This window comes from Hemibagrus wyckioides, linkage group LG03 (genome assembly GCF_019097595.1).
Source record: "Hemibagrus wyckioides isolate EC202008001 linkage group LG03, SWU_Hwy_1.0, whole genome shotgun sequence".
In the NCBI taxonomy this organism is placed as follows: Eukaryota; Metazoa; Chordata; class Actinopteri; order Siluriformes; family Bagridae; genus Hemibagrus; species Hemibagrus wyckioides.
In genome coordinates this window covers 1,089,874-1,161,962 of record NC_080712.1, presented here as the reverse complement: position 1 = coordinate 1,161,962, position 72,089 = coordinate 1,089,874, and the positions used below count along the sequence as shown (strand labels likewise).

Here is a 72,089-nt window from a genome sequence, read left to right as displayed (position 1 = left end):
TTCTGTTTCATCATGTCCAGCAGTGAAAGATCTTGGTGTGATTATTTACTCTGGTCTTTCGTTTGAAGCTCATGTAGATATCACTAGGGTAACCTACTTTCATCTCAGAAATATTGCTAAGATAAGAAATATGATGTCACTTCATGATGCAGAAAAACTAGTTCATGCTTTTATTACCTCTAGTTTGGATTATTGTAATGCCTTACTGTCTGGATGTTCCAGTAGGAGCATAAACAAGCTCCAGTTAGTCCAGAATAGTACCTCAAGTAGCAAAGGCTACAGCAGGGGGCAGAGCTTTCTCTTTCAAAGCCCCAAAGTTATAGAACAGCCTTCCAATTAGTGTTCAGGATTCAGACACAATCTCAATGTTTAAGTCTAGGCTGAAGACACATTTGTTTAGTCAAGCTTTCATTGTATAGTATTTCTTAAGTAAAGGAGCAGATTTGGAAGGTTCATGGGCATAGAGTGTTTGGTGTACTGGGACCCAAATGAGGATGGGTTCCCTTCTGAGCCTGGTTCCTCTGAAGGTTTCTTCCTCATATAAAACAGGGAGTTTTTCCTTGCCACCGTCACCACAGGCTTCTTATTAAGGATAAAATAGTTTAATAATTTATTTAAAAAATTTTTTTCTCCTTTCTCTGTTTCTCTTCTTTTGTAAAGCTGCTTTGACACAATATCCATTGTAAAAGGCGCTATACAAATTAATTGAATTGAATTAGTTATCCATTTATACTGTAATAATTTGTAGTGCATATTTATCTTTCTCTTGCAAATCAGTTCTCCAGGCCTGCAAGATACTGTTTTGACCATGCCCTTTGCTTATAAAGAGTTCTGAATGATATTTTTTTAATGTGGATAGAGGAGAGAGCTTCAGACTGTTACCCTGATTGGACACCACAAAGCTTCATAGCTGCAAATACTTAAAAAAGTGCTTCACTGGGATACCATATGCCACCTTAAGGTCTTCAAATGGCATGAATCCATTTTTTTTTGTACAGATCAAATATCTTAGCTACACCTAAGTCTGACCACTTTTTAAAACCTTGGTCTGCACTGCCTGGCCAGACCAGCCATTACCAATAATCAGGGTAAATTGAGATAACTGCACCACCTCCCCCAGGTGTAGCAGAGCATTATACCACACTGATGTTGTAGTGTTTCTTAAGAATGGATTTTTAGTCCATTTAAGTAACCTCTTCTTAACTGCTGAGAACATAAATAAGTTCAAAGGGATAATGACTGACCGAGATTCCATTGTGACCCAAGCTGGGAAATGTTCCTTAGCAAAGTAAAACAGATTTGCTCTGATTTGAGCTGCCCAGTGGTACCACATAAGATTAGGTAACTGAAGTCCTCCTCTATCATATGGCAAATATAGTAATGAAAGTCTCAAACCTTTACAGCTATGTGTACTCAGCATTTTGAGTGGTTCAACATTCAACTCAAATGGAAATAAGCTCATACACTCATACACATATGCGCAAACAAAAAGGGGATTAAAATAAAACACGAAAAACTCAATACTGTGTCAGGTGTTCTTGTATTACAACATTAAAGAAAACAAACAAAATTGCAAACAGATTACTGTATTCAATGACTTGAATACAGAGGAAATATAATCAGATAGACACCCAAATTGACATCCAATAAACATCCAAAAGCTCAAAATCTAACAAACTGACAATGAATTAAAATAAACAGATTTCAATGAGTCCAAGTCCCGTTTGCCTAAACCAAGCGAAAGAACTCTCCTACCAGTTGACAGCTCAAAAACACAGTTCAGCAAACTGGGTGGGTGGCTCACCATATACAAATTTCACCTTGTGAATCCGGCAAGTCAGGAACTTGTCACTGAAGATCTTAATCTCGCAAAGAAAAAAAAACCCAGCCTAGTAGAAACACAAGGCAAAGCAATAATTAATCTTCAATTTAAACATTTTATCATGAAATTTCATTTCTAATAACATTAAAATTATAAATTTTAATTAAAAATTTATAGATTTCAAACAAGGAAGTTCAGTTTCCGGTCTCTCTTTCTCAAATCACTGCCTCAACTGCCTATTAATCCGAACACAGCTTCTCTGTTTTATAGTATCTGTTTAGAAACCCTATTTGTCTAAGTATTTTTAATTTGTCTCTGATTATTTAGCGTGGAGAAATTTTGGAATCAGTCCACATAGCTCCTACTTCCTACTTCCTTCTAAATATTTTCTCCAACTTACATCTTTTATTTCTTTTTAGTCAATTTCCATTTATTCTTGCTGTCTTTTGTGCTTTTGTTGAAACTTACTGAGGATAAAAATGCTTAATAAAATAAAATAAAATAAAATGTGTTCATAATGACAGATATCATCACTGGTCCGCACTCAAAGTCAATATAAGAAACCAAAGAAACATCTCCAAAGTTCAAACATTATATATATATATATATATATATATATATATATATATATATATATATATAAGCACAAAAGACAGCTACTTTTTCTAGTAAACTCAGAAACTGAAAATCTACAATACTACAAACCAAGAAACATTAGAGTTAAGGCTGGGTTTATCACATAAAGGGACAACATACCTCAGTAGAAGTCTACATGCACATACCACATACAGTACTCAGCACTCTCAACTCAGGAACCTAGTGCTAATTGAGGCATGACCAAAGCTAAGTGCTAATTATTAAGTGAGTCTCCTGGAGAAACATTATCTCAGCTTTCAAATATTGTATCCTGCTCATGACTTGTTTTAGCTTAACAAGCCTGTTTAGACCTCTTACATTCCAGGAGCTAAACTGAAGTTTAACTGGCATATATGTTAAATTTCTATTAGACTGTGTAGAACATGTTTAGATTGGCATACACAAAATGTAATGGAATAAAAATGAGAACACAAAGAGATGCACATACACCAGCAAAGAGCTAGAACATTGTAAAAACAACTAAGCACATTTTCCCAACTGAAATACACCCACTCCTCCTCTAACCAACACATCATTCCATTTAAAAAGCTTAGCTATAAAATGTATACAAGTGAGGCCATCTCTTTTGAATTTCACTGGATCAAATATTTTTCTTCACTTTAGGAGTTCAGCAGAAACCCTGGGGGGCAAAAAGACCGCTGGCTGTCACAAAGCACAGGATCTTTTATCCTAGCAAACTTCATAACATGGGCCTTGTCTGCATAGTTAAAAAACTTCATTATTGCCCAAGGTTGCACCGTAATATTTTCGCTAACTTTACCAATCCTGTGAGCTCTCACGAACGCTATGGGACCAGGAAAGTTCTCAGAGCCAAGCACATCTGGGATCCACTTTTCTATTAAAAGATGCAGATTATTCCTTTCTTTCTTCTCTGGGAGACCTACCAGGCGAAGTTTAGAGTGACGGCTATGATTTTCCAGGTCTTCCACTTTATGTACTAATACCTCAATAGCTGCTTTCATAGTCATGATTTTCTCCTTATGTGTATGTGAAAAGGTGAGATAAGATGAGGCCCTCTAATGGCTACTTAATTGCTTGAGTTTCTCTTGTCTTTGAAGAATCTTGTTAATGTGAGGAGAGATTAGGCTTTTTACTAGCACAGCATCACCTGGGGAAAAAAGGGTGAATCAGCTGCTCTGAGTAGAGGGAGAGACATTAGCATGCATACTGTTCAATTTCTCACTTAGTGCTTGAGTGTAATCGCCGGCAATAATCTTCAGGTGTTACCTGAAAAAGAAACGCTAGGATTAGATTTATGCCAAGTTCACACTGCACAATTTTAGCCCTGCTTTTCAGTTGCTGACTAGTTTTGCAAAGTTGCTAACAAATGCCCAAAATCAAAGTCAAATCAGAGCTTGTGTACGTGAGTGACAATCGCGCAGTGTGAATCTAACTGTGATCCGGGCACTGTAAACATCATGCAGTATGAACTCAGCATAAGAATACAATGTTTAGATGTTTTTAATCACCCCAGTTCATGCAGCATGTTAGATACCATGGAAATAACGCATGAGAAATGGCAAGACAGAGCAGGGGGACGCAATGTAGCTTGTGCGTCTCCGCCGGCACGGATTACGCACCGTGCTCCCCGGGTTATTCCTCTCTAATGTGCGCTCACTTTGCAACAAAATGGACGAGCTGACTCTGCAGATGAACAAAAACAAAGACTTTCCTACATCTTGTGTTTTGTGCTTCATGGAAACATGGCTGTGTGATCTTATACCGGACTCTGCGCTACAACTGGGTGGATTTAATCTTTTTAGAGCAGACAGACACATGGAGCTTTCTGGCAAAACGAAAGGTGGTGGAATCTGTTTCTATATTAACAACAACTGGTGCAACGATGTGAAAGTACAGTCTCAACTCTGTTTCCCGGACCTGGAGGCCTTCATCATTAACTGTAAGCCCTTTTACTCGCCCCGTGAATTCTCCTCATTCATTGCCGTCGGTGTTTACATCCCACCGCAAGGCAATATGCGCAAAGTGCAGCACATGCTGGCTGACGAGATACTGCGTGTGGAAAGGACAAACCTGGATGCCTTGGTTATTGTCCTAGGCGTCCAAGGCCTTTAACAAAGGTAATCTCTCACACGAACTGCCCAAATACAAACAGTTTATTAAGTGCCCAACAAGAGAGGGGAACGTACTGGACCATTGCTACACCACCATCAGCTCTGCTTATTGTGCTGTTCCCCGTGCTGCACTGGGCCATTCCGACCACATCATGGTGCATTTGATTACTGCATACAGGCAGAAACTCAAACTCTGCAAACCTGTTGTGAGGACATCAAAGAAGTGGACCAGTGAGGCTGTGGGGGAACTACAGGGGTGTTTGGATTGTACAGACTGGCACGTTTTTAGATCTGCCACCAACAGTCTGGATGAGTACACTGACACTGTGACGTCCTACATTAACTTCTGTGAGGACAGCGTCATTCCATCATGCACCAGGGTGAGTTATAACAATGGCAAACCCTGGTTCACAGCTAAACTCAGACAGCTTAGGTCAGAGAAAGAGGCTGCATTCAGAAGTGGGGACAAAGGATAATACAAGGAGGCTAAGTACAGATTTAGCGAGGAGGTGAGAAGAGCTAAATCAGAGATGAAAGAGAAATCTGGTGAAAGAATGAAACAGCAATTCCGAACCAACGACTGTGTCTCTGTCTGGAAAGGGCTTAAGGCTATCACCAACTAGAAGTCTAGAGCCCCCCACTCTGTGAACGACCTGCACCTGTCCAACAACCTGAATGAGTATTACTGCCGCTTTGAGAGACAATGGGGCAGACCTGACCTCCCCCATTCCTCCCTGCACCAGCCATTGATCAGCAGTAGCCCCCCCTCCTACACTTCCATATCTGGATCACCCACACATCTCCATACCTCAGTGCCACTACCCCCCCACCCCTGACGCCTCTCACCATCAAAGAGGAAGATGTGAATAGGCTGTTTAAATGTCTGAACACCTGCAAGGCTACAGGCCCAGACTCGGTCTCTCCCTCCACCTTGAAGCACTGTGCCAATCAGCTGTCCTCAGTGTTCACTGACATCTTTAATACCTCACTGGAGACTTGGCATGTTTCAAGACCTCAGCCATCATCCCAGTCCCCAAAAAGACAAGGATCACAGGACTTAATCATTACAGACCCGTCACCCTGACTTCTGTGGTCATGAAGTCTTGAGTGCCTCGTGCTGTCCTACCTCAAGGACATTACAGACCCTTTCCTGGATCCACTACAGTTCACCTACAGAGCCAACAGATCTGTAGACGATGCTGTGAACATGGCCCTCCATTTCATCCTCTTCCATCTCTCCAGGAGCTGTACCTCTCCAGGACTCAGAGACGCGCAGCCAAGATCGCAGCCGACCCCTCTCATCCTGGAAACAAACTTTTTCAGTTCCTCCCCTCCGGGAAGAGGCTCCGGTCCATCAGGACCAGGACCTCACACCACAAGAACAGTTTCTTCCCAACTGCAGTCAGCCTGCTGAACTGTGCCTCACTTACCCCCAGATGACCCCCCCCAACCCGGACACTCACTTCCACATTCTAAATTGCACTACTGTTCATTCAAACTCACACTTTTGTACACAATACTTATCTCATTCTACATTGTGTACATACCTCACATCTGTATATATGTTACAGTCACTTTCACTTTTTACATTTTTCTATTGCATTAATTTTCATACAAGTCACCTATACAGTATTTATTTAAATTATTTACCTTTGTATATGTTTGCACCTGACACCAAGACAAATTCCTAGTACTGTAAAGTGCTCTTTGCAGACCCTTTGCTGTACCTGGCAATAAAACCTTTTCTGATTCTGATTCTGATTCTGATCTAGCCTCAGAAACTGAACATGCTCCAAAAAGGGTAACCAAATTTTAGAGAATTTAACCATGGAACCTCAAAGAGTGTGTTTAATTTTTTAAATTAAAAATTGTGAAAAAAATGTGACCATGGCAAGTTAAAAACTTCAGAGAGGTGTTCAAATGATGCAAATGTACAAAGTTGTACAAATGTGCAAAGTTAGGTAGTGCTAATCCACCACACCTTTTTGCAATGTGCCTTTACGAATTCTGGGAGTTTTTCCATTCCAGATAAACTGAGAAATAACCAGAGTTAAAGAAATGCTTTGGAATAAATACAGGGATAGACTGAAAAACATAAAGGAATTTGGGCAGTATGTTCATTTTTATACAGTTTACCATACCAGCAAGAGAAAGAGGCATTGCAGACCAATGGTGAAAATCTTCAGTCAGTCGATCCAGCAGAGGCAAAAAAGTCTGAGTAGTTCTTGGTTACACACATGTCTAAATAATTAAAATTGTCCAATGAAATCTTCAGCAGCCATTTTGAAAGGGGATAGGCTACAGCTGTAGAATTTATAGACAAGAGTTCACTCTTATAAAGATTCAGTTTATACCCCGAGACCTGCCCAAATTCCTTCAATAAGGCTAACACACAAGGTATGGATCTGTCTGGATCGGAAACAAAAATCAAAAGGTCATCAGCATACAGAGACAGTTTGTGCCCATCATAAGACTTGACCTGAGAGCCACTGCAAGTGGTTCAATAGCAAAAGCAAACAGTAAGGGGGAGAGCGGGCAGCCCTGTCAAGTATCGTGTCCAAAAGGAAAATAATCAGAATGATCATTACTGGTGTGGACACAGGCCAGGGGAGAGCAGTAAGAAGTTTAATCCATGAGAAATTTACTACCAAATCCAAATCTTTTTAATGAGTAAAACAAATAAGGCCACTGTACCCGATAAAATGCCTTCTCTGCATCTCTGGGGAGGCTGAAGGTTGAAGGAGAGTATAAAATATCAAATAGATGTCTGACGTTGTGAAAAGAGTGTCTACCTTTCACAAACCCTGTTTGGTCTGTAGAGATGATTGAAGGCAAAACAGCTTCCACACGCCTTGCCAGGATCTTGGCTAATATTTTAATGTCTGCACATAGCAAAGAAATAGGGCGGTAATTGTTGCAGAAAAGGGGGTCCTTATCCTTCTTTAAAATCAAAGAAATAGAGGCCTGTCTTAAAGTAAGGGGCAGTATGTTGGACTCTAAAGATTTATTGAACATATTTAGCAGTACTGGGGAGAGTTTATTAGCAAACATCTTAAGAAATTCAGTGGGAAGGCCATCAGGCCCTGGACATTTCCCATTCTGTATTGAGAATAACACCTCTTTGACTTCTTCTGCTGTAAAAGGCTCATCCTTCCAGCCTGGAAGATGGATCACAGTCAGTGGAGGGAATGCCCAAGAGCCCAAAAAAGTCATCCAATTGAGCTTTGTCAGATACACACTCAGACCTGTATAATGAGACATAAAAACTCTTGAATTGTTCATTGACAGTTTGAGGGTCAATGGATGGATGACTTTGGATGACTTCGATGGAGAGAGGGGCTAACCAGATGAACGATCTAGTGTGGGATCGAGATAACAACTGAAGTCACCACCGAGAATAAGTTGACAAGAGTCTATGTCTGGGAGAGAAAAAAGGAATTTTTTAAAGAAATCCTCATTATCCTCACTGGGCCATATACATTAGCCAGGATCACAGCAGTGCCACAGACTTTCACTGTGACAATACTAAAATGACCACTGGGGTCTGATATGACTTTAGATACAGAAAAGGGTACTGACTTGTGCACAAGGATAGTGGTTCCACAAGAGTTAGGGTTTAGCTAACCCACTTGAAAATGAAGAATGATACAGTTGGCCTACCCATCCTCTACGAAGTTTAAGATGGTCCGATGGTATAAGATAGGTCTCTTGCAATTTTAAAAATGCAAAATGCAGTGTAAAAAATGTAAAAATGTAAAATGCAATTTTAGTGTTTAACTTTTTCAAATGATCAATCACCTTATTGTGCTTCATGGGTGAATTCAGTCCCTTCACATTTCAGCTGGTAAATCTTAATGCACCACTTGGTCTCGATTTTACATTACAGAATGTACTAATTTTAATCTAAATCTAATCCTTATTTTTTAAGTTCACTCATTTAAGCTAAATTGTATCTAAAACTTTTTAAATCCGCAATCCAGAGATAATTTTAATCTTTACTTATTTTGCTTACTTATATTAAGTTCACTTACAGTATTTTAATCTGTGCTTAAGTAATATAATAACAACTATCAACTGTGGCAAAGTTAATCATATAACTAAAAGTAGTTTAAAATAGCGTAAAAAATCACATAATCATGCTTGAAGAGTAAAGTAAGACACAGCTTATCAGGTAAAACAGTTATGTAAGAAAACTAGTAGGCTTTGCAGATGTAAAACAGAGATGAGCAATTCTCAGCTTAATTATCACCTAGGGCCTGAGGAAAGTGCAGGTTGGACTGTTCTCTAGCAGATTCTGCAGAGAAAAGAAGGCATGTCAGAAAGGTCTGTCAACAAGCCCTGTATGTATGTCCTTGCTAAATAGATAGAGAGCTAGGAACAGGGTGTGCAGGAGCCTTGACCTTAATGCCAGAAGAGAAGAAAGCCATAACATTCTGCAGATGTGACAACAAGATATGAGACTCAGACAACATGAGTTAGCAAAACAACCAAATGTAAAAAATTAGAAGTAAAATTCAGATATACTATACAAACATTATGCATAAGCAAGGTATATGAGGACGTCACAAAGTGTGAGCAGCGCTAGGGAATAGTAGAAAAGGCCCCTAGTAGGAAAGGTAACTTACCTATGTAGAAGTAGTGGAGGTGATCTGTAAGGTCTGGTTCAGAGGCAGATGTTGATTGTGAAAAACTGAAGAGATATGATGCTTATGCATGCTCATAAGGTGGCTGTGTCTATAGGCGAGGAGGGCCAGTGGCAAATTCAAAGTCAAATCAAAATAAAAAAAGAACCATTCTAGTGGCTCATAATAATTAAGACAAGTGAGGAAAGCACCAAAATACCATATTTACTGTATAAAAAAAGTAAATGGCAGTCAAGCACAGATGTGGTGAAACTAGGGCCTGATACTAGGATACATGATACCACATGAAGTAGAAGATATGATAAAATTGATAGACAAGATGTAAGGAGGAGCCGGAGGCCACAGGAGTCGAATCCATAAGCGGATCTTTATTAATAATAATCACACAGGCAAAATCACAGTCAAAAAACAAACATGAGTCAAAAACCGGAAAACCACTAGGATGAGAAAACAAAACCGAAAGCAAAAAACAAAGCGCGTAGTCAGAGAAACAGGCAGGGTCATGCACGGAAATCAATATCGGAGGCAAGGCAAGAATCGGACGTGGAAAACAGGCAAGGATCATACACAAAATCACTCTCAAACACAAACACTCAGTAGGTCACGTGAGGACAATACTTCGCATAAAACAATGCGTGCGTGGGGTATTTATGTCCGTGGGAAACCAGTCAGTGAGTCACATGAGCAATTAGTATTCCGGAGAGGGTTTGCGTTCGTGTTGGGATGTTACATAGCCCCCCCCCCTACGAACACCTCCCGGTGTTCTACGGCGTGGCCTCCCCTGAGGGCGGGGGGCGGGACGATCTGGGTGAGCTGAGTGGAATTCCTCCATTAAGGAGGGGTCGAGGATGTCAGCAGAGTCCACCCAGGAGCGTTCCTCAGGACCATAGCCCTCCCAATCGACCAGATACTGTAGGCGGTTGCGGATGCGGCGAGAGTTCAGGAGGGTACGTACTCGATAGGCCGGGGCCCCGTCAATGTCCAGCAGGGGCGGAGGCTCATCCTGACTGGGGATGTTAGATGGGGGATCATAGGCAGGCTTAAGAAGAGAGACATGAAAGGTGGGAGAAATACGGTATGTGGGTGGCAGCTGTAAATGGTAGGAGACTGGGTTGACCTGGCGGATGATGGTGAATGATGAAACGTGGGTGGATGAAACGTGGGCTCAGCTTGTGACAAGGGAGCTGGAGCTTCAAGTTACGGGTAGATAACCAGACCTGCTGCCCTACCCTGTAGGCGGGGTGTGGACGGCGGCGGCGATCCGCCATATCTTTCTGCCGTGTAATAGCCCTTTGTAACCAGACATAAGCTCTTTCCCATACATCTTGGCTGCATCTGGACCAGTCATCTACAGCGGGGACCGAGGAGGGCTCCCCAGACCAGGGAAACAATGGTGGTTGATATCCTAAGACACATTGGAATGGTGTGAGACCCGTGGACGAGTGGGTGAGGGAGTTCTGGGCGTATTCGGCCCAGGGAAGAAACTCGCTCCAGCGGTGTTGTTGGTGACTACAGTAGGAGCGGAGAAACCTCCCGATTTCCTGATTAAGTAGTTCTACTTGGCCATTAGACTGAGGGTGGTACCCAGAACTCAAGCTCACGTTAATGCCCAGTTGAGAGCAGAAGGCCCGCCAAACGTGTGAGGTGAACTGAGAGCCTCTGTCTGACACAATGTCCTCCAGGAGTCCGTAGTGACGGAAAACCTGGTGAAAGAGCATGGTTGCTGTTTCCATGGCTGTGGGTAGTCCTTTGAGTGGTATTAGTTTGCAGGCTTTGGAAAACCGGTCAATGACGACTAGGATCGCAGTGAACCCGTCCAAGGCTGGGAGATCCGTCAGGAAGTCCACCGCGATGTGCGACCAGGGACGGTGTGGGATGGGCAGTGGTTCAAGCAGACCCTCGGGAAGCTGGCGGCTAGTGTGTGACTGGGCACAGGTGGAGCAAGATCTCACATAATCCCTAACGTCGGAACTGAGAGAGGGCCACTAGAAACGGCGCTGGGTGAGTTCTGTGGTGCGGCGAATACCCGGATGGTCACTGTTGGGCGTCTCGTGCACCCACTGTAAAACTCTATTACGAGTGACAGGCACATAAAGCTTGGTTCAGGGCAGGCTGCGGGCGGAGCTTCCTCCACATGAGCTCTCCTGATTTCCTCCATTAGGTTCCATTGTACAGGGGCCAGGATAACAGAGGGCGGCAGAATGGGATCAGACTGAGATTGCGAGTCTTTTATCTCTACCTGGCGGGAGAGCGCGTCAGCTTTGCCATTCTTGGATCCTGGACAGTAGGTGACAGAGAAGTTAAAGCGGGTGAAGAAGAGGGCCCAGCGGGCCTGACAGGGGTTGGGACGCTTGGCACCACATAAATATTCGAGGTTACGGTGATCTGTGAGAACCAGAAAGGGGTGTCGTGCCCCCTCCAGCCAGTGGCGCCACTCTTCCAGGGCGGTTTTAATCGAGAGGAGTTCATGGTTGCCCACATCATAATTTGCCTCTGCTGGGGTTAGTTTCCTGGAGAAGTACGCACAAGAGCGAAGTATCCTGTAAAGAGGAGCCGGAGGCCACAGGAGTCGAATCCATAAGCGGATCTTTATTAATAATAATCACACAGGCAAAATCGCAGTCAAAAAACAAACGTGAGTCAAAAAACGGAAAACCACTGGGACGAGAAAACAAAACCGAAAGCACAAAACGAAGCGCATAGTCAGAGAAACAGGCAGGGTCATGCACGGAAATCAATATCGGAGGCAAGGCAAGAATCGGACGTGGAAAACAGGCAAGGATCATACACAAAATCACTCTCAAACACAGAAACGCTCAGTAGGTCACGTGAGGACGATACTTCGCGTAAAACAATGCGTGCGTGGGGTATTTATGTGCGTGGGAAACCAGTCAGTGAGTCACATGAGCAATTAGTATTCCGGAGAGGGTTCGCGTTCGTGTTGGGATGTTACACAAGAACAGGAGAGTGTGTATTAGAGAGCCATGGCATCAATTTGAAGAAGTGCAAATAAGTTTAAACAACTAAGTAACAAGTGAAACTAAGTCACAAGTAAGTAAGTAAATAAGTATAGCATCCTCCCTTAAGGTTTGGGGAAAAAACTAAATGGCAGTTAACCACGATGATCCTCACAATACAATTAATAATTATATGGGCTTATATATAATACTATATAATACTATATAATACTAATATTAATAAATAATACTACTACTAATAATAATAATACATTTTATTTATAGGCGCCTTTCTCAACACCCAAGGACACCAAACAATGAGTTACAAAACAAAGCACATAGAAACAATACGACCAAAAACAAGCAACAATAACAAAAAAATACAGAAGACTGTAACTGTGTGAGTGGGCAAGTAAGATTTAGGAAGAGTAAGCAAGCTTAAACAGGTGAGACTTGAGTCTAGATTTAAAGATAGACATAGAGTCAAGGTTACGAATGTCTGGAGGTAGAGTTCCAGAGCCGGGGAGCAGAGCAACAGAAAGCCCTCTGCCCCATGGTGGTGAGACGAGCAGAAGGCACAGACAGATGAAGAGAAGAGGCAGATCTAAGAGAACGAGAGGGAACATGAATATGGAGAAGATCACACAAGTAAGAAGGGGCAAGATTGTGAATAGCTTTAAAAGTGAGAAGAAGAATCTTAAAGTCTATGCGAAGCTTGACCAGAAGCCAGTAAAGCTGCTGCAGAACCGGAGTGATGTGGTGAAATGAAGGAGTTTTAGTGATGATACGAGCTGCTGAGTTTTGAACCAGTTGAAGTTTAAGAAGAGATTTATGAGAGAGACCAAAAAGAAGGGAATTACAATATTCAATACGTGAGGTAACAAGATTGTGAACAAGAATAGCAGTAGCATTCTGTGTAAGGGAAGGACGAAGACGGTTGATATTATGTAGATGGAAATATGCAGACCGGGTAATGTTATTAATATGTGATTGAAATGAGAGTGTACTGTCCAGGAGGACACCCAAACTCTTAACCTGAGTAGAAGGGGAAACAATAGAATTGTCAATAGAGAGGGAGAAGCTATTTATTTTAGATAAAGTTGATTTAGTACCAATTAAAAGAAATTCAGTTTTCTCACTATTTAGTTTGAGAAAGTTGGAAGAGAACCAGGATTTGAGTTCATTAAAGCAGTCGAGAAGAGAGGAAGGAGGGAGGGTAGCATTAGGTTCGCTAGAGTAATAGAGTTGGGTGTCATCCGCATAACAGTGGAATAGAATACCGTATTTTCAAAAGATATTGCCAAGAGGAAGAAGGTAGATGATAAAAAGAAGAGGTCCAAGGACAGAACCTTGCGGGACTCCAGTGTTAACAGGGGAAGATTTGGAACTAAAAGAGTGTAATTTGATGAACTGCATGCGCTCTGATAGATATGATTTAAACCAGTCAAGGGGGGTGTTAGTAATGCCAATTGAGATAAGTCGATTAAGAAGGATGGCATGAGAAATGGTATCAAGGGCCGAACTTAGATCAAGAAGGATAAGAATGGCGACTGAACCAGAATCAGCTGCCATGAGAAGGCCATTAGTCATTTTTAAAAGGTCAGTTTCAGTGCTATGTAAAGGGCGAAAACCAGACTGGAAATGTTCATACAAGTTATTACAAGTTAAATCACAATGAAGTTGAGAAGCTATTTTTTCAAGGATTTTTGAAAGAAAAGGTAAGTTGGAGATAGGGCGGAGATTATTGAAATTACTAGGATCAGCACCAGACTTTTTCAGAACTGGAGTAATAGCAGCAGTTTTAAGTGGGATAGGAACAATTCCAGTAGTAAGAGAGGAGCAAATGATAGCAGAAATAAGAGGAATCAGAGAGGGAAGACAGGCCTTGACCAGAACAGTGGGAAGCGGATCCAGCGAACTAGTAGAAGACTTAGACTTATGTATAAGATCTGAAATATCTGAAGTGGTGGGAAATTGCAAAGCGGAGAAAGGATAAGGAATAGGGTAAGATTCAGAAGAACTAGTAAGGGAGCATGGTGAGCCTAGGTGCAGATGAATTTTGTATATTTTATCATAGAAAAAGGACATCAGAGAGTTGCAAAAGGCAGATGAATATAGATGAGAAGGCAAAGAACATTGGGGACTAAAAACAGTATTGAAGAGTGAAAACAGCATCTTAGTTTTGCTTCATAGGAACATATTAAACCAGAATAATACCTGGATTTAGTATTAACAATACAGTCCTTATAGTGCAGAGTATGACTTTTGTACAAATCTTTGTGGACAGTAAGACCAGTTTTCCTATAAACCGTTCAAGCTGACGACATTTGGCTTTCAATTTACTAACAATTGAAATAATAAAACAGAGCTCACTTGAACAAATGTAGTAAACAGCACTGTGTCTAAATTAAAGGTAAGTGGTTGGAATCCACAAGGTCATCAGCTAAAATAAAAAGATAGGCAAATGCTAACAGAAGGAGGGGTTGTTTTTATAGGGTATGTTAATTCTCAAAAAAGTTTGCTAAAGTTTGCTAAAGAGTCAAAACAAGCATGAGACAAATAAGCAATAGGAGTTGTAAGGATGCCAGGATAAATAGGAGGGGATTTTTACAGGCCATTGCACTTGACCACACCGAGCCTGATCCTTTGTATTTGAGTGCCAATTGGGGAATTGTCTTACTACAATAAAGCAGAGTTTGCTCCATCTCATCCAAGCCTGAAGAAGTTTCTTTATTTTATTTTTTATAGATTTTGTGAAGTTTTTGAAAGTGTATAGAAGTAAGAGGTAATTGGAGAAGACTCTGGACCACCCTGTAGTATGTCCACTCAGAGAGGGAGTTCTGACAGTGTACAATTTTAGGCAAGGAACAGACTGAATATCCAAACAAGATGGTTTTATCATTAGGTTTGAACATGAGCCAGCTACAAATATGTGTTCCCCACCTTTCAAAGGATGCTGTGACAGATCTACATGCAGAGATGATGATTCTAATATCTCAACCAGACAGTCAAGCTCCAGGCAGCCATTGGGCACCTGTTCCTCCAAACAAGAGCAGATGAGATGGTGCAGCAGGACAGCTGGGCTGTTTTGTGCTGTTAAAGGTTGGAGAGTGAGATTCTGTGTGACACAAAAAGTGGCTTCATAGCTAGTGCTGGGAAGGTTATTTTGGAAATGTAACAGGTTACAAATTACAAATGACCCTGTTTAAAATGTAATAAGTAGTGTAACTTTTCAATTACTTTATAAAAGTAAAGTAACTGATTACATTTGATTACTTTTTGATTACTTTTAAGTTTCTAATGGATATTTTCAACTAAATCATTTCCAAACATTTATCCCAGGCAGGGTTAACCTTACAGTAGAACTCAACTCTGTTTACTGTTTGAATTTTAAATCTTTCATCACTTGAATTAAGATTATATTGATTTAATTTTAAGCCCAGCCACAAAACCAGATTTCATAACAAAAATTGTTTAATACTGTTTTAGGAATCAAATCTTTGCATAGCTATGACAGGACACACTGGCAAGTAACAATGCCTTGAAAAAAAAAAAAAACATAATCTGAAAAGAGTCATCATAATGTACACTACAGTGCTAAAATAACTAAGTTATATTATATCTGACACCAACACATTTTCAAGGAGGAAAAATGTGAGCTATATATTTTCTGTCAAAGGGTTCATAAATAGAAGTTTGCCTGGTAAATGTAGCTAGAAGACTAGCTAATTTGTTATGAATGTTTTGAATACAGGTCTTGAGTGCACTATGGGGTCGATGACCGCGCTGGCACGTTTTAGTTGATTTTTTCCACATAGCAGCTTCAGTAAATCGACTTTTTGACTGACTACTTTTTGTTACAGAAAAACAAGTAATATATCCTTCGAAACTAAAGGGTCTGTTTTTATTTCTGTACACTCACAATAATGACAAAAACCATATGCTTTTATAAAATAAAGAAAGGCTAGGTTACATACCTGCAGATGCTTCCTCAGGTTCAACATTGAAACCTTTGATGTCGAAAGCATTTTAACAGCTGGCAAACAAATTTTGCACTGAACTGTTATATTTGTGCCCTGATTGGATTTCAGGATGAAATTATTTTTAAATTTCCAGGACTGAAATGCATTATCACTCACCATGGTGGCAACTCTCAGACAGGTAGCCTAAAGCTTTCAGTGGCAATGTGGATTAACGTAATTGGCAGATGTGGTGCGCCACAAATTCAAACCAGAGAACCAATCAAAAGCATCAGAATAGCACTGCTTTAACAAACTCTAGCAAGAAATTAATATTATTCAACATATCCTAGTTTTTTAAAGAAAATATTCAGATGTAACCCTATTTGTAATCTTTAACATTTTCATAAGTAACTGTAATTTAATTATACATTCTTTCTCAGTAACTGTAACGAATTACTATTACATTTATTTTGTAATTAAATTACGTAATGCCGTTACATGTAACTAGTTACTTCTCAACACTGTTCATAGCCTGAATGACACTGTGCAGTTATGTGTTGAGTCGAAATATAATTAGAAATCGTGACTGTTGTGTAAGTGGATGTGAAAGGATAACTCCTTCAGCATCTGAGAGCAGTAGAGCAGAGGCAGCAACTGAACGTAAGCATGCGGGCATACCTTGGACCACAGGGTTGAGAGATTTAAACAGATATGCTACTGAACATTAACAACTGTGATCTTGGGCCAAGACTCGCGAGGATGGGCCCCCCCATCCTTGGTGACATACAAATGAATGAGTGTTGTAGTCAGGTAAACCTAAAGCTGAGACCAGAGCTTAGAGATTGTTTAAGATAATGAAGAGTTCATCATTTTCTTCATCCATTCCACATTCCAGGCATGTCTACGAGACAGCACTCGTGCAACACTTCTTGTGGCGTGAACAGTTAGGTATATACTGTATATACAGGTATATATATGAAGTATTTAATAAGTTCCAGAAAACTGAGCATACCGTTCTGTGTTTTAGGTGGATAGACTGGCATTATAACTTGACATTCATATGAGAGTTTTTACTGTCCTTGGGAGATGAGAAACCCCAGATACTGCACCAAAGGCTTACAGAATTGGAGTTTTGTGAGCAAGGTCTTGAAACCTTGAGGACAACGGAGCCTCTTCTACAGCAGTCTGCATCTTTCCTTAAAAGCAGAAAGTCGTCTGTGTATTTCAGTACACAGCAGCCTTCTGGCAGGACAATTGATGATAATGAGGAACGCACCATGCCGGTGAATCAATAAACTCTTGAGGTAGGTGTGTCCAGGTGTATGTTGTTTGAATGTAATGGCAAAGATCAGCTGCATCTGCTCACTAACAGGGATACTGAAAAAGACAGTACAGAGATCTACAACAGAAAAATGGTCAAGAACATGGCAGATAATATAGATGAAACATCAGGCACTATTGGGCTAATAGGTATCACTAAATCATTAATGCAGTGCAAGTCTTGTGTGCCAGCTGTTACTATAAGGTTTCTTTACTGGGTGAACAGGTATATTGTATGGCAAGTGGGTTTAATAACACCCTGCTCGAGCAGTGAATCAATGACCTTCTGAACAGAGAGAGGATATTGTTTATTGTTTACAATACACAGGGGTTGATGAAAGGTTAGCAACATATAGTGGTATAAGTATATGTTGTAGCAACTCAATTGTGAGTTCAGCTCAAACACAGAGACAGCACTTTGTGAACACTTCTTTGTGAACAAAGTCTTTCAGCAGGTGAATAACTCAGTGACTAAATCAGAAAGAAATGGACCATTTTATGGAGGCAGGCAGCAACATTGTGATCAATGGTGAGTGGAGGCACTCTGGCTGACAAGGCTGGGACCCAGGATGCTAGTGAAGGCAATGTAAGGTGGTAGGTAAAGTGCTGTAAGGCGGTGGTGCAGGCTTTGCCATCACACATTACATGACGTGTTCTGTTCGAGTGCCCAGACCACAATTTGGATGAGACTTCAGAAAGCTTGATGGGTCTTCACAGGCCATCACAGACATTAGATGTATCAGGTGCACACATAACAGAGATTAGTTGGAGTGCTGAGAACAAGACATCCTCCTTCAGATGATAAACAACAGTTCAACTTAGCAACAAATCCATGATAAAAGAGAATTTCAGGATCATATAAATGAGTACGTTTTTAGTGAGCATGTTTTGGGAGAAGTGACAGGAACCCCATCTATTCTAAGAGTTAATACATGTAAACAAACTAAGACACCTGGGACTCAACTCCCCTCTCTGTAACTAGGTGCTGGACATCTTATCAGAGAGACCACAAAATGTACAGGTCGGCGGAAAAACATCTAAGACCATCACGCTAAACACAGGGTCACCACAAGGGTGCGCTCAGCCTGCTGCTCTTCACCCTGTTGACCCATGATTGTGTACCCAGTTACATTACCAAACACATTGTCAAGTTTGCAGAGGACACGACTGTAGTGGGCCTCATCACCAACAACAACGAGGAAAACTACAGGAGCGAGGTGAGTTGACTGGTCCAGTGGTGTAATGTACAACAATCTCTTCCTCAAAGTTACTAGGGGTGCATATCTCTTAGGACCTCTCCTGGATGACGAACACCACATTGCTGAACAAGAAAGCTCAGTCACTCCTCTACATCCTTTGCAAACTGAGGAAAGCATGTCCCCCACCTTGTGGACATCTTCCACACCCGCCTCACTAACAGAGTCATCAGCATCGCTGCAGATGTTTCACACCCAGCAAACCTCCACTTCAGCCTACTGCCTTCAGGGAGAATGTACCGGAGCCCCCAGGCTAGTTCCACAAGGCTTTCTAACACCTTCATCCATGTCATCCAGGTCAGGATGCTGAACTCTGTCCATTATCTCCCCCCTCTCCCACCTACTCTTGAACTCTAAAAATCTACAGCTCACCTCACACTTCTTCCATTCCACATAAGACATGTTATACTCTCTGCAGAACTCTGCACACATGGGCCTGTTTACAAACACATATTCAAATGTTACATGTACAATTATTTAAATCTGACACCATTTGCACTTTTACACTTTATGGTCTTTTTGAATTACTGTCATACTGCTGTTATCTGCCTTGCACCTTTGGAAGTATATTTGTATATTTAACAGAATTCACTGTTTACAGTTACTCTGATATATATTCAATCAGATGTTTACAAGATATATTCATTCGGTTTATTTATATTTAGTTATTACAAGTACACTGCTGTTACCTTCACACAAAATCTGTTCTATATTGCACTGACTGCACTGACAATGTAAACACTTGATACGAGAGAAGAGAAATGGTATTTCGATTACTCTGTATGTCTGCACATATGGTGGCGTTGACAAATAAAAAAACTTGAACCTTGATCCTTGAACCACTAGTTTAAAACATTTAGGCACATAGGCAGTTCTAAGGGAAGAATTTGTCATCTATATTTTCCCTATGTGTTCTTTCCTCCACCTTTTATTGTTCTGTACTTGCTTTTTCCACTCACCTCTTTCCTGTTCCTGTTCGAACCCCAACTTGACAGCATAACTAAAAAGGAAGAGCTAGAAGGTGACACAGACAGTCTGCAGTCAGCAAACTTGAGTGAACGTGTGAGAGTGGTAAATGATATGGTGCACTTGGAGCAGAGAGGGATAAGGGCCTTCCTCAAGGGCCCAAAAATGGCTCAAAAGGTAACATGTACTAGTTAGAATAAACTACACATAAATTTGCTACATACAGTGTTTCTGGACTTACGGTGGGGTATTTCCTACCATGCTGCAATCTTTTATTACTTTATGGATCTTGGAGTATTTTATAGATTTGATAATTAGTGTTCTAATTAGTGTTTGTGACTCATACACAGTCATAACCTTTAGCACTTTGTTTAGTCAAGCCTTTTGCTAATAGCATTTTGTATTTCTTGTAAAGATGCATTGTGACAATTACCATTGTAAATAGCACTATACAAATAAAATCTAATTGAATTGTTTGTATGTTTTTGGCCCCCCACTCCCACATTTGCTAAATCAATTTTGTTAAGTCTAATGGCAAGGTACTTTCCATCCCAGGGCGTCAGCCTCTGGCTCATAGCAGGTCGAGAACAGCTAAGTGGGTTCAGCTGAAAAGAATAACATTCCTCCCATAAATCAGTCAGGAAACACAAATTCTGCCATGCTTCTTAGGCCAATTGTTTTCTTGGTGACCAGGAGCTCCACCCAATCAGCCACTGCTTCTCTATGGGCTTGGGGATCTACAGGCTTTCATAATATAATTGGCATTAGGGATTCTTTCAGGAGGTCTGCAGTGCTGTTGAAAAGGTCTAGGCCTACACGTAAACCCATAATCATTCCTGCAATCCTGATCCTCATGTTTAAAAGCACTTTATTACTTATATACTAGATTCCTAACACTGAATAACAAATATAAAAAAGAAAAATACCCATGGTAAGGCATTTTAAGGTTTATTATATATGTCAATGTTAATAAACATTTTTAAAATTAAAATTTATGCATATTTGAGATTTAAAAAAATAAATATAAATTATCATGTTAATTGTTCTCTTTAGTTTACTGTATGCAGCTTAATTTTAGGAATTTAGAATAGTAACTTTTGGAAATGAAGGTTAAATAAAATATAAATAAATAAATAAATAACAGATAGATAGATAGATAGATAGATAGATAGATAGATAGATAGATAGATAGATAGATAGATAGATAGATAGATAGATAGATAGATAGATAGATAGATAAACTATATAGTAAAAACTCCAGTGGTTACAAGTCATTTTATTTTGCACTTAATCTGTATTTTAAAAGAGTCCATTCCTTGTTGCATATTGGACATTGTAGGACCGTCTTCTGCTGTAGCGCCTCCTTAAACCAGCACAGCAGCCACACAGCAGACACTGAGACATACAGAGAGAAAGTTAAAAAAGCGAGGCAAATGGGGATAGAGGAGAGATTCTGATTAGCTATTTATGTTTATTTTCATTGTTATAAACAAAAATAACATTTCACAAAAAATAAACAAATGATTTTAGCCAGGTTTTGCAACAGCTACCAATATAGATAAAATATAAATAACCTTATTTTTATATCTATCTTAAACACCACCCTAAATCTTGGGTTTATAAGAGATTTTTTGACACTTACACAGAGTAGAATCCAGCAGGGTATGAGAATAATGAATATACTGCAGGGGATAATGATGCCCAGGATCCATGCAGAATTTCCATCAGTGATGGTGTTCTGGGCATGGACTGTTGGCCTCAGAACTGCGTGGACAGGGGGGTCTGTTTGAGCAGCAGGAGTGGTGACAGTCGACAGACCGCTAATGTTTAGTATTGCAAAAAGAAATCCACTTGGTGTCCACTTGGTGTCACCTTCCACAAAGATGTACTCTGAATTAGCCACAATTTCTTTACCATCAAACCTGGAGAAAAAAAATAAATAAACTGAGTATTCTGATTTTGTGTACCATTCTGATTTTAATTTTTTACAGTTAGATTAAACTAAATTATACTTTATTGTCATTGTGCAAAGTACATGTACAAAAGTCAATGAAATGCATTTAGCATCTAACCAGATGTGCATAGTGGTATATTTACAATAAATTATGAATAGATATACAGCTATAGGGAGTGGTATGTACAGAGGATATATGTGGTCCATGCATGCTTAAAATCAATCTATCTATCTATCTATCTATCTATCTATCTATCTATCTATCTATCTATCTATCTCTCTCTCTCTCTCTCTCTCTCTCTCTCTCTCTCTCTCTCTCTCTCTCTATATATATATATATATACACTATATTGCCAAAAGTATTCGCTCACCCATCCAAATAATCAGAATCAGGTGTTCCAATCACTTCCATGGCCACAGGTGTATAAAATCAAGCACCTAGGCATGCAGACTGTTTTTACAAACATTTGTGAAAGAATGGGTCGCTCTCAGGAGCTCAGTGAATTCCAGCGTGGAACTGTGATAGGATGCCACCTGTGCAACAAATCCAGTCGTGAAATTTCCTCGCTCCTAAATATTCCACAGTCAACTGTCAGCTGTATTATAAGAACGTGGAAGTGTTTGGGAACGACAGCAACTCAGCCACGAAGTGGTAGGCCACGTAAACTGACGGAGCGGGGTCAGCGGATGCTGAGGCGCATAGTGCGAAGAGGTCGCCAACTTTCTGCAGAGTCAATCGCTACAGACCTCCAAACTTCATGTGGCCTTCAGATTAGCTCAAGAACAGTGCGCAGAGAGCTTCATGGAATGGATTTCCATGGCCGAGCAGCTGCATCCAAGCCATACATCACCAAGTGTAATGCAAAGCGTCGGATGCAGTGGTGTAAAGCATGCTGCCACTGGACTCTAGAGCAGTGGAGACACGTTCTCTGGAGTGACGAATCCCGCTTCTCCATCTGGCAATCTGATGGATGAGTCTGGGTTTGGCGGTTGCCAGGAGAACGGTACTTGTCTGACTGCATTGTGCCAAGTGTAAAGTTTGGTGGAGGGGGGATTATGGTGTGGGGTTGTTTTTCAGGAGCTGGGCTTGGCCCCTTAGTTCCAGTGAAAGGAACTCTGAATGCTTCAGCATACCAAGACATTTTGGACAATTCCATGCTCCCAACTTTGTGGGAACAGTTTGGAGCTGGCCCCTTCCTCTTCCAACATGACTGTGCACCAGTGACCAAAGCAAGGTCCATAAAGACATGGATGACAGAGTCTGGTGTGGATGAACTTGACTGGCCTGCACAGAGTCCTGACCTCAACCTGATAGAACACCTTTGGGATGAATTAGAGTGGAGACTGAGAGCCAGGCCTTCTCGTCCAACATCAGTGTGTGACCTCACAAATGCGCTTCTGGAAGAATGGTCAAAAATTCCCATAAACACACCCCTAAACCTTGTGGACAGCCTTCCCAGAAGAGTTGAAGCTGTTATAGCTGCAAAGGGTGGACCGACGTCATATTGAACCCTATGGATTAGGAATGGGATGTCACTTCATATTGAACCCTATGGATTAGCAATGGGATGTTCATATGCGAGTCAAGGAAGGTGAGCGAATACTTTTTTCAATATAGTGTGTATATATATATATATATACATACATACAGTGAGGGAAAAAATTATTTGATCCCCTGCTGATTTTGTACATTTGCCCACTGACAAAGAAATGATCAGTCTGAACAGTGAGAGACAGAATAACAACAAAAAAATCCAGAATAACACATTTCAAAAAAGTTATACATTGATTTGCATTTTATTGAGTGAAATAAGTATTTGACCCCTTTGCAAAACATTACTTAGTACTTGGTGGCAAACCCCTGTTGGCAATCACAGACGTCAGACATTTCTTGTAGTTGGCCACCAGGTTTGCACACATCCCACATCTCAAGGAATTTGGGCCCACTCCTCTTTGCAGTTCCTCTCCAAGTCATTAAGGTTTTGTGGCTGACCCTTCAGCTCCCTCCACAGATTTTCTATGGGATTAAGGTCTGGAGACTGGCTAGGCCACTACAGGACCTTAATGTGCTTCTTTTTGAACCACTCCTTTGTTGCCTTGGTCGTGTGTTTTGGGTCATTGTCAGGCTGGAATATCCATCCACGACCTATTTTCAATGCCCTGGCTGAGGGAAGGAGGTTCTCATCCAAGATTTGACGGTACATGGCTCTGTCCATCGTCCCTTTGATGTGGTGCGGTTGTCCTGTCCCCTTAGCGGAAAAACACCCCCAAAGAATAATGTTTCCACCTCCGTGTTTGACGGTGGGGATGGTCTTCTTGGATTCATAGGCAGCATTCCTCCTTCTCCAAACACGGCGAGTTGAGTTGATGCCAAAGAGCTGGATTTGGTCTCATTTGACCACAACACTTTCACCCAGTTCTCCTCTGAATCATTCAGATGTTCACTGGCAAACTTCAGATGGTCCTGTACATGTGCTTTCTTTAGCAGGGGGACCTTGCGGGCGCTACTGGATTTCAGTCTTTCACGGCGTAGTGTGTTACCAATTGTTTTCTTGGTGACTATGGTCCCAGCTGCCTTATCACACCAACTGTTGTCATCTTCTCACCAAGCTGCTTGTGATGGTCTTGTAGCTCATTCCAGCCTTGTGTAGGTCTACAATCTTGTCCCTGACATCCATGGACAGCTCTTTGGTCTTGGCCATAATGGAGAGTTTGGAATCTGATTGATTGCTTCCTTCTGTGGACAGGTGTCTTTCATACAGTTAACGAGCTGAGATTAAGAGCACTCCCCGAGAGTGCTCCTACTGTAATCTCAGCTCGTTGCCTGTATAAAAGACACCTGGGAGCCAGAAATCTTTCTGATTGATAGGGGATCAAATACTTATTTCACTCATTAAAATGCAAATCAATGTATAACTTTTCTGAAATGTGTTCTTCTGGATTTTTTTGTTGTTATTCTGCCTCTCACTGTTCAAATACACCTACCATTAAAATTACAGACTGATCATTTCTTTGTCAGTGGGCAAAGCAAACGTACAAATTCAGCAGGAGATCAAATAATTTTTTCCGTCACTGTACACATATATGTATATACACACACTACTCACAAAAAGTCTTTTGGGTGAAATTTATGGAAAATGTAAAAAGTTCATGCTACAGTGATATTATATCATGAAAGTAGGGCATTTAAGTAGAAGCATGCAATGGTGATTTCCTCATCTCAAACATGTCAATGTCTCAATAATTTGTCATCTGCACTTGACCATCAATTACAGCTTGACAACGATGTCTCATGCTGTTCACAAGTCGACCTATTGTCACCCTTGCAAGTTGCTCAGGTTTGCTGACTGTGAAGTGGTTGTCTTTAAACATCATGTGATCACAAGCAAACCTAATATTTTTCTCTCTCTCTGTTCTCTCTATTTCTTTCTCTGTGAAGCTATATGTCTCACTCCTGAGCTCCCAGTGTTCTAAGTTTCCATTGTGACCACTTCTTTTTTCCAGGCCTGCCTGGTCAATCCAGACACTCTAGCCCTGGTTGTAGTCTCGTCACTTGATGGTGCTCACTGCTACCATGGGGGATAGATTTGCATGGACAGCCCAGGGGACTGCTGTGAATAGAACCACTTGGAGACTATCACGCCGTCTTTGAACTGCCATCGGCAGGAAGGAATTAGTGCCAAGTCTATAATGATTAGTTCCTCAAAAGCTCTTGGTTGTAAAAAAATACATTATCATCATTTACATTATTTATTGTCCAATGTCACAAAAATGAGAATGGGTTCCTTCTAAGCCTGGTTCCTTTCTTCATCATTTGGGGTTAAATGTTAGAGATAAATAGTAACTTAACTTTAAACTTTAAAATATTTTCTGTTCCTATACTTCTGACAATGCCCATTGTCAAAAGTGCTATACAAATAAAATGAATTGAATTAAATTCTTTCATAGCTATGTTAGTCTTAGCATACAGTGGGGGGACACTGCTATCACAACAATGCATGTTGACTCACATGGTGAGTAAAAGGGCCTGAACTTAATAATCTGGTATTCAAGATCAGCAGAGCAGTGGGTACCAACAATATAGGGACCGTGTACCACGTTTAGCCATCTCAGTCTCTGAGTGAGTTTGCAAATTCTGGGCTTGTCCAATTTGTTCACTTTGTAATGCTGGTCAATGTGGATTTAGCCTGCAACCTTTTGTGGAATCAAATGATGATAAAAGATGTAAAAGAGCCATCTATCATTAGGAACAAATGTATCTGAAAACTATTTGAGGAACCAGGCTATTTCCAGCTCAACAAAATTTATCAGAAATTCTGGAGACTCTCATGGGAAAGGATGAGGATCTACTGAAAATAAAGTGTTTCCCTTTTTTAAAGAAACTTACGTGTAGTTTGCATGTGGAAAGAAAAATTCAGGAGCACCTTTGACATTCAGAATAGTGTTCAGCTAAAAAAAAAAAAGGGTAAAAATGGTATTGGTAATTTTCTTTTTTTATTTATATATTTATTTATTATAGAGTGTACAGTAATTTTGCGACAGACAACAGTTGCTATCACTTACCAAGCTGTTGATGGTGGTTTGGATTAAATTATATGTTTCATTCCTTAGTTGAATGTCCCTGGAGATGTTCACATTGCTGATTTGGAATCCAAAGCTAATAATGTATGAGTTGTTGTCAGTTTCTGAAAAGTAGATAATAAACATAATTATATCTAAAATATTTGAAATATTTTAGTTGGAATTTAGACATAGATTACTAAAAAGTAGACTCACTGTCATATTTGACATCCTGAATGCTCACAGGATCACTCAATTTTTGTGTTACAAGATCTCGTGTTCTTCTGATCTTTGTATCCAAAAGAGCATTAGCAGCACTGAGAACATCAGCTTCACTAGGCACTCTGGTCAAATTCTTAAAAACTAGACGAATATATATCAGGACATTCCCCAGTCTAAAATAGGAAATCAGATAACATTAATAAAATACATGAAGAATTAGTAGAACATGAAGAACAGTTAGCCACTTATTAAGTATATTAAAAGGTGATGAAAACAGAAATATCTGGAACAAAATTACAATATGTATAATTGATTTGAGAGAACAAACTAAATAAAAATGCAAACTTGTGAAATTATTATAAAAACAATAACACAGGATTAACCAGATTTGATGAGAAAACACTGACTTAAGGCAAACATCTGAAATTATGTCTGGACACTTACAAAGGTGTGCTTTGTGCTTTAAGCTCATTCAGGAAAGCTGCCGGTGTTTTGGTGTCTCCATCTTGGAAGTGGTACGTCATGCTACCATTAACCTGGTTTCCTGAACTCCTGTTACCAGTAGAAGAGAAAATTCATGATACAGTTAAGTTTACAATAAGAATTATCACTCTATACTTTGAGAGCAGAAAGAACACTGCCGTGATCTTACGTAAAGAAAGAGCTCTGGGGTTCGAATGGTTCTGCTCCAGCTTCATTTAGAAGTGTGTTTAACTGCAGGAGGAAAGATAATTAATCAAATTTTATGTGAGATGAAAGAACATTCCATTGCACTGCTTCTTTAACCATTTATTGTTTGAGACAATTATTGTTTCAAATGTTTTAAATCAGCCAGGAGACTCATGGCACTGCTGTGGATAGAACTACTTGGAGACTATGTTGCCAGCTTTGAACCCTTCTTGCGGTGGTGGGTTTTACGCTCGGGTCGGCATCGTTGAAGATTTGATGACTTGGGCAGGAAGGAATTACTGTTGAATCTATAATGAACTTAGAAATTACACTGATTCAAAAGTTGCTCATAAGCTCCTGGTTAAAAAAACCCTATTTGACTACATACAACTTTGATGCTAGAATATATTTTGAACTGAGGAGGGTAGGAGCCTCTACCTGTACTTCTCCCACTGACCACAGGAGTCACTTTCACCTGAGTTCTGAACTGCTTTGCACACCTGAGGGAATTTACTTCTTTTATGTACTGCATATGGAGCACGTTTGATGTCGGCCATTGCAAAGTCTTGCTACTGTTTCTGTTAGACATATCTGACCCTTTACAATTCCCCCATTGCAATCCTTTTTTCAAATACTGTTTAAGATCCTGTTGCACATTTCGGTGCTGTTTTAACTTCTGTAACTAGTTTCTTGTATTTCGACCTTTGCCAGATTACCCCAGTGTGAGTCTTACTGTCTTGGATAACCCTGGGTTTAATCTGTTGACTTTCAGTTCATTTGATTTTTCAGCTATTTCAGTAAACTCTGCATTGGAAACCAACGCCATCTCGAGACATTTGTCAGAATGTCATTAAACACATGGTGATTTACACTCACAGTGTTGTTGATGATGCTCTTCAATTGGTTGTAGGTTTCATTCCTGAGGTCAGGGTTCTGTGTCATGCTGATGTTACTGATGTCAAATCTGAATTTTACAGCATAGGAGGTGTCTGAAATTTCTGTGGAACATATCAGGTGGTTTAGAAAGGCTGATAAAGAAGTCACAGCTCTGAGACAATAATTTGTGTTGCATGTAATCTTGTTATTAGAAAAACACACATACTTTCATATGTGAAGTTCAGCACTTTTACAGAGTCAGTGAGGTTTGAGAGTCGAGCACTCAGTAGAGTCTGGATTACACTGAGAACCAAACTCTCACTGGGAACAGGAGAGGAGGAATTGAAGACCATTGTGGTCTGAACCAAGGCGGAACCAGATCTGATAAAATTAAGCATATAATTATTATAAGCTTCACATTCAAATTAAAAATTTCATTCTCTACTAAATGTCAATGTTTGAAACGATCTGTTATTATTTACATATAAACCAAAAGAAATAAAAGACAGTCTGTGAGAACATACTGATTAAAGGCAAACATCAGAAATTAATATCAGCACACTTACATAGGTGTAATTTGTGCTTTAAGCTCATTCAGGAAAGCTGCTGGTGTTTTGGTGTCTCCATCTTGGAAGTGGTACGTCATGCTACCATTTACCTGGTTTCCTGAACTCCTGTTACCAGTAGAAGAGAAAATTCACGATACAGTTAAGTTTACAATAAGAATTATCACTCTATACTTTGAGAGCAGAAAGAACACTGCTGTGATCTTACGTAAAGTAAGAGCTCTGGGGTTCGAATGGTTCTGCTCCAGCTTCATTTAGAAGTGTGTTTAACTGCAGGAGGAAAGATAATTCATCAGTTTTATGTAAGATGAAAGAACATTCCATTGCACTGTTTCTTTAACCATTTATTGTTTAAGACAAATATTGGTTTATATGTTTTAAATCAGCCAGGAGACTCATGGCACTGCTGTGGATAGAACTACTTGGAGACTATGTTGCCAGCTTTGAACCCTTCTTGCGGTGGTGGGTTTTACGCTCGGGTCGGCATCGTTGAAGATTTGATGACTTGGGTAGGAAGGAATTACTGTTAAATCTACAATGAACTTAGAAATGACACTGATTCATAAGTTGCTCATATGTTCCTGGTTACACAGCCCCACTTGACTATATATAGCATTGATGCTACAATACATGTTGAACACAGGAGGATCGGAGACTCTACCTGTACTTCTCCCACTGACCACAGGAGTCACTCTCACTTGAGTTCTGAACTGCTTTGCACACCTGAGGGAATTTGCTTCTTTCATGTACTTCAGGGTTCCCCAACTTTTTTTGGACCATGGACCGGTTTGACACTGGACATTTTTTCCTGGGGGATTTGAATAGGGAGCTCATTTTAGCTAGATTCATGCCGAGTTCACACTGCACGATTTTCAAAGGGGTCGGATCGCTGCTGCTTTCACAGTGCATGACTATCTAGGGTAGCATTCAGTCTCTGCTGTGTTCACACTGCAACATGGATTTGTGACAGGAGGTTTCACACTGCATGACTTCAAAATAGGAAGAATCGCAGACAACTCTGTCCGGTCCACAAACTGCATTTCACATCCAAATGTACACAAAAAATAATAAGGAAATAAAGCAAGATCACATGAGAGATCAGAGTTCTTGCCTGCGAGACTGGAAAAGTAATCCCGCAAAAATTTCGCTATTCAAATGGTCAGTGCGGGGAACAAGCATTGTGCATTCTGCATAATTGAAGAAATGAATAATTTTGCAATATGCTGCTGCTGGTCCAGCTGGTCAAGCAAATCTTTTTGCTTTATTTCTGTTTCATGTAATCGTAAAGCTTATTTATTCTGATATAACTATATTTAAGACTGAGTTCTGAACTGCTTTGCACACCTGAGGGAATTTAGAAGAAGGATGAGCCGGACAAAGTTAGCCGATGCATGCCATTTACTTCCAACTGTGGCAGATAAAATGATCAGGATACAGCTCACAGTTCACTCCCAGGTGGAATAACTGCCCTGAACTCTTATAACACAGCACACAAGCCTTTTTTTTCCCGCCCTCCAAACTAGATGAAAATGCGCACACACATACACAAACACCGCATTGTTTCACACTACACTACCCATAATGCATTTCACTCAGGACACAACCTTTGCCAGATTACCCCACTGTGAGTCTAAATGTCTCGGATAACCCTGGGTTTAATCTGTTGACTTTCAGTTCATTTGATTTTTCAGCTATTTCAGTAAACTCTGCATTGGAAACCAACGCCATCTCGAGACATTTGTCAGAATGTCATTAAACACATGGTGATTTACACTCACAGTGTTGTTGATGATGCTCTTCAATTGGTTGTAGGTTTCATTCCTGAGGTCAGGGTTCTGTGTCATGCTGATGTTACTGATGTCAAATCTGAATTTTACAGCATAGGAGGTGTCTGAAATTTCTGTGGAACATATCAGGTGGTTTAGAAAGGCTGATAAAGAAGTCACAGCTCTGAGACAATAATTTGTGTTGCATGTAATCTTGTGATTAGAAAAACACACATACTTTCATATGTGAAGTTCAGCACTTTTACAGAGTCAGTGAGGTTTGAGAGTCGAGCACTCAGTAGAGTCTGGATTACACTGAGAACCAAACTCTCACTGGGAACAGGGGAGGAGGAATTGAAGACCATTGTGGTCTGAACCAAGGCGGAACCAGATCTGATAAGATTAAACATATAATTATTATAAGCTTCACATTCAAATTAAAAATTTTATTCTCTACTAAATGTCAATGTTTGAAAAGATCTGTTATTAATTACATATAAACCAAAAGAAATAAAAGACAGTCTGTGAGAACATACTGATTAAAGGCAAACATCAGAAATTAATATCAGCACACTTACATAGGTGTAATTTGTGCTTTAAGCTCATTCAGGAAAGCTGCTGGTGTTTTGGTGTCTCCATCTTGGAAGTGGTACGTCATGCTACCATTTACCTGGTTTCCTGAACTCCTGTTGCCAGTAGAAGAGAAAAGTCACAATATAGTTGACGTTACAATAAGAATTATCACAATATACGTTGAGAGTGGAAAGAACACTGCCGTGATCTTACGTAAAGAAAGAGCTCTGGGGTTCGAATGGTTCTGCTCCAGCTTCATTTAGAAGTGTGTTTAACTGCAGGAGGAAAGATAATTCATCAGTTTTATGTAAGATGAAAGAACATTCCATTGCACTGTTTCTTTAACCATTTATTGTTTAAGACAAATATTGGTTTATATGTTTTAAATCAGCCAGGAGACTCATGGCACTGCTGTGGATAGAACTACTTGGAGACTATGTTGCCAGCTTTGAACCCTTCTTGCGGTGGTGGGTTTTACGCTCGGGTCGGCATCGTTGAAGATTTGATGACTTGGGCAGGAAGGAATTACTGTTGAATCTATAATGAACTTAGAAATTACACTGATTCAAAAGTTGCTCATAAGCTCCTGGTTACAAAAACCCTACTTGACTACATATAGCTTTGATGCTAGAATATATTTTGAACTGAGGAGGGTAGGAGCCTCTACCTGTACTTCTCCCACTGACCACAGGAGTCACTTTCACCTGAGTTCTGAACTGCTTTGCACACCTGAGGGAATTTACTTCTTTTATGTACTGCATATGGAGCACGTTTGATGTCGGCCATTGCAAAGTCTTGCTACTGTTTCTGTTAGACATATCTGACCCTTTACAATTCCCCCATTGCAATCCTTTTTTCAAATACTGTTTAAGATCCTGTTGCACATTTCGGTGCTGTTTTAACTTCTGTAACTAGTTTCTTGTATTTCGACCTTTGCCAGATTACCCCAGTGTGAGTCTTACTGTCTTGGATAACCCTGGGTTTAATCTGTTGACTTTCAGTTCATTTGATTTTTCAGCTATTTCAGTAAACTCTGCATTGGAAACCAACGCCATCTCGAGACATTTGTCAGAATGTCGTTAAACACATGGTGATTTACACTCACAGTGTTGTTGATGATGCTCTTCAATTGGTTGTAGGTTTCATTCCTGAGGTCAGGGTTCTGTGTCATGCTGATGTTACTGATGTCAAATCTGAATTTTACAGCATAGGAGGTGTCTGAAATTTCTGTGGAACATATCAGGTGGTTTAGAAAGGCTGATAAAGAAGTCACAGCTCTGAGACAATAATTTGTGTTGCATGTAATCTTGTGATTAGAAAAACACACATACTTTCATATGTGAAGTTCAGCACTTTAACAGAGTCAGTGAGGTTTGAGAGTCGAGCACTCAGTAAAGTCTGGATTACACTGAGAACCAAACTCTCACTGGGAACAGGAGAGGAGGAATTGAAGACCATTGTGGTCTGAACCAAGGCGGAACCAGATCTGATAAAATTAAGCATATAATTATTATAAGCTTCACATTCAAATTAAAAATTTCATTCTCTACTAAATGTCAATGTTTGAAACGATCTGTTATTATTTACATATAAACCAAAAGAAATAAAAGACAGTCTGTGAGAACATACTGATTAAAGGCAAACATCAGAAATTAATATCAGCACACTTACATAGGTGTAATTTGTGCTTTAAGCTCATTCAGGAAAGCTGCTGGTGTTTTGGTGTCTCCATCTTGGAAGTGGTACGTCATGCTACCATTTACCTGGTTTCCTGAACTCCTGTTACCAGTAGAAGAGAAAATTCACGATACAGTTAAGTTTACAATAAGAATTATCACTCTATACTTTGAGAGCAGAAAGAACACTGCTGTGATCTTACGTAAAGTAAGAGCTCTGGGGTTCGAATGGTTCTGCTCCAGCTTCATTTAGAAGTGTGTTTAACTGCAGGAGGAAAGATAATTCATCAGTTTTATGTAAGATGAAAGAACATTCCATTGCACTGTTTCTTTAACCATTTATTGTTTAAGACAAATATTGGTTTATATGTTTTAAATCAGCCAGGAGACTCATGGCACTGCTGTGGATAGAACTACTTGGAGACTATGTTGCCAGCTTTGAACCCTTCTTGCGGCAGTGGGTTTTATGCTTGGGTCGCCATCTTTGAACATTTGATGTCTGCAGCAGGAAGGAATTACTGTTAAATCTACAATGAACTTAGAAATGACACTGATTCATAAGTTGCTCATATGTTCCTGGTTACACAGCCCCACTTGACTATATATAGCATTGATGCTACAATACATGTTGAACACAGGAGGATCGGAGACTCTACCTGTACTTCTCCCACTGACCACAGGAGTCACTCTCACTTGAGTTCTGAACTGCTTTGCACACCTGAGGGAATTTGCTTCTTTCATGTACTTCAGGGTTCCCCAACTTTTTTTGGACCATGGACCGGTTTGACACTGGACATTTTTTCCTGGGGGATTTGAATAGGGAGCTCATTTTAGCTAGATTCATGCCGAGTTCACACTGCACGATTTTCAAAGGGGTCGGATCGCTGCTGCTTTCACAGTGCATGACTATCTAGGGTAGCATTCAGTCTCTGCTGTGTTCACACTGCAACATGGATTTGTGACAGGAGGTTTCACACTGCATGACTTCAAAATAGGAAGAATCGCAGACAACTCTGTCCGGTCCACAAACTGCATTTCACATCCAAATGTACACAAAAAATAATAAGGAAATAAAGCAAGATCACATGAGAGATCAGAGTTCTTGCCTGCGAGACTGGAAAAGTAATCCCGCAAAAATTTCGCTATTCAAATGGTCAGTGCGGGGAACAAGCATTGTGCATTCTGCATAATTGAAGAAATGAATAATTTTGCAATATGCTGCTGCTGGTCCAGCTGGTCAAGCAAATCTTTTTGCTTTATTTCTGTTTCATGTAATCGTAAAGCTTATTTATTCTGATATAACTATATTTAAGACTGAGTTCTGAACTGCTTTGCACACCTGAGGGAATTTAGAAGAAGGATGAGCCGGACAAAGTTAGCCGATGCATGCCATTTACTTCCAACTGTGGCAGATAAAATGATCAGGATACAGCTCACAGTTCACTCCCAGGTGGAATAACTGCCCTGAACTCTTATAACACAGCACACAAGCCTTTTTTTTCCCGCCCTCCAAACTAGATGAAAATGCGCACACACATACACAAACACCGCATTGTTTCACACTACACTACCCATAATGCATTTCACTCAGGACACAACCTTTGCCAGATTACCCCACTGTGAGTCTAAATGTCTCGGATAACCCTGGGTTTAATCTGTTGACTTTTAGTCCATTTGATTTTTCAGCTATTTTAGTGAACCCTGCATCAGAATCCAATGCCATCTCAGGACATTCGTCAGAATGTCGTTAAACACATGGTGATTTACACTCACAGTGTTGTTGATGATGCTCTTCAATTGGTTGTAGGTTTCATTCCTGAGGTCAGGGTTCTGTGTCATGCTGATGTTACTGATGTCAAATCTGAATTTTACAGCATAGGAGGTGTCTGAAATTTCTGTGGAACATATCAGGTGGTTTAGAAAGGCTGATAAAGAAGTCACAGCTCTGAGACAATAATTTGTGTTGCATGTAATCTTGTGATTAGAAAAACACACATACTTTCATATGTGAAGTTCAGCACTTTTACAGAGTCAGTGAGGTTTGAGAGTCGAGCACTCAGTAGAGTCTGGATTACACTGAGAACCAAACTCTCACTGGGAACAGGGGAGGAGGAATTGAAGACCATTGTGGTCTGAACCAAGGCGGAACCAGATCTGATAAGATTAAACATATAATTATTATAAGCTTCACATTCAAATTAAAAATTTCATTCTCTACTAAATGTCAATGTTTGAAAAGATCTGTTATTAATTACATATAAACCAAAAGAAATAAAAGACAGTCTGTGAGAACATACTGATTAAAGGCAAACATCAGAAATTAATATCAGCACACTTACATAGGTGTAATTTGTGCTTTAAGCTCATTCAGGAAAGCTGCTGGTGTTTTGGTGTCTCCATCTTGGAAGTGGTACGTCATGTTACCATTAACCTGGTTTCCTGAACTCCTGTTGCCAGTAGAAGAGAAAAGTCACAATATAGTTGACGTTACAATAAGAATTATCACAATATACGTTGAGAGTGGAAAGAACACTGCCGTGATCTTACGTAAAGAAAGAGCTCTGGGGTTCGAATGGTTCTGCTCCAGCTTCATTTAGAAGTGTGTTTAACTGCAGGAGGAAAGATAATTCATCAAATTTTATGTGAGATGAAAGAACATTCCATTGCACTGCTTCTTTAACCATTTATTGTTTGAGACAATTATTGTTTCAAATGTTTTAAATCAGCCAGGAGACTCATGGCACTGCTGTGGATAGAACTACTTGGAGACTATGTTGCCAGCTTTGAACCCTTCTTGCGGTGGTGGGTTTTACGCTCGGGTCGGCATCGTTGAAGATTTGATGACTTGGGCAGGAAGGAATTACTGTTGAATCTATAATGAACTTAGAAATTACACTGATTCAAAAGTTGCTCATAAGCTCCTGGTTACAAAAACCCTACTTGACTACATATAGCTTTGATGCTAGAATATATTTTGAACTGAGGAGGGTAGGAGCCTCTACCTGTACTTCTCCCACTGACCACAGGAGTCACTTTCACCTGAGTTCTGAACTGCTTTGCACACCTGAGGGAATTTACTTCTTTTATGTACTGCATATGGAGCACGTTTGATGTCGGCCATTGCAAAGTCTTGCTACTGTTTCTGTTAGACATATCTGACCCTTTACAATTCCCCCATTGCAATCCTTTTTTCAAATACTGTTTAAGATCCTGTTGCACATTTCGGTGCTGTTTTAACTTCTGTAACTAGTTTCTTGTATTTCGACCTTTGCCAGATTACCCCAGTGTGAGTCTTACTGTCTTGGATAACCCTGGGTTTAATCTGTTGACTTTCAGTTCATTTGATTTTTCAGCTATTTCAGTAAACTCTGCATTGGAAACCAACGCCATCTCGAGACATTTGTCAGAATGTCGTTAAACACATGGTGATTTACACTCACAGTGTTGTTGATGATGCTCTTCAATTGGTTGTAGGTTTCATTCCTGAGGTCAGGGTTCTGTGTCATGCTGATGTTACTGATGTCAAATCTGAATTTTACAGCATAGGAGGTGTCTGAAATTTCTGTGGAACATATCAGGTGGTTTAGAAAGGCTGATAAAGAAGTCACAGCTCTGAGACAATAATTTGTGTTGCATGTAATCTTGTGATTAGAAAAACACACATACTTTCATATGTGAAGTTCAGCACTTTAACAGAGTCAGTGAGGTTTGAGAGTCGAGCACTCAGTAGAGTCTGGATTACACTGAGAACCAAACTCTCACTGGGAACAGGAGAGGAGGAATTGAAGACCATTGTGGTCTGAACCAAGGCGGAACCAGATCTGATAAAATTAAGCATATAATTATTATAAGCTTCACATTCAAATTAAAAATTTCATTCTCTACTAAATGTCAATGTTTGAAACGATCTGTTATTATTTACATATAAACCAAAAGAAATAAAAGACAGTCTGTGAGAACATACTGATTAAAGGCAAACATCAGAAATTAATATCAGCACACTTACATAGGTGTAATTTGTGCTTTAAGCTCATTCAGGAAAGCTGCTGGTGTTTTGGTGTCTCCATCTTGGAAGTGGTACGTCATGCTACCATTTACCTGGTTTCCTGAACTCCTGTTACCAGTAGAAGAGAAAATTCACGATACAGTTAAGTTTACAATAAGAATTATCACTCTATACTTTGAGAGCAGAAAGAACACTGCTGTGATCTTACGTAAAGTAAGAGCTCTGGGGTTCGAATGGTTCTGCTCCAGCTTCATTTAGAAGTGTGTTTAACTGCAGGAGGAAAGATAATTCATCAGTTTTATGTAAGATGAAAGAACATTCCATTGCACTGTTTCTTTAACCATTTATTGTTTAAGACAAATATTGGTTTATATGTTTTAAATCAGCCAGGAGACTCATGGCACTGCTGTGGATAGAACTACTTGGAGACTATGGCCCCAGCTTTGAACCCTTCTTGCGGCAGTGGGTTTTATGCTCGGGTCGCCATCTTTGAACATTTGATGTCTGCAGCAGGAAGGAATTACTGTTAAATCTACAATGAACTTAGAAATGACACTGATTCATAAGTTGCTCATATGTTCCTGGTTACACAGCCCCACTTGACTATATATAGCATTGATGCTACAATACATGTTGAACACAGGAGGATCGGAGACTCTACCTGTACTTCTCCCACTGACCACAGGAGTCACTCTCACTTGAGTTCTGAACTGCTTTGCACACCTGAGGGAATTTGCTTCTTTCATGTACTTCAGGGTTCCCCAACTTTTTTTGGACCATGGACCGGTTTGACACTGGACATTTTTTCCTGGGGGATTTGAATAGGGAGCTCATTTTAGCTAGATTCATGCCGAGTTCACACTGCACGATTTTCAAAGGGGTCGGATCGCTGCTGCTTTCACAGTGCATGACTATCTAGGGTAGCATTCAGTCTCTGCTGTGTTCACACTACAAGATGGATTTGTGACAGGAGGTTTCACACTGCATGACTTCAAAATAGGAAGAATCGCAGACAACTCTGTCCGGTCCACAAACTGCATTTCACATCCAAATGTACACAAAAAATAATAAGGAAATAAAGCAAGATCACATGAGAGATCAGAGTTCTTGCCTGCGAGACTGGAAAAGTAATCCCGCAAAAATTTCGCTATTCAAATGGTCAGTGCGGGGAACAAGCATTGTGCATTCTGCATAATTGAAGAAATGAATAATTTTGCAATATGCTGCTGCTGGTCCAGCTGGTCAAGCAAATCTTTTTGCTTTATTTCTGTTTCATGTAATCGTAAAGCTTATTTATAATGATATAACTATATTTAAGACTGAGTTCTGAACTGCTTTGCACACCTGAGGGAATTTAGAAGAAGGATGAGCCGGACAAAGTTAGCCGATGCATGCCATTTACTTCCAACTGTGGCAGATAAAATGATCAGGATACAGCTCACAGTTCACTCCCAGGTGGAATAACTGCCCTGAACTCTTATAACACAGCACACAAGCCTTTTTTTTCCCGCCCTCCAAACTAGATGAAAATGCGCACACACATACACAAACACCGCATTGTTTCACACTACACTACCCATAATGCATTTCACTCAGGACACAACCTTTGCCAGATTACCCCACTGTGAGTCTAAATGTCTCGGATAACCCTGGGTTTAATCTGTTGACTTTTAGTCCATTTGATTTTTCAGCTATTTTAGTGAACCCTGCATCAGAATCCAATGCCATCTCAGGACATTCGTCAGAATGTCATTAAACACATGGTGATTTACACTCACAGTGTTGTTGATGATGCTCTTCAATTGGTTGTAGGTTTCATTCCTGAGGTCAGGGTTCTGTGTCATGCTGATGTTACTGATGTCAAATGTGAATTTTACAGCATAGGAGGTGTCTGAAATTTCTGTGGAACATATCAGGTGGTTTAGAAAGGCTGATAAAGAAGTCACAGCTCTGAGACAATAATTTGTGTTGCATGTAATCTTGTGATTAGAAAAACACACATACTTTCATATGTGAAGTTCAGCACTTTTACAGAGTCAGTGAGGTTTGAGAGTCGAGCACTCAGTAGAGTCTGGATTACACTGAGAACCAAACTCTCACTGGGAACAGGGGAGGAGGAATTGAAGACCATTGTGGTCTGAACCAAGGCGGAACCAGATCTGATAAGATTAAACATATAATTATTATAAGCTTCACATTCAAATTAAAAATTTCATTCTCTACTAAATGTCAATGTTTGAAAAGATCTGTTATTAATTACATATAAACCAAAAGAAATAAAAGACAGTCTGTGAGAACATACTGATTAAAGGCAAACATCAGAAATTAATATCAGCACACTTACATTTGTGCTTTAAGCTCATTCAGGAAAGCTGCTGGTGTTTTGGTGTCTCCATCTTGGAAGTGGTACGTCATGTTACCATTAACCTGGTTTCCTGAACTCCTGTTGCCAGTAGAAGAGAAAAGTCACAATATAGTTGACTTTACAATAAGAATTATCACAATATACGTTGAGAGTGGAAAGAACACTGCCGTGATCTTACGTAAAGAAAGAGCTCTGGGGTTCGAATGGTTCTGCTCCAGCTTCATTTAGAAGTGTGTTTAACTGCAGGAGGAAAGATAATTAATCAAATTTTATGTGAGATGAAAGAACATTCCATTGCACTGTTTCTTTAACCATTTATTGTTTGAGACAATTATTGTTTCAAATGTTTTAAATCAGCCAGGAGACTCATGGCACTGCTGTGGATAGAACTACTTGGAGACTATGTTGCCAGCTTTGAACCCTTCTTGCGGTGGTGGGTTTTACGCTCGGGTCGGCATCGTTGAAGATTTGATGACTTGGGCAGGAAGGAATTACTGTTGAATCTATAATGAACTTAGAAATTACACTGATTCAAAAGTTGCTCATAAGCTCCTGGTTAAAAAAACCCTACTTGACTACATACAGCTTTGATGCTAGAATATATTTTGAACTGAGGAGGGTAGGAGCCTCTACCTGTACTTCTCCCACTGACCACAGGAGTCACTTTCACCTGAGTTCTGAACTGCTTTGCACACCTGAGGGAATTTACTTCTTTTATGTACTGCATATGGAGCACGTTTGATGTCGGCCATTGCAAAGTCTTGCTACTGTTTCTGTTAGACATATCTGACCCTTTACAATTCCCCCATTGCAATCCTTTTTTCAAATACTGTTTAAGATCCTGTTGCACATTTCGGTGCTGTTTTAACTTCTGTAACTAGTTTCTTGTATTTCGACCTTTGCCAGATTACCCCAGTGTGAGTCTTACTGTCTTGGATAACCCTGGGTTTAATCTGTTGACTTTCAGTTCATTTGATTTTTCAGCTATTTCAGTAAACTCTGCATTGGAAACCAACGCCATCTCGAGACATTTGTCAGAATGTCATTAAACACATGGTGATTTACACTCACAGTGTTGTTGATGATGCTCTTCAATTGGTTGTAGGTTTCATTCCTGAGGTCAGGGTTCTGTGTCATGCTGATGTTACTGATGTCAAATCTGAATTTTACAGCATAGGAGGTGTCTGAAATATCTGTGGAACATATCAGGTGGTTTAGAAAGGCTGATAAAGAAGTCACAGCTCTGAGACAATAATTTGTGTTGCATGTAATCTTGTGATTAGAAAAACACACATACTTTCATATGTGAAGTTCAGCACTTTAACAGAGTCAGTGAGGTTTGAGAGTCGAGCACTCAGTAGAGTCTGGATTACACTGAGAACCAAACTCTCACTGGGAACAGGAGAGGAGGAATTGAAGACCATTGTGGTCTGAACCAAGGCGGAACCAGATCTGATGAAATTAAGCATATAATTATTATAAGCTTCACATTCAAATTAAAAATTTCATTCTCTACTAAATGTCAATGTTTGAAACGATCTGTTATTATTTACATATAAACCAAAAGAAATAAAAGACAGTCTGTGAGAACATACTGATTAAAGGCAAACATCAGAAATTAATATCAGCACACTTACATAGGTGTAATTTGTGCTTTAAGCTCATTCAGGAAAGCTGCTGGTGTTTTGGTGTCTCCATCTTGGAAGTGGTACGTCATGTTACCATTAACCTGGTTTCCTGAACTCCTGTTGCCAGTAGAAGAGAAAAGTCACAATATAGTTGACGTTACAATAAGAATTATCACAATATACGTTGAGAGTGGAAAGAACACTGCCGTGATCTTACGTAAAGAAAGAGCTCTGGGGTTCGAATGGTTCTGCTCCAGCTTCATTTAGAAGTGTGTTTAACTGCAGGAGGAAAGATAATTCATCAAATTTTATGTGAGATGAAAGAACATTCCATTGCACTGCTTCTTTAACCATTTATTGTTTGAGACAATTATTGTTTCAAATGTTTTAAATCAGCCAGGAGACTCATGGCACTGCTGTGGATAGAACTACTTGGAGACTATGTTGCCAGCTTTGAACCCTTCTTGCGGTGGTGGGTTTTACGCTCGGGTCGGCATCGTTGAAGATTTGATGACTTGGGCAGGAAGGAATTACTGTTGAATCTATAATGAACTTAGAAATTACACTGATTCAAAAGTTGCTCATAAGCTCCTGGTTACAAAAACCCTACTTGACTACATATAGCTTTGATGCTAGAATATATTTTGAACTGAGGAGGGTAGGAGCCTCTACCTGTACTTCTCCCACTGACCACAGGAGTCACTTTCACCTGAGTTCTGAACTGCTTTGCACACCTGAGGGAATTTACTTCTTTTATGTACTGCATATGGAGCACGTTTGATGTCGGCCATTGCAAAGTCTTGCTACTGTTTCTGTTAGACATATCTGACCCTTTACAATTCCCCCATTGCAATCCTTTTTTCAAATACTGTTTAAGATCCTGTTGCACATTTCGGTGCTGTTTTAACTTCTGTAACTAGTTTCTTGTATTTCGACCTTTGCCAGATTACCCCAGTGTGAGTCTTACTGTCTTGGATAACCCTGGGTTTAATCTGTTGACTTTCAGTTCATTTGATTTTTCAGCTATTTCAGTAAACTCTGCATTGGAAACCAACGCCATCTCGAGACATTTGTCAGAATGTCGTTAAACACATGGTGATTTACACTCACAGTGTTGTTGATGATGCTCTTCAATTGGTTGTAGGTTTCATTCCTGAGGTCAGGGTTCTGTGTCATGCTGATGTTACTGATGTCAAATCTGAATTTTACAGCATAGGAGGTGTCTGAAATTTCTGTGGAACATATCAGGTGGTTTAGAAAGGCTGATAAAGAAGTCACAGCTCTGAGACAATAATTTGTGTTGCATGTAATCTTGTGATTACAAAAACACACATACTTTCATATGTGAAGTTCAGCACTTTTACAGAGTCAGTGAGGTTTGAGAGTCGAGCACTCAGTAGAGTCTGGATTACACTGAGAACCAAACTCTCACTGGGAACAGGGGAGGAGGAATTGAAGACCATTGTGGTCTGAACCAAGGCGGAACCAGATCTGATAAAATTAAGCATATAATTATTATAAGCTTCACATTCAAATTAAAAATTTCATTCTCTACTAAATGTCAGTGTTCGAAACGATCTGTTATTATTTACATATAAACCAAAAGAAATAAAAGACAGTCTGTGAGAACACACTGATTAAAGGCAAACATCAGAAATTAATATCAGCACACTTACATAGGTGTAATTTGTGCTTTAAGCTCATTCAGGAAAGCTGCCGGTGTTTTGGTGTCTCCATCTTGGAAGTGGTACGTCATGCTACCATTAACCTGGTTTCCTGAACTCCTGTTACCAGTAGAAGAGAAAATTCACGATACAGTTAAGTTTACAATAAGAATTATCACTCTATACTTTGAGAGCAGAAAGAACACTGCCGTGATCTTACGTAAAGAAAGAGCTCTGGGGTTCGAATGGTTCTGCTCCAGCTTCATTTAGAAGTGTGTTTAACTGCAGGAGGAAAGATAATTAATCAAATTTTATGTGAGATGAAAGAACATTCCATTGCACTGTTTCTTTAACCATTTATTGTTTAAGACAAATATTGGTTTATATGTTTTAAATCAGCCAGGAGACTCATGGCACTGCTGTGGATAGAACTACTTGGAGACTATGTTGCCAGCTTTGAACCCTTCTTGCGGTGGTGGGTTTTACGCTCGGGTCGGCATCGTTGAAGATTTGATGACTTGGGCAGGAAGGAATTACTGTTGAATCTATAATGAACTTAGAAATTACACTGATTCAAAAGTTGCTCATAAGCTCCTGGTTACAAAAACCCTACTTGACTACATACAGCTTTGATGCTAGAATATATTTTGAACTGAGGAGGGTAGGAGCCTCTACCTGTACTTCTCCCACTGACCACAGGAGTCACTTTCACCTGAGTTCTGAACTGCTTTGCACACCTGAGGGAATTTACTTCTTTTATGTACTGCATATGGAGCACGTTTGATGTCTGCCATTGCAAAGTCTTGCTACTGTTTCTGTTAGACATATCTGACCCTTTACAATTCCCCCATTGCAATCCTTTTTTTGAGTACTGTTTAAGATCCTGTTGCACATTTCGGTGCTGTTTTAACTTCTGTAACTAGTTTCTTGTATTTCGACCTTTGCCAGATTACCCCAGTGTGAGTCTTACTGTCTTGGATAACCCTGGGTTTAATCTGTTGACTTTCAGTTCATTTGATTTTTCAGCTATTTCAGTAAACTCTGCATTGGAAACCAACGCCATCTCGAGACATTTGTCAGAATGTCGTTAAACACATGGTGATTTACACTCACAGTGTTGTTGATGATGCTCTTCAATTGGTTGTAGGTTTCATTCCTGAGGTCAGGGTTCTGTGTCATGCTGATGTTACTGATGTCAAATCTGAATTTTACAGCATAGGAGGTGTCTGAAATTTCTGTGGAACATATCAGGTGGTTTAGAAAGGCTGATAAAGAAGTCACAGCTCTGAGACAATAATTTGTGTTGCATGTAATCTTGTGATTACAAAAACACACATACTTTCATATGTGAAGTTCAGCACTTTTACAGAGTCAGTGAGGTTTGAGAGTCGAGCACTCAGTAGAGTCTGGATTACACTGAGAACCAAACTCTCACTGGGAACAGGGGAGGAGGAATTGAAGACCATTGTGGTCTGAACCAAGGCGGAACCAGATCTGATAAAATTAAGCATATAATTATTATAAGCTTCACATTCAAATTAAAAATTTCATTCTCTACTAAATGTCAATGTTTGAAACGATCTGTTATTATTTACATATAAACCAAAAGAAATAAAAGACAGTCTGTGAGAACATACTGATTAAAGGCAAACATCAGAAATTAATATCAGCACACTTACATAGGTGTAATTTGTGCTTTAAGCTCATTCAGAAAAGCTGCTGGTGTTTTGGTGTCTCCATCTTGGAAGTGGTACGTCATGTTACCATTAACATGGTTTCCTGAACTCCTGTTACCAGTAGAAGAGAAATGTCACAATATAGTTGACTTTACAATAAGAATTATCACAATATACTAGTGGAAAGAACACTGCCGTGATCTTACGTGAAGAAAGAGCTCTGGGGTTCGAATGGTTCTGCTCCAGCTTCATTTAGAAGTGTGTTTAACTGCAGGAGGAAAAATAATTAATCAAATTTTATGTAAGATGAAAGAACATTCCATTGCACTGTTTCTTTAAAAATTTATTGTTTTAGACAAATATTGATTTATGTTTTAAATCAGCCAGGAGACTCATGGCACTGCTGTGGATAGAACTACTTGGAGACTATGGCCCCAGCTTTGAACCCTTCTTGCAGTGGTGGGTTTTATGCTTGGGTCGGCATCATTGAAGATTTGATGACTTGGGCAGGAAGGAATTACTGTTGAATCTATAATGAACTTAGAAATTACACTGATTCAAAAGTTGCTCATAAGCTCCTGGTTACAAAAACCCTACTTGACTACATATAGCTTTGATGCTAGAATATATTTTGAACTGAGGAGGGTAGGAGCCTCTACCTGTACTTCTCCCACTGACCACAGGAGTCACTTTCACCTGAGTTCTGAACTGCTTTGCACACCTGAGGGAATTTACTTCTTTTATGTACTGCATATGGAGCACGTTTGATGTCTGCCATTGCAAAGTCTTGCTACTGTTTCTGTTAGACATATCTGACCCTTTACAATTCCCCCATTGCAATCCTCTTTTCAAATACTGTTTAAGATCCTGTTGCACATTTCGGTGCTGTTTTAACTTCTGTAACTAGTTTCTTGTATTTCGACCTTTGCCAGATTACCCCAGTGTGAGTCTTACTGTCTTGGATAACCCTGGGTTTAATCTGTTGACTTTCAGTTCATTTGATTTTTCAGCTATTTCAGTAAACTCTGCATTGGAAACCAACGCCATCTCGAGACATTTGTCAGAATGTCATTAAACACATGGTGATTTACACTCACAGTGTTGTTGATGATGCTCTTCAATTGGTTGTAGGTTTCATTCCTGAGGTCAGGGTTCTGTGTCATGCTGATGTTACTGATGTCAAATCTGAATTTTACAGCATAGGAGGTGTCTGAAATTTCTGTGGAACATATCAGGTGGTTTAGAAAGGCTGATAAAGAAGTCACAGCTCTGAGACAATAATTTGTGTTGCATGTAATCTTGTTATTAGAAAAACACACATACTTTCATATGTGAAGTTCAGCACTTTTACAGAGTCAGTGAGGTTTGAGAGTCGAGCACTCAGTAGAGTCTGGATTACACTGAGAACCAAACTCTCACTGGGAACAGGAGAGGAGGAATTGAAGACCATTGTGGTCTGAACCAAGGCGGAACCAGATCTGATAAAATTAAGCATATAATTATTATAAGCTTCACATTCAAATTAAAAATTTCATTCTCTACTAAATGTCAATGTTTGAAACGATCTGTTATTATTTACATATAAACCAAAAGAAATAAAAGACAGTCTGTGAGAACACACTGATTAAAGGCAAACATCAGAAATTAATATCAGCACACTTACATAGGTGTAATTTGTGCTTTAAGCTCATTCAGGAAAGCTGCTGGTGTTTTGGTGTCTCCATCTTGGAAGTGGTACGTCATGTTACCATTAACCTGGTTTCCTGAACTCCTGTTGCCAGTAGAAGAGAAAAGTCACAATATAGTTGACGTTACAATAAGAATTATCACAATATACGTTGAGAGTGGAAAGAACACTGCCGTGATCTTACGTAAAGAAAGAGCTCTGGGGTTCGAATGGTTCTGCTCCAGCTTCATTTAGAAGTGTGTTTAACTGCAGGAGGAAAGATAATTAATCAAATTTTATGTGAGATGAAAGAACATTCCATTGCACTGTTTCTTTAACCATTTATTGTTTAAGACAAATATTGGTTTATATGTTTTAAATCAGCCAGGAGACTCATGGCACTGCTGTGGATAGAACTACTTGGAGACTATGTTGCCAGCTTTGAACCCTTCTTGCGGCAGTGGGTTTTATGCTTGGGTCGCCATCTTTGAACATTTGATGTCTGCAGCAGGAAGGAATTACTGTTAAATCTACAATGAACTTAGAAATGACACTGATTCATAAGTTGCTCATATGTTCCTGGTTACACAGCCCCACTTGACTATATATAGCATTGATGCTACAATACATGTTGAACACAGGAGGATCGGAGACTCTACCTGTACTTCTCCCACTGACCACAGGAGTCACTCTCACTTGAGTTCTGAACTGCTTTGCACACCTGAGGGAATTTGCTTCTTTCATGTACTTCAGGGTTCCCCAACTTTTTTTGGACCATGGACCGGTTTGACACTGGACATTTTTTCCTGGGGGATTTGAATAGGGAGCTCATTTTAGCTAGATTCATGCCGAGTTCACACTGCACGATTTTCAAAGGGGTCGGATCGCTGCTGCTTTCACAGTGCATGACTATCTAGGGTAGCATTCAGTCTCTGCTGTGTTCACACTGCAACATGGATTTGTGACAGGAGGTTTCACACTGCATGACTTCAAAATAGGAAGAATCGCAGACAACTCTGTCCGGTCCACAAACTGCATTTCACATCCAAATGTACACAAAAAATAATAAGGAAATAAAGCAAGATCACATGAGAGATCAGAGTTCTTGCCTGCGAGACTGGAAAAGTAATCCCGCAAAAATTTCGCTATTCAAATGGTCAGTGCGGGGAACAAGCATTGTGCATTCTGCATAATTGAAGAAATGAATAATTTTGCAATATGCTGCTGCTGGTCCAGCTGGTCAAGCAAATCTTTTTGCTTTATTTCTGTTTCATGTAATCGTAAAGCTTATTTATTCTGATATAACTATATTTAAGACTGAGTTCTGAACTGCTTTGCACACCTGAGGGAATTTAGAAGAAGGATGAGCCGGACAAAGTTAGCCGATGCATGCCATTTACTTCCAACTGTGGCAGATAAAATGATCAGGATACAGCTCACAGTTCACTCCCAGGTGGAATAACTGCCCTGAACTCTTATAACACAGCACACAAGCCTTTTTTTTCCCGCCCTCCAAACTAGATGAAAATGCGCACACACATACACACACACACCGCATTGTTTCACACTACACTACCCATAATGCATTTCACTCAGGACACAACCTTTGCCAGATTACCCCACTGTGAGTCTAAATGTCTCGGATAACCCTGGGTTTAATCTGTTGACTTTTAGTCCATTTGATTTTTCAGCTATTTTAGTGAACCCTGCATCAGAATCCAATGCCATCTCAGGACATTCGTCAGAATGTCATTAAACACATGGTGATTTACACTCACAGTGTTGTTGATGATGCTCTTCAATTGGTTGTAGGTTTCATTCCTGAGGTCAGGGTTCTGTGTCATGCTGATGTTACTGATGTCAAATGTGAATTTTACAGCATAGGAGGTGTCTGAAATTTCTGTGGAACATATCAGGTGGTTTAGAAAGGCTGATAAAGAAGTCACAGCTCTGAGACAATAATTTGTGTTGCATGTAATCTTGTGATTAGAAAAACACACATACTTTCATATGTGAAGTTCAGCACTTTTACAGAGTCAGTGAGGTTTGAGAGTCGAGCACTCAGTAGAGTCTGGATTACACTGAGAACCAAACTCTCACTGGGAACAGGGGAGGAGGAATTGAAGACCATTGTGGTCTGAACCAAGGCGGAACCAGATCTGATAAGATTAAACATATAATTATTATAAGCTTCACATTCAAATTAAAAATTTCATTCTCTACTAAATGTCAATGTTTGAAAAGATCTGTTATTAATTACATATAAACCAAAAGAAATAAAAGACAGTCTGTGAGAACACACTGATTAAAGGCAAACATCAGAAATTAATATCAGCACACTTACATAGGTGTAATTTGTGCTTTAAGCTCATTCAGGAAAGCTGCTGGTGTTTTGGTGTCTCCATCTTGGAAGTGGTACGTCATGTTACCATTAACCTGGTTTCCTGAACTCCTGTTACCAGTAGAAGAGAAAATTCACAATATAGTTGACTTTACAATAAGAATTATCACAATATACGTTGAGAGTGGAAAGAACACTGCCGTGATCTTACGTAAAGAAAGAGCTCTGGGGTTCGAATGGTTCTGCTCCAGCTTCATTTAGAAGTGTGTTTAACTGCAGGAGGAAAGATAATTCATCAAATTTTATGTGAGATGAAAGAACATTCCATTGCACTGCTTCTTTAACCATTTATTGTTTGAGACAATTATTGTTTCAAATGTTTTAAATCAGCCAGGAGACTCATGGCACTGCTGTGGATAGAACTACTTGGAGACTATGTTGCCAGCTTTGAACCCTTCTTGCGGTGGTGGGTTTTACGCTCGGGTCGGCATCGTTGAAGATTTGATGACTTGGGCAGGAAGGAATTACTGTTGAATCTATAATGAACTTAGAAATTACACTGATTCAAAAGTTGCTCATAAGCTCCTGGTTACAAAAACCCTACTTGACTACATATAGCTTTGATGCTAGAATATATTTTGAACTGAGGAGGGTAGGAGCCTCTACCTGTACTTCTCCCACTGACCACAGGAGTCACTTTCACCTGAGTTCTGAACTGCTTTGCACACCTGAGGGAATTTACTTCTTTTATGTACTGCATATGGAGCACGTTTGATGTCGGCCATTGCAAAGTCTTGCTACTGTTTCTGTTAGACATATCTGACCCTTTACAATTCCCCCATTGCAATCCTTTTTTCAAATACTGTTTAAGATCCTGTTGCACATTTCGGTGCTGTTTTAACTTCTGTAACTAGTTTCTTGTATTTCGACCTTTGCCAGATTACCCCAGTGTGAGTCTTACTGTCTTGGATAACCCTGGGTTTAATCTGTTGACTTTCAGTTCATTTGATTTTTCAGCTATTTCAGTAAACTCTGCATTGGAAACCAACGCCATCTCGAGACATTTGTCAGAATGTCGTTAAACACATGGTGATTTACACTCACAGTGTTGTTGATGATGCTCTTCAATTGGTTGTAGGTTTCATTCCTGAGGTCAGGGTTCTGTGTCATGCTGATGTTACTGATGTCAAATCTGAATTTTACAGCATAGGAGGTGTCTGAAATTTCTGTGGAACATATCAGGTGGTTTAGAAAGGCTGATAAAGAAGTCACAGCTCTGAGACAATAATTTGTGTTGCATGTAATCTTGTGATTACAAAAACACACATACTTTCATATGTGAAGTTCAGCACTTTTACAGAGTCAGTGAGGTTTGAGAGTCGAGCACTCAGTAGAGTCTGGATTACACTGAGAACCAAACTCTCACTGGGAACAGGGGAGGAGGAATTGAAGACCATTGTGGTCTGAACCAAGGCGGAACCAGATCTGATAAAATTAAGCATATAATTATTATAAGCTTCACATTCAAATTAAAAATTTCATTCTCTACTAAATGTCAGTGTTCGAAACGATCTGTTATTATTTACATATAAACCAAAAGAAATAAAAGACAGTCTGTGAGAACACACTGATTAAAGGCAAACATCAGAAATTAATATCAGCACACTTACATAGGTGTAATTTGTGCTTTAAGCTCATTCAGGAAAGCTGCTGGTGTTTTGGTGTCTCCATCTTGGAAGTGGTACGTCATGCTACCATTTACCTGGTTTCCTGAACTCCTGTTACCAGTAGAAGAGAAAATTCACGATACAGTTAAGTTTACAATAAGAATTATCACTCTATACTTTGAGAGCAGAAAGAACACTGCCGTGATCTTACGTAAAGAAAGAGCTCTGGGGTTCGAATGGTTCTGCTCCAGCTTCATTTAGAAGTGTGTTTAACTGCAGGAGGAAAGATAATTCATCAGTTTTATGTAAGATGAAAGAACATTCCATTGCACTGTTTCTTTAACCATTTATTGTTTAAGACAAATATTGGTTTATATGTTTTAAATCAGCCAGGAGACTCATGGCACTGCTGTGGATAGAACTACTTGGAGACTATGTTGCCAGCTTTGAACCCTTCTTGCGGTGGTGGGTTTTACGCTCGGGTCGGCATCATTGAAGATTTGATGACTTGGGCAGGAAGGAATTACTGTTGAATCTATAATGAACTTAGAAATTACACTGATTCAAAAGTTGCTCATAAGCTCCTGGTTACAAAAACCCTACTTGACTACATATAGCTTTGATGCTAGAATATATTTTGAACTGAGGAGGGTAGGAGCCTCTACCTGTACTTCTCCCACTGACCACAGGAGTCACTTTCACCTGAGTTCTGAACTGCTTTGCACACCTGAGGGAATTTACTTCTTTTATGTACTGCATATGGAGCACGTTTGATGTCTGCCATTGCAAAGTCTTGCTACTGTTTCTGTTAGACATATCTGACCCTTTACAATTCCCCCATTGCAATCCTTTTTTCAAATACTGTTTAAGATCCTGTTGCACATTTCGGTGCTGTTTTAACTTCTGTAACTAGTTTCTTGTATTTCGACCTTTGCCAGATTACCCCAGTGTGAGTCTTACTGTCTTGGATAACCCTGGGTTTAATCTGTTGACTTTCAGTTCATTTGATTTTTCAGCTATTTCAGTAAACTCTGCATTGGAAACCAACGCCATCTCGAGACATTTGTCAGAATGTCATTAAACACATGGTGATTTACACTCACAGTGTTGTTGATGATGCTCTTCAATTGGTTGTAGGTTTCATTCCTGAGGTCAGGGTTCTGTGTCATGCTGATGTTACTGATGTCAAATCTGAATTTTACAGCATAGGAGGTGTCTGAAATTTCTGTGGAACATATCAGGTGGTTTAGAAAGGCTGATAAAGAAGTCACAGCTCTGAGACAATAATTTGTGTTGCATGTAATCTTGTTATTAGAAAAACACACATACTTTCATATGTGAAGTTCAGCACTTTTACAGAGTCAGTGAGGTTTGAGAGTCGAGCACTCAGTAGAGTCTGGATTACACTGAGAACCAAACTCTCACTGGGAACAGGAGAGGAGGAATTGAAGACCATTGTGGTCTGAACCAAGGCGGAACCAGATCTGATAAAATTAAGCATATAATTATTATAAGCTTCACATTCAAATTAAAAATTTCATTCTCTACTAAATGTCAATGTTTGAAACGATCTGTTATTATTTACATATAAACCAAAAGAAATAAAAGACAGTCTGTGAGAACACACTGATTAAAGGCAAACATCAGAAATTAATATCAGCACACTTACATAGGTGTAATTTGTGCTTTAAGCTCATTCAGGAAAGCTGCTGGTGTTTTGGTGTCTCCATCTTGGAAGTGGTACGTCATGTTACCATTAACCTGGTTTCCTGAACTCCTGTTGCCAGTAGAAGAGAAAAGTCACAATATAGTTGACGTTACAATAAGAATTATCACAATATACGTTGAGAGTGGAAAGAACACTGCCGTGATCTTACGTAAAGAAAGAGCTCTGGGGTTCGAATGGTTCTGCTCCAGCTTCATTTAGAAGTGTGTTTAACTGCAGGAGGAAAGATAATTAATCAAATTTTATGTGAGATGAAAGAACATTCCATTGCACTGTTTCTTTAACCATTTATTGTTTAAGACAAATATTGGTTTATATGTTTTAAATCAGCCAGGAGACTCATGGCACTGCTGTGGATAGAACTACTTGGAGACTATGTTGCCAGCTTTGAACCCTTCTTGCGGCAGTGGGTTTTATGCTTGGGTCGCCATCTTTGAACATTTGATGTCTGCAGCAGGAAGGAATTACTGTTAAATCTACAATGAACTTAGAAATGACACTGATTCATAAGTTGCTCATATGTTCCTGGTTACACAGCCCCACTTGACTATATATAGCATTGATGCTACAATACATGTTGAACACAGGAGGATCGGAGACTCTACCTGTACTTCTCCCACTGACCACAGGAGTCACTCTCACTTGAGTTCTGAACTGCTTTGCACACCTGAGGGAATTTGCTTCTTTCATGTACTTCAGGGTTCCCCAACTTTTTTTGGACCATGGACCGGTTTGACACTGGACATTTTTTCCTGGGGGATTTGAATAGGGAGCTCATTTTAGCTAGATTCATGCCGAGTTCACACTGCACGATTTTCAAAGGGGTCGGATCGCTGCTGCTTTCACAGTGCATGACTATCTAGGGTAGCATTCAGTCTCTGCTGTGTTCACACTGCAAGATGGATTTGTGACAGGAGGTTTCACACTGCATGACTTCAAAATAGGAAGAATCGCAGACAACTCTGTCCGGTCCACAAACTGCATTTCACATCCAAATGTACACAAAAAATAATAAGGAAATAAAGCAAGATCACATGAGAGATCAGAGTTCTTGCCTGCGAGACTGGAAAAGTAATCCCGCAAAAATTTCGCTATTCAAATGGTCAGTGCGGGGAACAAGCATTGTGCATTCTGCATAATTGAAGAAATGAATAATTTTGCAATATGCTGCTGCTGGTCCAGCTGGTCAAGCAAATCTTTTTGCTTTATTTCTGTTTCATGTAATCGTAAAGCTTATTTATTCTGATATAACTATATTTAAGACTGAGTTCTGAACTGCTTTGCACACCTGAGGGAATTTAGAAGAAGGATGAGCCGGACAAAGTTAGCCGATGCATGCCATTTACTTCCAACTGTGGCAGATAAAATGATCAGGATACAGCTCACAGTTCACTCCCAGGTGGAATAACTGCCCTGAACTCTTATAACACAGCACACAAGCCTTTTTTTTCCCGCCCTCCAAACTAGATGAAAATGCGCACACACATACACACACACACCGCATTGTTTCACACTACACTACCCATAATGCATTTCACTCAGGACACAACCTTTGCCAGATTACCCCACTGTGAGTCTAAATGTCTCGGATAACCCTGGGTTTAATCTGTTGACTTTTAGTCCATTTGATTTTTCAGCTATTTTAGTGAACCCTGCATCAGAATCCAATGCCATCTCAGGACATTTGTCAGAATGTCATTAAACACATGGTGATTTACACTCACAGTGTTGTTGATGATGCTCTTCAATTGGTTGTAGGTTTCATTCCTGAGGTCAGGGTTCTGTGTCATGCTGATGTTACTGATGTCGAATGTGAATTTTACAGCATAGGAGGTGTCTGAAATTTCTGTGGAACATATCAGGTGGTTTAGAAAGGCTGATAAAGAAGTCACAGCTCTGAGACAATAATTTGTGTTGCATGTAATCTTGTGATTAGAAAAACACACATACTTTGATATGTGAAGTTCAGCACTTTTACAGAGTCAGTGAGGTTTGAGAGTCGAGCACTCAGTAGAGTCTGGATTACACTGAGAACCAAACTCTCACTGGGAACAGGGGAGGAGGAATTGAAGACCATTGTGGTCTGAACCAAGGCGGAACCAGATCTGATAAGATTAAACATATAATTATTATAAGCTTCACATTCAAATTAAAAATTTCATTCTCTACTAAATGTCAATGTTTGAAAAGATCTGTTATTAATTACATATAAACCAAAAGAAATAAAAGACAGTCTGTGAGAACACACTGATTAAAGGCAAACATCAGAAATTAATATCAGCACACTTACATAGGTGTAATTTGTGCTTTAAGCTCATTCAGGAAAGCTGCTGGTGTTTTGGTGTCTCCATCTTGGAAGTGGTACGTCATGTTACCATTAACCTGGTTTCCTGAACTCCTGTTACCAGTAGAAGAGAAAAGTCACAATATAGTTGACGTTACAATAAGAATTATCACAATATACGTTGAGAGTGGAAAGAACACTGCCGTGATCTTACGTAAAGAAAGAGCTCTGGGGTTCGAATGGTTCTGCTCCAGCTTCATTTAGAAGTGTGTTTAACTGCAGGAGGAAAGATAATTCATCAAATTTTATGTGAGATGAAAGAACATTCCATTGCACTGCTTCTTTAACCATTTATTGTTTGAGACAATTATTGTTTCAAATGTTTTAAATCAGCCAGGAGACTCATGGCACTGCTGTGGATAGAACTACTTGGAGACTATGTTGCCAGCTTTGAACCCTTCTTGCGGTGGTGGGTTTTACGCTCGGGTCGGCATCGTTGAAGATTTGATGACTTGGGCAGGAAGGAATTACTGTTGAATCTATAATGAACTTAGAAATTACACTGATTCAAAAGTTGCTCATAAGCTCCTGGTTACAAAAACCCTATTTGACTACATACAGCTTTGATGCTAGAATATATTTTGAACTGAGGAGGGTAGGAGCCTCTACCTGTACTTCTCCCACTGACCACAGGAGTCACTTTCACCTGAGTTCTGAACTGCTTTGCACACCTGAGGGAATTTACTTCTTTTATGTACTGCATATGGAGCACGTTTGATGTCTGCCATTGCAAAGTCTTGCTACTGTTTCTGTTAGACATATCTGACCCTTTACAATTCCCCCATTGCAATCCTTTTTTCAAATACTGTATAAGATCCTGTTGCACATTTCGGTGCTGTTTTAATTTCGGTAACTAGTTTCTAGTATTTCGATCTTTGCCAGATTACCCCAGTGTGAGTCTTACTGTCTTGGATAACCCTGGGTTTAATCTGTTGACTTTCAGTTCATTTGATTTTTCAGCTATTTCAGTAAACTCTGCATTGGAAACCAACGCCATCTCCAGACATTTGTCAGAATGTCGTTAAACACATGGTGATTTACACTCACAGTGTTGTTGATGATGCTCTTCAATTGGTTGTAGGTTTCATTCCTGAGGTCAGGGTTCTGTGTCATGCTGATGTTACTGATGTCGAATGTGAATTTTACAGCATAGGAGGTGTCTGAAATTTCTGTGGAACATATCAGGTGGTTTAGAAAGGCTGATAAAGAAGTCACAGCTCTGAGACAATAATTTGTGTTGCATGTAATCTTGTGATTAGAAAAACACACATACTTTCATATGTGAAGTTCAGCACTTTTACAGAGTCAGTGAGGTTTGAGAGTCGAGCACTCAGTAGAGTCTGGATTACACTGAGAACCAAACTCTCACTGGGAACAGGGGAGGACGATTTGAACACCATCGTGGTCTGAACCAAGGCGGAACCAGATCTGATGAAATTAAGCATATAATTATTATTCTTCACATTCAAATTAAAAGTTTCATTCTCTACTAAATGTCAGTGTTCGAAACGATCTGTTTTTACTTACACATAAACCCACAGAAATAAAAGACAGACTGTGAGAAAACACTGATTAAAGGCTAACATCAGAAATTAATATCAGCACACTTACATAGGTGTGAGTTGTGCTTTAAGCTCATTCAGGAAAGCTGCCGGTGTTTTGGTGTCTCCATCTTGGAAGTGGTACGTCATGCTACCATTAACCTGGTTTCCTGAACTCCTGTTACCAGTAGAAGAGAAAATTCACGATACAGTTAAGTTTACAATAAGAATTATCACTCTATACTTTGAGAGCAGAAAGAACACTGCCGTGATCTTACGTAAAGAAAGAGCTCTGGGGTTCGAATGGTTCTGCTCCAGCTTCATTTAGAAGTGTGTTTAACTGCAGGAGGAAAGATAATTAATCAAATTTTATGTGAGATGAAAGAACATTCCATTGCACTGTTTCTTTAACCATTTATTGTTTGAGACAATTATTGTTTCAAATGTTTTAAATCAGCCAGGAGACTCATGGCACTGCTGTGGATAGAACTACTTGGAGACTATGTTGCCAGCTTTGAACCCTTCTTGCGGTGGTGGGTTTTATGCTCGGGTCGGCATCTTTGAAGATTTGATGTATTGGGCAGCAAAGAATTACTGTTGAATGTATAATGAACTTAGAAATTACCCTGATTCATAAGTTGCTCATAAGCTCCTGGTTACAAAAACCCTATTTGACTACATATAGCTTTGATGCTAGAATATATTTTGAACTGAGGAGGGTAGGAGCCTCTACCTGTACTTCTCCCACTGACCACAGGAGTCACTTTCACCTGAGTTCTGAACTGCTTTGCCCACCTGAGGGAATTTACTTCTTTTATGTACTGCATATGGAGCACGTTTGATGTCGGCCATTGCAAAGTCTTGCTACTGTTTCTGTTAGACATATCTGACCCTTCACAATTCCCCCATTGCAATCCTTTTTTCAAATACTGTTTAAGATCCTGTTGCACATTTCGGTGCTGTTTTAACTTCTGTAACTAGTTTCTTGTATTTCGACCTTTGCCAGATTACCCCAGTGTGAGTCTTACTGTCTTGGATAACCCTGGGTTTAATCTGTTGACTTTCAGTTCATTTGATTTTTTAGCTATTTCAGTAAACTCTGCATTGGAAACCAACGCCATCTCGAGACATTTGTCAGAATGTCGTTAAACACATGGTGATTTACACTCACGGCATTGTTGACGATGCTCTCTATTTGGCTGTAGGTATCATTCCTGAGGTCAGGGTTCTGTGTCATGCTGACATTACTGATGTTGAATGTGAATTTTACAGCATATGAGGTGTCTGAAATTTCTGTGGAACAAATCAGGTTGTTTAGAAAGGCTGATAAAGAAGTCACAGTTCTGACAGTTGTTTGTGTAGTATTTAATCTTGTTATTAGAAAAACACACATACTTTCATATGTGAAGTTCAGCACTTTCAGAGAGTCAGTGAGGTTTGAGAGTCGAGCACTCAGTAAAGTCTGGATTACACTGAGAACCAAACTCTCACTGGGAACAGGGGAGGAGGAACTGAAGACAATCTTTGTCTGAACCACAGCTGAACCATTTCTGATTAAATAAAACATTTTACATTCATTCCCATTCAGAATTCAATAGGAATATTAAATCTTCACTTATATACATGTCAGAAAGAAACATACATTACTGAGACTGTTGTTGCATAAGTTGGAGACTGTATTGTGACTTTATTAGCAGCTGTCATTTCAGTAGGTTTTGTCTGTGCAGTTTTCCGTGATGTGCTAGTTGTACCATTTGTTTCTTCTCTTGCTGTTTCACTGCTTGTTGGTTTTACATTCCTAATCAGCGTGGATAGAATCATTTTGCTTGTTTCTGTCATCAGGTTTGGTACAGTTGCAGCTGTTGTTGTGTCCTCTGTTGATGTAGTTAACTCAATTGTAATACTTGCAGCTGGAGTAGTTGTTTTTCCTGCTGTTTTTGTATTCTGTTTTGTGAACACAGTGCTAGTGTTCACTTCTGCTGTTGTAGACAGTGGTAGACTTTTAGCTGTGTTTGTTTTCTCTGTACTTCTTGGTTCCTCAATTGTAGTATTTGCATGTAGATCACTTGTGGATACAGTTGTTTTTGTTTCTGGTGTTGATGGTGCTTTGGATATTGTAGCTTGCATTGTTGATAAAGTGCTTATGGTCACTACGGTTGAATTTGAAGTTATGACTACAGGAATAATTGTGGTTGATTGTTCCTCTATAAGTGTGGTCTCTTTAATTATATTGCCTGGGAAAGGTGTAGTTATGGAATCATTTGATTCTGCCGTTATTGTTTCTGTGTTATTTTTAGTCACTTCTGATGTAATTGGAGTTGAAAGTACAGTTCTGTCTTCTTGTCCTCTAGTTCTTGGTTTGTCATTTGTAGTTGTTAAAGATGAAATATTTTTTGATGCACTTGATTGTGTTGTTTTTGGTTGTCTGGTAGGTGCACTCTGTGTTATTGATACAGATCTAGCTGTAGTTGTTTCCTTTATAGTTGTTGATACTGCAAAGGCAGTGCTTGGAGCTGCAGTAATTGCTGATGAAATTGAAGTTTCTGTTGTTGCATCTGTGTTTGTTGTAGCCTGTTTTGTCATTGCCAGTTCTGTTGTTGGTGTTATAATTGGTACTCTAGTAGCTGTGAATCTAGTAGATGCAGTTGTTGGCACTATTGCTGTAGCCTGTGTTGTGGATATGGAGGTAATTGTCAACTCTGTTGCTGTTATATTTGATGGTACATTTGTAGTTGACATTGATGTTTCTTCTGTAATACTTGTTCCTTCAACTGTAGTGCTTAGATTTGGAGTAGACATAGACAAAGTTGTTTCTTTTGTTTGTTTTTTGGTTGTTGCAGGTTGTGTTGTACATTCAGTGTAACTGGTGGGTTCTGTTTTTGTTGTAGTTAATAGTTCAGGTTTAGTGGCCATTTCTGTTCTTGACATTGGTACAGTATTGGTTGTAGCTGCTTTCTCTGCAGCAGGGGTTGTATTTGCAGCAGAAGCAGTTTTAGGTACTGTGTTTGCTCTAGACTGTGTTGTGGATATATTAGTGCCAGTCAGTTGAGTTGTTGGTGTTGTAGCTGGTAAAGTTGTACCCATGGTCGTTTCCTCTGTAGTTGTTTTTGCCTCAGTTGTAGTCTTTGGAGCTAACATACTTGACACTGTGGTTGTCGTAGGCTGTTGTAATATAAGAGCACTACTTGTCAGTTCTATTCTTGTCAGTTGTGCAGTTGAAGATGTGGTTAGTTCTGCTGTTAGTTCTGTGTTTGTTGTAAACTGTTTTGTGGATACAGTACTAGTGGTCAGATCTGGTTTTAGTAAAATTGTAGCTGTGACTGATTCCTTTGTAGTTGTTTGTTCCTTAATTGCAATAGATGCAGCTGTTTCTTCTGTTGTTGGCTGTGTGGTTGTAGTATCCTGTGTAATGAATACATTGGCAGTTGTAGTCTGTTCTGTTGCTTGTGTTGTAGTTGATACAGTTGTAGCTATGGTTGCTTCCCCTGTAGTTGTTAGTTCTTTAGTTGAAGTTCTTGGGACTAGAGTTGTCACATGTGTTTCTTCTGTTGTTCGCTGTGTGGTTGTTGTATCCTGTGTTATGAATACATTGGCAGTTGTCTGTTCTGTTGCTTGTGATGTAGTTGATACAGTTGTAGCCATGGTTGCTTCCTCTGTAGTTGTTAGTTCTTTAATTGACATTCTTGGGACTAGAGTTGTCACATGTGTTTCTTTTGTTGTTGTCTGTGTGGTTGATGTAGCCTGTGTTGGAAATGCAGTGGTAGTGGTCAGTTCTATTGTTGGTGTTGTAGTTGCTACAAGAGCTGTGGTTGTTTCCTCTGTAGTTGTTGGTTCCATACTCGTAGTGGCTGTGGCTAGAGTAGTCGCAGATTCAGTTATTTCTTCTGCTGTTGGCTGTGTGGTTGTTATATCCTGCATTGTGACCACATGAGTACTAGTCAGCCCTGTTGGCTGAATTGTACCCAATGATACAGATGCAAATTGGGTGGTTTCCTCTGTAGTTGTTGGTTTCTCAGTTGTAGTGGATGTGCCTAGAGTGGTTGCAGATTCAGATATTTCTTCTGTTGCTGTCTGTGTGGTTGTTGTAGCCTGTGTTTTGAATTCAGTGACAGTGGTCAGTTCTGTTGTTGGTGTTGTAGTTGCTACAGTTGAAGATGTGGTTATTTCCTCTGTACTTGTTGATTGCACATTCATAGTGGTTGTGACTAGAGTAGTCACAGATTCAGTTATTTCTTTTGCTGTTGGCTGTGTGGTTGTTGTATCCTGCATTGTGGACACAGGATTACTAGTCAGCTCTGTTGGCTGAATTGTACTCAATGATACAGATGTCACTTTCATGGATTCCTCTGTAGTTGCTAGTTCCTCAGTTGTAATTGTTGTGCCTAGAGTAGTTGCAGATTCAGTTGTTTCCTCTCTTGTTGGCTGTGTGGTGGTTGTAGCCTGTGCTGTGAATTCAGTAGTAGTGGTCAGTTCTGTTGTTCGTGTTGTAGTTGCTACAGTTGTAGCTATTGTTGTTTCCTCTGTAGTTATTGGTTTCTCAGTTGCAGTGCTTGTGGCTAGAGTTATTGCATATGCAGATGTTTCTTCTGTTGTGAATTCAGTGGTAGTTGTCAGTTCTGGTGTTGGTGTTGTAGTTGCTACAGTTGTACTTGTGGATGTTTCCTCTATAGTTGTTGTTTCCACAATTACAGTGGTTGTGGCTAGAGTAGTTGCAAATTCTGTTGTTTCATCCGTTGTTGACTGTGTGGTTGTTGTGTGCTGCATTGTGGACAAAGTAGTAGAGGTCAGTTCTATTGTTGGTGTTGTAGTTTCTACAGTTGTAACTATTGGTTCCTCTGTAGATATTGGGTTCTCAGTTGTAGTGCTTGGGGCCAAAGTTGTTGTAGATGCAGATGTTTTGTCTGTTGTTGCCTGTGTGTTTGTTGTAACTGGTGTTGCAAATACAGTGGAAGTGGTCAGTTCTATTGTTTTTGTTGTAGTGGGAACAACTGTAACTGTAGTTGTTTCCTCTGAAGTTGCTGGTTCCACAGATATAGTGGTACTACTTAGAGTAGTTGCAGATCCCGTTGTTTCTTCTGTTTTTAGCTCTGTGGTTGTTGTAGCCTGCGTTGTGAATTCAGTAGTAGTGGTCAATTCAGTTGCTGGTATTGTAGTTACTACACTTGTAACTGTGGTTGTTTCCTCTGTCGTTGCTGGTTCCACAGATATAGTGGTAGTACTTAGAGTAATTGTAGATTCAGTTATTTCTTCTGTTGTTGGCTCGGTCTTTCTTGTAGCCTGCATTGTGCGTTCAGTAGCAGTGGTCAATTCTGTGGATAATGTTGTATTTGCTACAGTTGTAGCTATTGTAGTTTCATCTATAGTTGTTGGTTCCACAGATATAGTGGTAGTACCTAGAGTAGTTGTAGATGCAGTTTGTTCTTCTGTTGTAGGCTGTGTGGTTGTTGTAGCCTGCATTGTGAATTCAGCGGTAGTGGTCAATTCTGTTGTTGGTTTTGTAGTTCCTACAGTTGTATGTGTGGTCGTTTTTTCTGTATTTGTTGATTCCACAGATATAGTGGTTGTGAATAGAGTAGTCGAGGACTCAATTATTTCTTCTGCTGATGGCTGTGTGGTTTTTGTAGCCTGCGTTGTGAATTCCATAGTAGTGGTCAATTCTGTTGCTGGTATTGTAGTTGCTACAGTTGTAACTGTGGTTGTTTCCTCTTTAGTTGTTGGTTCCACAGATATAGTGGTAGTACTTAGAGTAGTTGTAGATTCAGTTGTTTCTTCTGTTGATGGCTGTGTGGTTGTTGTAGCCTGTGTTGTGAATTCAGTGGTAGTGGTCAATTCTATTGTTGGTGCTATAGTTACTACAGATGTAGCTATGGTTGATTCCTCTGTATATATTGGTTTTACAGTTATAGTGGTAGTACTTAGAGTAGTTGTAGATTCAGTTGTTTCTTCTGTTGTTGGCTGTGTGGTTGGTGTAGCCTGCGTTGTAAATTCAGTGGTAGTGGTCAGTTCTGTTGTTGGTGTTGTAGTTGCTACAGTTGTAGCTATGGTTGATTCCTCTGTAGTTGTTGGTTCCACAGATATAGTAGTAGTACTTACAGTAGTTGTAGATTCAGTTGTTTCTTCTGTTGTTGGCTGTGTGGTTGTTGTAGCCTGTGATGTAAATTCAGTGGTAGTAGTCAATTCTGTTGATAATGTTGTAGTTGCTACAGCTGTAGCTATTGTAGTTTCATCTGTAATTATTGGTTCCACAAATATAGTGGTAGTACCTAGAGTAGTTGTAGATGCAGTTTGTTCTTCTGTTGTAGGCTGTGTGGTTGTTGTAGCCCGCATTGTGAATTCAGTGGTAGTGGTCAAGACTGTTGTTGGTTTTGTAGTTCCGACAGTTGTATGGGTGGTTGATTTTTCTGTATTTGTTGATTCCACAGATATAGTGCTTGTGACTAGAGTAGTCGAGGATTCAGTTATTTCTTCTGCTGATGGCTGTGTGGTTTTTGTAGCCTGTGTTGTGAATTCATTGGTAGTCGTCAATTCTATTGCTGGTGCTGTAGTTGCTACAGTTCTAGCTATGGTTGTTTCCTCTGTATATATTGGTTTTACTGTTATAGTGGTAGTACTTAGAGTAGTTGTAGATTCAGTTGTTTCTTCTGTTGTTGGCTGTGTGGTTGTTGTAGCCTGCGATGTGAATTCAGTAGTAGTGGTCAATTCTGTTGTTGATGTTGTAGTTGCTACAGTTGTATATATAGTTATTTCCTCTGTGGTTGTTGGTTCCGGAGATATAGTGGTAGTACTTAGAGTAGTTGTAGATTCTGTTGTTTCTTCTGTTGTTGGCTGTGTGGTTGTTGTAGCCTGTGTCATGAATTCAGTGGTAGTGGTCAGTTCTGTTGTTGGAGTTGGAGTTGCTACATTTGTAGCTATGGTTGTTTTCTCTGTAGTTGTTGGTTTCACAGTTATAGTGGTAGTACTTGGAGTAGTTGTAGATTCAGTTGTTTCTTCTGTTGTTGGCTGTGTGCTTGTTGTAGCCTGTGTTGTGAATTCAGTGGTAGTGGTCAATTCTGTTGTTAGTGTTGTAGTTGCTACAGTTGTAGCTATGGTTGATTCCTCTGTAGTTGTTGGTTCCACAGATATAGTGGTAGTACTTACAATAGTTGTAGATGCTGTTGCTTCTTCTGTTGTTGGCTGTGTGGTTGTTGTAGCCTGTGTTGTGAATGCAGTGGTAGTGGTCAATTCTGTTGTTGGTATTGTAGTTGCTACAGTTGTAGCTATGGTTGTTTCCTCTGTAGTTGTTGGTTCCAAGGATATAGTGGTTGTGGCTAGAATAGTTGAGGATTCAATTTTTTGTTCTGTTGTTGGCTGTGTGGTTGTTGTACCCTGGGTTGTGAATTCAGTGGTAGTGGGCAATTCTGTTGTTGGTGTTGTAGTTGCTACAGTTGTATCTATGGTTGATTCCTCTGTAGTTGTTGGTTCCACAGATATAGTGGTAGTACTTAGAGTAGTTGTAGATGCTGTTGTTTCTTCTGTTGTTGGCTGTGTGGTTGTTGTAGCCTGTGTGGTGAATTCAGTGGTAGTGGTCAATTCTGTTGTTGGTGTTGTAGTTGCTACAGTTGTAGCTATGGTTGTTTTCTCTGTAGTTGTTGGTTCCACAGATATAGTGGTAGTACTTACAGTAGTTGTAGATGCTGTTGTTTCTTCTGTTGTTGGCTGTGTGGTTGTTGTAGCCTGTGTGGTGAATTCAGTGGTAGTGGTCAATTCTGTTGTTGGTGTTGTAGTTGCTACATTTGTAGCTATGGTTGTTTTCTCTGTAGTTGTTGGTTTCACAGTTATAGTGGTAGTACTTGGAGTAGTTGTAGATTCAGTTGTTTCTTCTGTTGTTGGCTGTGTGCTTGTTGTAGCCTGTGTTGTGAATTCAGTGGTAGTGGTCAATTCTGTTGTTAGTGTTGTAGTTGCTACAGTTGTAGCTATGGTTGATTCCTCTGTAGTTGTTGGTTCCACAGATATAGTGGTAGTACTTACAATAGTTGTAGATGCTGTTGCTTCTTCTGTTGTTGGCTGTGTGGTTGTTGTAGCCTGTGTTGTGAATGCAGTGGTAGTGGTCAATTCTGTTGTTGGTATTGTAGTTGCTACAGTTGTAGCTATGGTTGTTTCCTCTGTAGTTGTTGGTTCCAAGGATATAGTGGTTGTGGCTAGAATAGTTGAGGATTCAATTTTTTGTTCTGTTGTTGGCTGTGTGGTTGTTGTACCCTGGGTTGTGAATTCAGTGGTAGTGGGCAATTCTGTTGTTGGTGTTGTAGTTGCTACAGTTGTATCTATGGTTGATTCCTCTGTAGTTGTTGGTTCCACAGATATAGTGGTAGTACTTAGAGTAGTTGTAGATGCTGTTGTTTCTTCTGTTGTTGGCTGTGTGGTTGTTGTAGCCTGTGTGGTGAATTCAGTGGTAGTGGTCAATTCTGTTGTTGGTGTTGTAGTTGCTACAGTTGTAGCTATGGTTGTTTTCTCTGTAGTTGTTGGTTCCACAGATATAGTGGTAGTACTTAGAGTAGTTGTAGATGCTGTTGTTTCTTCTGTTGTTGGCTGTGTGGTTGTTGTAGCCTGTGTGGTGAATTCAGTGGTAGTGGTCAATTCTGTTGTTGGTGTTGTAGTTGCTACAGTTGTAGCTATGGTTGTTTTCTCTGTAGTTGTTGGTTCCACAGATATAGTGGTAGTACTTACAATAGTTGTAGATGCTGTTGTTTCTTCTGTTGTTGGCTGTGTGGTTGTTGTAGCCTGTGTCATGAATTCAGTGGTAGTGGTCAATTCTGTTGTTGGAGTTGCTACAGTTGTAGCTATGGTTGTTTTCTCTGTAGTTGTTGGTTCCACAGATATAGTGGTAATACTTAGAGTCGTTGTAGATGCTGTTGTTTCTTCTCTTGTTGACTGTGTGGTTGTTGTAACCTGTGTCATGAATTCAGTGGTAGTGGTCAATTCTGTTGTTGGTGTTGTAGCTGCTACAGTTGTACCTATGGTTGTTTTCTCTGTAGTTGTTGGTTCCACAGATATAGTGTTAGTACTTAGAGTAGTTGTAGATTCAGTTGTTTCTTCTGTTGTTGGCTGTGTGGTTGTTGTAGACTGTGTCATGAATTCAGTGGTAGTGGTCAATTCTGTTGTTGGTATTGTAGTTGCTACAGTTGTAGCTATGGTTGTTTCCTCTGTAGTTGTTGGTTCCACAGATATAGTGGTTGTGGCTAGCATAGTCGAGGATTCAATTATTTCTTCTGCTAATGGCTGTGTGGTTGTTGTACCCTGTGTTGTGAATTCAGTGGTAGTGGGCAATTCTGTTGTTGGTGTTGTAGTTGCTACAGTTGTATCTATGGTTGATTCCTCTGTAGTTGTTGGTTCCACAGATATAGTGGTAGTACTTACAATAGTTGTAGATGCTGTTGTTTCTTCTGTTGTTGGCTGTGTGGTTGTTGTAGCCTGTGTTGTGAATTCAGTGGTAGTGGTCAATTCTGTTGTTGGTGTTGTAGTTGCTACAGTTGTAGCTATGGTTGTTTTCTCTGTAGTTGTTGGTTCCACAGATATAGTGGTAGTACTTAGAGTAGTTGTAGATGCTGTTGTTTCTTCTGTTGATGGCTGTGTGGTTGTTGTAGACTGTGTTATGAATTCAGTGGTAGTGGTCAATTCTGTTGTTGGTATTGTAGTTGCTACAGTTGTAGCTATGGTTGATTCCTCTGTAGTTGTTGGTTCCACAGATATAGTGGTTGTGGTTAGCATAGTCGAGGATTCAATTATTTCTTCTGCTAATGGCTGTGTGGTTGTTGTACCCTGTGTTGTGAATTCAGTGGTAGTGGGCAATTCTGTTGTTGGTGTTGTAGTTGCTACATTTGTAGCTATGGTTGATTCCTCTGTAGTTGTTGGTTCCACAGATATAGTGGTAGTACTTAGAGTAGTTGTAGATGCTGTTGTTTCTTCTGTTGTTGGCTGTGTGGTTGTTGTAGCCTGTGTCGTGAATTCAGTGGTAGTGGTCAAATCTGTTGTTGGTGTTGTAGTTGCTACAGTTGTAGCTATGGTTGTTTCCTCTGTCATTGTTGGTTCCACAGATATAGTGGTTGTGGCTAGAATAGTCGAGGATTCAATTATTTCTTCTGCTGTTGGCTGTGTGGTTGTTGTAGCCTGTGTCGTGAATTCAGTGGTAGTGGTCAATTCTGTTGTTGGTATTGTAGTTGCTACAGTTGTAGCTATGGTTGTTTCCTCTGTAGTTGTTGGTTCCACAGATATAGTGGTAGTACTTACAGTAGTTGTAGATGCTGTTGTTTCTTCTGTTGTTGGCTGTGTGGTTGTTGTAGCCTGTGTTGTGAATTCAGTGGTAGTGGTCAGTTCTGTTGTTGGTATTGTAGTTGCTACAGTTGTAGCTATGGTTGTTTCCTCTGTAGTTGTTGGTTCCACAGATATAGTGGTAGTACTTAGAGTAGTTGTAGATGCTGTTGTTTCTTCTGTTGATGGCTGTGTGGTTGTTGTAGACTGTGTTATGAATTCAGTGGTAGTGGTCAATTCTGTTGTTGGTATTGTAGTTGCTACAGTTGTAGCTATGGTTGTTTTCTCTGTAGTTGTTGGTTCCACAGATATAGTGGTTGTGGTTAGCATAGTCGAGGATTCAATTATTTCTTCTGCTAATGGCTGTGTGGTTGTTGTACCCTGTGTTGTGAATTCAGTGGTAGTGGGCAATTCTGTTGTTGGTGTTGTAGTTGCTACAGTTGTAGCTATGGTTGATTCCTCTGTAGTTGTTGGTTCCACAGATATAGTGGTAGTACTTAGAGTAGTTGTAGATGCTGTTGTTTCTTCTGTTGTTGGCTGTGTGGTTGTTGTAGCCTGTGTCGTGAATTCAGTGGTAGTGGTCAAATCTGTTGTTGGTGTTGTAGTTGCTACAGTTGTAGCTATGGTTGTTTCCTCTGTCATTGTTGGTTCCACAGATATAGTGGTTGTGGCTAGAATAGTTGAGGATTCAATTATTTCTTCTGTTGTTGGCTGTGTGGTTGTTGTAGCCTGTGTCGTGAATTCAGTGGTAGTGGTCAATTCTGTTGTTGGTATTGTAGTTGCTACAGTTGTAGCTATGGTTGTTTCCTCTGTAGTTGTTGGTTCCACAGATATAGTGGTAGTACTTACAGTAGTTGTAGATGCTGTTGTTTCTTCTGTTGTTGGCTGTGTGGTTGTTGTAGCCTGTGTTGTGAATTCAGTGGTAGTGGTCAGTTCTGTTGTTGGTATTGTAGTTGCTACAGTTGTAGCTATGGTTGTTTCCTCTGTAGTTGTTGGTTCCACAGATATAGTGGTAGATGCTGTTGTTTCTTCTGTTGTTGGCTGTGTGGTTGTTGTAGCCTGTGTCGTGAATTCAGTGGTAGTGGTCAATTCTGTTGTTGGTATTGTAGTTGCTACAGTTGTAGCTATGGTTGATTCCTCTGTAGTTGTTGGTTCCACAGATATAGTGGTAGTACTTAGAGTAGTTGTAGATGCTGTTGTTTCTTCTGTTGTTGGCTGTGTGGTTGTTGTAGCCTGTGTTGTGAATTCAGTGGTAGTGGTCAAATCTGTTGTTGGTGTTGTAGTTGCTACAGTTGTAGCTATGGTTGTTTCCTCTGTCATTGTTGGTTCCACAGATATAGTGGTTGTGGCTAGAATAGTCGAGGATTCAATTATTTCTTCTGTTGTTGGCTGTGTGGTTGTTGTAGCCTGTGTCATGAATTCAGTGGTAGTGGTCAATTCTGTTGTTGGTATTGTAGTTGCTACAGTTGTAGCTATGGTTGTTTCCTCTGTCGTCCTTGGTTCCACAGATATAGTGGTTGTGGCTAGAATAGTCGAGGATTCAATTATTTCTTCTGCTAATGGCTGTGTGGTTGTTGTAGCCTGTGTCGTGAATTGTGTTGTAGTGGTCAAGTCTGTTGTTGGAGTTGTAGTTGCTACAGTTGTAGCTATGGTTGTTTCCTCTGTAGTTGTTGGTTCCACAGATATAGTGGTAGTACTTAGAGTAGTTGTAGATACTGTTGTTTCTTCTGTTGATGGCTGTGTGATTGTTGTAACCTGCGTTGTGAATTCAGTGGTAGTGGTCAATTCTGTTGTTGGTGTTGTAGTTGCTACAGTTGTAACCATGGTTGTTTCCTCTGTAGTTCTTGGTTCCACAGTAATAGTGGTTATGGCTAGAGTAGTTGCAGATTCAGATATTTCTTCTGTTGTTGGTTGTTTGGTTGTCGTAATCTGTGTTGTTGACACCGGATTGCTAGTCAGTTCTGTTACTTGTGTTGTACTTAATGCTACAGTTGTCACTTTGGTAGTTTCCTCTGTAGTAGTTTGTTCCTCAGTTGTAGTGATTGTGGCTAGAGTTGTTGTAAATGCCGTAATTTCTTCTGTTGTTGGCTGTGTGGGTGTTTTAGCCTGTGTTATAGTTGTGCTTGAGGTTGTTTCCTCCCCAGTTGATTGTTGTTTAGTAGCTGTATATGCAGATGTTATTAATGTTGTTTGTGCTGTGGACATTGTAGCCTCTGTTGTTAATATAGTCAGTTCTGTTGCTGGTACAGTTGAAGCTGAGGATGTGTCTGCTGTAGTTGTTGGTTCCTCAGTTGTAGTGCTCATAGGGATAAATGTAGATGCAGTTTCTGCTGCATTTGATTCAGTGGCTATTGTGTTCTGGGTCATCAATTCTGTAGTTTCTGTTGTAATTGCTATTGTACTTTGGGCTCCAGCCCCACTGAGCACCAGCCATAGGCAGACTGTCACAAGCATAGACAGTAATTTTTGTGAGTTTATGTACTTGTAGTGAAATCAATTATTTTCACTTATAATTTCACAATATTTTTCTTATATAATTTAAAGCTAGTGATTTCCCTTGCTCCTAGTCATAACATCATAATACCCTTATATTAAAAATAATGAACAACCTGTCAAATTAGTAACAAATATAAATGACAATTTACATCATTATAATGTATTTAATTCATTTTATTTTTATAAATAAAAAATTATTATTTAATTATAACTAATTAAATAACAGTCCAGCACTTAATATATAATAATAACAACAACAATAATAATAATAATAATAATAATAATAATAATAATAATAATAATAATAATAAACACTATATGTTGTCATATATGTAATAAAAACATTTTTAAAGTATTAGGTTAGTATTAGGTTTACTTACACATTGTGACATACGTAGTGTTACTTGTCCCATTAATATTTAAAAAAGGAAACCTGTTGATATTCAATGGATTTTTAGTTCATGTCATGATATTGCATTATACTATATTTAACAACAAAATCAGAATATTTGGTTAATCAAATATTAGGTTTTAATGGCCTAAATGTGAGAGAAATTGGGTAAATTACAAACAAACAAACAAACAAATATTAAGAGATATATTACCTTATTCTGTTCTTCAAAGTCATAACCACCTGATTTCTGTTAACTCTCACAGCAATAGCTTTAATGACATGAGGCTCTGTCTTAGAAAATGATTTACCCGAAATGTAAGATGGCTTTATATGGAGTGGTAGGTGTAACCAGGTGGAACTTGCATCTTTTTCTGTTAAGGACAAAAGCTATTTACCTTAACAATAATGGGTGCTTATTCATACAGCAATGATCAATATAGAATCATCTAAAATAGTTGTTCACCGGTTTTCCTCACTACTAGTAATTTAAAGAGACCTATTTTGATGGTATATTAAACTTTTTTGTATGTAGTCCAAACTTCTGTCCAATCTTTGTGCTTTTTTTAAGCCTAACAGTGATATAATTTTCTGTACACTGTTACAAATTCACATTAATATACTACATTTGAAATTTTGAAAGTTGTTTTGTAACTACATCTACTCTTACAATCTTCATCCAAATAAAACTGAATAGAACAACAACACTAAAAGTAAAATCTTTTTTTATGTAAAAGTAAAAATAATTAGATATACTCCACAAGTATGTAAAAGGGTAGCAAGATAATGGGATTAATTAATATATGAACATATTTATTATAATAAGATATAGTGTGTAATTAATTGTGAAAATTACAATACAACACATGTAATAAAATCTCTAAATTCTCTGAGCCTAACATCCTAACAAGCTATGAAATGTGAAGAAAAGAATGTCACTGTAGTGTAATGTTCATATGACAAATAAATGCTTTTTAAATCTGGGATCCCATCATTCCCACTCATAACAATGGAATCAGTAGAGACCACTGTATTAAGCATCGCTCCACCCTGAACAAGACTAGAGCCTTTTTTGTATGTGAATATAAATTGTAGACAATGTGAATAGTGTAAAAGGCAAATAGTGTTAATTATATCTCAATCATAAATGAACTGAAGCTCTTTCACTGTTGATATTCCACATTCCCAAAGACAGTCAACATTCCACATAGTCTATATAAGAGTATTCAGCCTTCATTTCACATTACAGGTGATGCAGTCATGGCACAGCCTTCCAATTAATGATTGGGACTCAGGCACTGTCTCTGTGTTTACGTCTAGACTGAAAACATTTTTTCTTACATAAAGGAGCAGAGATAGAATGTTCCCAGGAATAGAGTGTTTTGACAGTGTTGAGTTTGTTAAGAGTTTTTCTAGATCTTTACATGACAATTATTAGGTAAGCATACCCCCTCTCTCTCTGTTTTACTCTCTCTCTCTCTCTCTTTCTCTCTCTCTCTCTCTCTCTCTCTCTCTCTCTCTCTCTCTATCTATCTATCTATCTCTGTTTTACTCTCTCTCTCTCTCTCTCTCTCTCTCTCTCTGTTTTACTCTCTCTCTCTCTCTCTCTGTTTTACTCTCTCTCTCTCTCTCTCTCTCTCTGTTTTACTCTCTCTCTCTCTTTCTCTCTCTCCCTCTCTCTCCCTCTCTCTCTCTCTCTCTCTCTTTCTCTCTGTTTCTCTCTCTCGCTCTCTCGCTCTCTCTCTTCTCTCTCTCTCTCTCTCTCTCTCTCTCTCTTTCCCACTGTACATATGGTACTCCTGAGATACCAATGGTCCTGTCTATCTATCTATATGGCTGCTATCTGGTGTATGACAGGGGAATCTAATGGGTAGGTGGGAATTGGCAGTGTGAAAAAATCAGAAAAAAAAGAATAAAAAAAAAATCAACATTTAATTGGACAGTGTTTTCTTTGCTTGTACTCTACTTATTTTTTAATAAAATCTGTTTATTGACGGATTACCTAAGCTAATCATTGTGTTTAAATAAAATGTTCCTCATGAGTACAAATGCTAAGCATTATAATTGTATAATAACAAAAGAGGAGATCTGTAGAACACAAGTGATGACATAAAATGAAAGTATGAAACATGAAATGTGAGGAAAAACAAAAACAAAAAACATCAACTTCTAAAAATTTGGATTGTTTTGATGTAGTGGTTCTGAAACCCTTTGCTGTTGTACTGCGTCACTGTTTTATACAACTTGTTTTCAATGCAATGCAATGATTCACCCAGTCCTGGAATGTTGTTAGTGTGTTTCTTGACCTAATGTTTGTGAAGGTGTGTCTGAGAATATCTCTGTATATCAGATATGTAGACCTTTGTCAGATGTCCAAATCTGTTGGTTTTAGTCATACACACAAAAACAAACATGAAAAATATCCTGTAAATGCAGTAATAACTAATAAATATTCAAGGAGGGTCAACATGCCAAACCAAAGACATTATTTTTGTCTTACACTGCATTACACAGCTATGCACTGTGGTATAAAGAGTGCTTCACTGGTATGAACAAAGAGAAGAGTCCACTATAATTAGCGGAGGTCTTTCATTGTATTCCTGGCCTTGGTCATGCACCACTTATTGATCAAGTACAGGTAAGGGAGCTCACATTGGCTGGTACTCTCAGCTGAGAGACCACATACCCTGCCTTTCCCAAACCAGGCTTTGAAGATTTCTGAAAGGATATTAACAATGGTGCAGGTGTAAAAGATTAGAGGGCAGATTAAAGTGCATACGTTAAAGACACTGACTGGACTTCCTCAACAGGCTGCTAATGTGTCAGAACCATGACAGGTCCTGTATGATGTGAACACCAAGTTACTGGAAACTATTTATATATGTTATAAAATAATGTCCTTTCTACAGCTGCATATAATCAAGTTTAGTTGACTAACCAGGACTTTTTGAGCAACCTGAATATGATTTATTTAATATTATTAAAACGTTTGAGCAAAATAAATATTAGTATCAACCTAATTTCTGAATCCATTATAGTTTTAAAATAAATTCCTTTCTGGTGAAGCCATCAAATGTTTAATGATGGACACCCAAGACAACAACAGTTCAAAGTCAGCAAAATGGTCTTTAAGTGGTACTATCCACAACAGTCAGAAATAACAGTCTACCTTTAAAACATGAAGTGCTCAAGAGTGGGTTATAATGCTTCTAGATACACTGGCATTGAAATACATTTGGGGCTCCAAGAGCCTGAATTTTATAGAAGTTAATAATATGTACACAAATGAGATTGTTGTGTTCAAGTTTTTCCAACCAGGACTCAATCCTGAGCCTCAGTTACTGTCTGTGTAGTCTTACAAGCCAGGCTAGTGTTCAGTAAAAATACTTTTTATATTAATAAAATAAATAAAATAAAATAAATTTAAAAAAATGCTGAAGGCACATAGCAAGCCAGAAGACAGACAAAAGAGGGAAAATCAGCTGGATTGCATGTTCTAAGTTTAAAACATCTAGATATAAATATCAGATTATCAGATCTATCAGAAATTTGAATCTATTATCTCATATCATTGATCTAAATGCCAAATGTCTTCCAAAAAAGCAAAAGAATTGGCCTTTTCATTCCAGTAATTTCAGGGGGACATAGTGTGTGTATTTTACACTTCATCCTGCTTCTTGTTTTTATATTTCAGTAGAAACTTCAGTAGAAAAAATCTAGCTTTTTCTTTAAGAATGGGCCTGTGAACATTCAGCACATAATAAATTAGTTTGAGAT

The 72,089-nt window shown here is 39.4% G+C and overlaps 1 protein-coding gene across 1 annotated transcript; it reads right to left on the bottom strand.

Annotated features, from left to right (window-relative positions):
• Window positions 1–20,824: 20,824 nt before the first annotated feature.
• On the bottom strand, window positions 20,825–68,624 carry LOC131346816 (mucin-16-like). Its single transcript, XM_058380502.1, has 72 exons — window positions 68,527–68,624; window positions 68,302–68,354; window positions 56,784–67,866; window positions 56,537–56,691; window positions 56,313–56,434; window positions 55,420–55,481; window positions 55,212–55,319; window positions 54,874–55,028; window positions 54,648–54,769; window positions 53,755–53,816; window positions 53,547–53,654; window positions 53,207–53,361; window positions 52,981–53,102; window positions 51,408–51,469; window positions 51,200–51,307; window positions 50,860–51,014; window positions 50,634–50,755; window positions 49,742–49,803; window positions 49,534–49,641; window positions 49,194–49,348; window positions 48,968–49,089; window positions 48,075–48,136; window positions 47,867–47,974; window positions 47,527–47,681; window positions 47,301–47,422; window positions 45,728–45,789; window positions 45,520–45,627; window positions 45,180–45,334; window positions 44,954–45,075; window positions 44,063–44,124; window positions 43,860–43,967; window positions 43,520–43,674; window positions 43,294–43,415; window positions 42,401–42,462; window positions 42,193–42,300; window positions 41,853–42,007; window positions 41,627–41,748; window positions 40,734–40,795; window positions 40,526–40,633; window positions 40,186–40,340; window positions 39,960–40,081; window positions 39,067–39,128; window positions 38,868–38,966; window positions 38,528–38,682; window positions 38,302–38,423; window positions 36,732–36,793; window positions 36,524–36,631; window positions 36,184–36,338; window positions 35,958–36,079; window positions 35,065–35,126; window positions 34,857–34,964; window positions 34,517–34,671; window positions 34,291–34,412; window positions 32,721–32,782; window positions 32,513–32,620; window positions 32,173–32,327; window positions 31,947–32,068; window positions 31,055–31,116; window positions 30,847–30,954; window positions 30,507–30,661; window positions 30,281–30,402; window positions 28,711–28,772; window positions 28,503–28,610; window positions 28,163–28,317; window positions 27,937–28,058; window positions 27,044–27,105; window positions 26,836–26,943; window positions 26,386–26,564; window positions 26,173–26,294; window positions 25,997–26,058; window positions 21,298–21,577; window positions 20,825–21,050 (listed from the first exon to the last, which is right to left on the bottom strand). Exons 1-72 carry the CDS (start codon window positions 68,547–68,549, stop codon window positions 20,955–20,957), a joined length of 19,041 nt encoding a protein of 6,346 aa, XP_058236485.1. The 5' UTR covers window positions 68,550–68,624; the 3' UTR covers window positions 20,825–20,954.
• Window positions 68,625–72,089: the final 3,465 nt, after the last annotated feature.

Bases quoted from the DNA above. Each gene is read 5' to 3' on its own strand.
- LOC131346816 (XM_058380502.1), bottom strand. From the start codon at position 68,549: ATGACTTTGAAGAACAGAATAAG. The intron at 51,015-51,199 runs GTAAGTGTGCTG...TAATTTTATCAG, and splicing joins AAAGCACAAATTACACCTAT to ATCTGGTTCCGCCTTGGTTC. The intron at 28,059-28,162 runs GTATGTGTGTTT...TATGTTCCACAG, and splicing joins GCTGAACTTCACATATGAAA to AAATTTCAGACACCTCCTAT.